This window comes from Eutrema salsugineum, unplaced genomic scaffold (genome assembly GCF_000478725.1).
Source record: "Eutrema salsugineum unplaced genomic scaffold, Eutsalg1_0 scaffold_4, whole genome shotgun sequence".
Taxonomy (NCBI): Eukaryota; Viridiplantae; Streptophyta; class Magnoliopsida; order Brassicales; family Brassicaceae; genus Eutrema; species Eutrema salsugineum.
The window spans coordinates 9,928,769-9,983,247 of record NW_006256686.1 but is presented as its reverse complement, the minus strand read 5'-3'; the positions used below and the strand labels follow the sequence as shown (position 1 = coordinate 9,983,247).

The 54,479-nt window shown below is 36.0% G+C and overlaps 1 protein-coding gene, 2 non-coding genes and 2 pseudogenes across 3 annotated transcripts; 3 read left to right on the top strand and 2 right to left on the bottom strand.

Moving 5' to 3' along the window:
- Window positions 1-3,610: 3,610 nt before the first annotated feature.
- Window positions 3,611-4,521, top strand: LOC112084491. Its single transcript, XM_024153638.1, has 4 exons — window positions 3,611-3,751; window positions 3,836-4,097; window positions 4,231-4,330; window positions 4,410-4,521. The coding sequence occupies exons 1-4, from the start codon at window positions 3,611-3,613 to the stop codon at window positions 4,519-4,521; spliced, it is 615 nt and encodes a 204-aa protein (XP_024009406.1).
- Window positions 4,522-5,931: 1,410 nt separating this feature from the next.
- On the top strand, window positions 5,932-11,312 carry LOC18013874 (annotated as a pseudogene).
- Window positions 11,313-19,554: 8,242 nt separating this feature from the next.
- On the bottom strand, window positions 19,555-19,659 carry LOC112084861. Its single transcript, XR_002898519.1, has one exon. It is a non-coding gene; the product is annotated as a small nucleolar RNA R71 (small nucleolar RNA).
- Window positions 19,660-26,335: 6,676 nt separating this feature from the next.
- On the bottom strand, window positions 26,336-26,442 carry LOC112084809. Its single transcript, XR_002898469.1, has one exon. It is a non-coding gene; the product is annotated as a small nucleolar RNA R71 (small nucleolar RNA).
- Window positions 26,443-39,254: 12,812 nt separating this feature from the next.
- Window positions 39,255-40,662, top strand: LOC18014092 (annotated as a pseudogene).
- Window positions 40,663-54,479: the final 13,817 nt, after the last annotated feature.

The window sequence follows — 54,479 nt, the reverse complement described above, 5'->3', positions numbered from 1 at the left end:
TTTAATTATTTACTACATTAAGAAACACGTTTAGTGTTTCTTTTGCAGGGCCATACAATTTATGCTACAGTTTATAGAAAATACATTCAATTCTTCGAGAATAGTATTGTAGAAAATTTGTGGGTTACAATAGAAGATTTCGCTCTTATTCCTATTCATGATGAAGACATTACCACAACTTCGAACTTTATTATTCAGTTCATAATTTCTACTGTTGTTACTCCTATCAGATATGTGGAAGGTATTTCAAACCTCTTTATTGTAATCAGATTGTAATACTATTGGTTAGTTCATTTTAGATTAATTAAATATCAGTAATCTATTAATGCAGTTTGTAAAACGAGTCTACAAGGAATTAGATGTATCAGCCATTAAAAATTTATTAGGTATTGTACGTACTAATTTTCATAAATTGTTTAGGGCTTATTATATTAACATTTTCCCTTTACTCACTACATTTTATCATTTTACAGGATTTATAATCAATGCAAATGAGAATAATCGAGTACAACCACATCTCAACATTCTACATTCAGTTTCGTCATAATAAGAAAATAATTTATTTATATTATTATTTATAATCAGTTGTAGTCCATTTTCTCGAAATAAACAATGTTATCATATTTATTGATTACTGAAATGTATTATCAAGCAGTTAGATTTTTAATCTGACAGTTTATGTATTCCTTTGTTGTAATTATAATTTACAATCTTTAGAGTATTCTATTATACTTTCTAATATAGACTTACCATATTCCATCATGCATAATTTTGTAATTATTGTATGTAATTGTTTTTGAATTTTTTGAGTCTTCCCATATGACGAACCTTACTACTTTCCAAATATATTTGAATAATCATATCCAGTATTTCTATGACATATGAAACTTCCCTATATTAATATCACGAATTTAGTCTAATAATTTATTGAGACATTAAAATGATATATATTACCTTAATTATTGCGTTATATATATATACGCTATATATATTCGAGATTTTTTAATATAACGCATTGTTGCGTATACAGATTATCATCGAATATTATCTACTACTTTTGTAGTTGATTTGAAAACACAATGACATATATATGTTTTCCTTTTATGTCTTCAATACATATTGACTAGCTGTGTAAGTAACTTTATTGATATGATAAATATATTTTGATTATATATGGGCATAATTTAATGTAAATAAATATCATACAATAATGGAAATTTAAAAAATATCTAAACACATTAATATTTCCGAGACCACATATTTCTTACCATTTTATTATTCAAACCTTCAGTTACTATTTTCTAGAAAATTAAAAGCTCTCTGGAATACCCTTCAATGGAAGACTATGACCTCATTACAGATCATTACAATTTATGTTGATGGACGAAGAGGTACTTATTTTATTGTTCTCTTATATTGTTCTATTTTTGTTATATTACATTGAGATATTGGTTTGTATTTTCTAAATTATCTTATATATTCAGGGTGAGACTATTCAAGCTTATCTATATATTACTGATTTAATCAAAGCTTTCGACAAGACAATTGAAGAAGGAGAATGGATAAGTATTTCAGAATTTGTGGTCTTTGATGAAACATCAGATGAACCAAATTCTCCTATTGGTAGTTGTATCAGGTTTTTAAATAACACTGAAGTGGTTCACATAGATCCTATCGAATTTGATACTGCACAGGGTTTTGTTTCTTTTTTTGATGTGCTTGGTGGCAAAACAGAACCTGGTCTTCCTATCGGTATAGTTATGCCTATTATTATAAATCTTATATTTCATTACTATTTATCTTAATTAAGAAACTGACTACATAGCATATATATTGTAATTTTATTTTCTTCTTCAGATATTCTCGGGTTTGTTATAAAAATTGATCCCCTAGACACGGTGAATGATGATTCATACCCTGAAAGACATGATAAGAAGACTGCCAGTATATCTTTCACTATCAAGGATCATAAGTAAGTTTCCAATGTTTTTTGGTTGATGTATTTGTTAATGAGTCAATAAACAGTTTATTTGTTAAATAATATGCTGTTGTAATCGATATGTAGAGGGCTATTGTTATCGTGTGTTGCAGACCACATGCAATTGATTTCAATGACAAGATCTTCAGTGAAAATCAATTACCATTTGTTGTTATGTTAACCGACTGGTCTGTTAAACAAAAAGAAGGTTAGTAGAAATTACATTATTAATATTGATTGATTATTGATTTCTTTATTGTGATATCTATGAAATAACATTTATATTATTGTCATAGCTGGATACTATATTCGGTCTAGAGGAGGGATTTCTAGAATCAAGTTTCATCCTGATTGTCCACGAGCCAAAACTTTGGTTAGAAGGTAAACTATTATATGCACCTTATTTTAAATATAATCAAATATTTGGTTTGATATGTTTGCTTACAATAATTGATTTATTTGCAGGTTTTGGAACACCCAGAATAAACCTACAAATGTCATTGATTTGAGTTGTAATGATTATGAGGCAAGTCCATCTTCCGTGAAGCCTAGAAACTGATCGAAAATCATATTTGAGATTTCAATATATTTAATTATTTATTTTATTTTAAATGTCTTTCTTTCTTTCTTTGTATCTGACATGAATTTACTTATGAGATGTTTAAACTTTGCTTTTTATTGAATTTACTATTGAGTTTATGATGTAAGAAAAATGCTTTTCATTATGATTCTGTTGTCAATATTTATATGAACTCAATAATCTGAAATTAACTTTTTTAATACATGATTTATAAATATGAACTCAATAATCTGAAATTTATATTTTAAATGTTTAATAAAACTATATATATACGGTTATGTTCTTTGGCAAAATCGTAATCATAATATAATAATAATGCATGTTTTTGTCAAATATTTATTTTATAATAAATGTAACTAATTAATTTCATATCGTTTGGTAGTTGGATTATTGTTGAATACATAATTTTAGGACCTGTGCATGCAAAGTGACAATATTGACTTGATTTGATCGATATCTGATTTCAGCTTTTCATTTATTGCTATTTTCGTTCGAAATATTTTTGCATGTATAGATTCACGTCGTTTAAACTTCACTTTGATTTATATACATTTTGGTTACTAAACAAACTTATACTCAATTTAATTTTGCAATATATAAAATATTCATGTCAATATGAAAGTATATATAGCTTCTTAATTTTTTATGAAAATTAAATGTTACACAACTTATTAATATTGAAATTTAATTATAGTAAGGGAATTAATATAGTCTTTGTATCTTTGCATAAATATTAATTGTATTTGATAGAAATATGTTTGTATCATTACATCTGTAACTTCCTTTTTTTCCTTTCTGAATATAAACTGATACATCTACTGACAACCTCTTACACCGATTGAACTAGATTCGGTGAACTTATTCCTTTTTTTAACAAAATAAATATTCCATTTTTGTATTTATTGCGATTAAATTTATTCCAACCATCGCGACCTTACTCAATAAATTTTCTACATCTTCTATATATATATAGCGTACCTTTAGTCGTCCATCACTTCATCCTTAACAAAGAGAAAACCTAAAAAAAATCATCAATATCTCTGCATAACAAAATGGCCGACTATTCAATGGTTAAAGATCTCACACCATGGGAGGAGTTCAAACAGACAATCAAAGTGAAGGTACTCAAGAGATGGGATACGGTTGATTCAGAAGGCCATGAAGGAATGTATTTCATCTTGGTTGATGAAATGGTAAGATTCGTTATTGTCCACAGAATTCATTTATTTTTTGGTTGTTAATTGTTGCTAATTTAACTAAATATTATAATTTGCTAGGGATCTCGAGTTGCTGCTATGGTTAACGACTTCAAACTCTCTTACTACAAGAGGGTTTTCCAAGAAGGTGCTTGGCTTCGACTTTCACAGTTTCGCTTGGTTAACTCCGGTTGGAATGAAAGAACCACAAATCATGCTTACAAGATCATTCTCAATCAGAGTTCAAAGGTGAATTATATCAGACCTTTGAGCCAGGATCTTTTCATCAAAATCGTTGATTTTCCAAGTGTTTACAACCGTCCTTCTCACTACTACCCGATCGGTATGTTTCCTTTTAATAATATTCTGTTTTTGTATAAAATGCATACGTCTCGTTTTGTTTTTCATGTATTCAAAACAAAATAAAATAAAGCTATGTTATATAGACATGCGTTGATTATTGGGTTTTTATTCAGATGTGATGGGTATTTTTGATAAGGAGATTGGCAATGTTGTTGAAGATTTCAATGATGAGAACAGTGTTTCAACCCTACATTTTCGTATCATGGATATAGAGTAATGCATTCTACTATGTTTTATTTGATCTTATGATTATAGAAATTTCTATTTAGTAAGAATTTTTCTTTATCTCTAGGGGTAACACACTGAACTGTGTCGCACATGGTGATTTGGCTTATGATATCAAGGAAAAATCAAACTGCGAATTACTTAAAGGACCATATCCCATATGTGTATTGACTGATTGAGTTGTTAAGAAAAATGAGAGTAAGTAGCCATTATGTATTTATTTTTGCTTTGATATTTATTTTTAGTCAAATTGTTTTATTCTTTATAATTTTTTTTTATATAGATGAAATTATGATCACTGATTTTGAAGAAGGAAAGCTCTCACGTTTCTTGGTTCATCCAGATATTGATGAAGTAAACGATCTCCGTGCCAAGTAATATTTTCTCTTACCTTAATAATCACATTTTCAATTTAAAATTTATTTTAGTTATCCTTACTTATTTTTATTTTATGTATTTGTTCAGGATTTGACAAAAGCTAAGGGATTCGGCCCACAATCCTTCATCTTCTGGAACAAGAGATGTGTAATTTGATTTCATCAAATCCTGAAATTCTTTTTCTTAACTATCTTTAATTTCATGTCAGTAATCAAAAGAAGTGATGTCCTCCTTCTTTGTTGACTGTTAAGACTTATGTTTTATTTCTCGGATTTCTTTGAAGTTACACTTTGAACTATTACCTTTTTTATTTTAACTATTTTAAATATATTTTATGTTATCATAATTATTATAATTTGAAAAAGATAACAATTTATGCAAACTAAATGATCTTATAAATCGAATACAATCGTTCATTTATAAATTTACTTTATTAACAAATTTTTAATTCAATTTAATTTTAGTACTAACGATGTAACCACAAAAAAGAATTAATAAGTTAGTTAATAATGAATTTATATTAAATTATTATGTTAAATTATTAATGGAGATATTTGGTAATATACTAATAATTTTAACGTTTTTTATTTGTTCTTACTTGGTATTTACGTAAACAATGATACTTCGCTGTGCTATATCTCCAATTGTTTGTCTCCTTATATTTCAGCATTTGGAAAATATAATGACTAGATATCCGGAAGAATTTAGATATGATAGTAATCTTATTATTAGAAATTTTATGTTTAGGGTTCAGTATTCCTTAAATTAATCATTGCTAATATTTGATTAGATATTCTATAATCATCTTTCCTTATTTACGCGAGATAACACAGATAATGAATATATATGTAACAAATCATTTTAAAAAAGATTACGAATACGACTTCCATATATTTGTTATATTACTTATTTGAAGTTGCACAAAATATACGTTAATATTTAATTCTATAATCTGTTAAATGTATCGTAACTACTTCAACAAAACTATGGAAATATTCTTAAACAATATAGAGAATCGTAATTTATGTCATCTAAGATATAACTAACAAGATACATATTCCTAAAATCACTGACTGTTGCAAATTTTTTTACAATTTGTCGTATATACGCAAATAATTTTGGGACGTCATATCCTTACTTTACTAACATACTCCTATATAAACCTTTGCTGCAAACCATTTTATTCATCTTTAATTGAAAACTCAAACAAAATGCGTGAATACCAAATGGTGCATGAGTTACAATCTTGGGAGGATGGTTGGACAATTAAGGTGAAGATTTTAAAGAGATGGGGGGCGTTTGATGCTGACGGTCTTCGTGTGATGAATTTCATATTGGTTGATGAGAATGTAAGTTTGATACTCATCTCTATCAATGTTTTATATTATTAGTACTTCATATCGTTTTGCTACTAATGTTTTATATCAATTACCCTAACAGGGTTGCAGAATTTCTGCCTACGTTGGTAACCTCAATCTATCCTATTTTGAATACGTTTTGCAAGAAGGAAATTGAGTGCAGTTATCCAAATTCAAACTAATTCCTTCTAAGTGGGAAGAACGGACTACAAGACACGTTAAGCAAATAATTTTAGATGGTGAAACTAAGGTCAGTTCCATCCGACCTTTGACTGGAGATCCTTTCCTTCGTTTTGTTGATTTCAGCCATGTTTACAATAAGCCTTACAGCCACTTCTACCCAGTTGGTAAGTATTAACATTTATCTTTATTAATTATGTATTTAACTATGTTAGTGTTATCGATTATAGTATTGTATGATTGATTGTGTAATATTGATCAGTTGTGGTACTACAATATTTTTTAATCCAGATTTGATTGGTGTTCTGGATCATGTCGAAAATATGGTAACAGTTGTTGATCCCGATGACAAAAGTGTTCCAACACTGAGATTCCGAATTAAAGATCTGGATTAAGTAATATAATGGTTTTATGTTTTTATATCATTATTTGAGATACAATATAATCATAATAATTATAATGTGTAGGAATTGTACTCTTAACTGTGTTGCACATGATGACTTGGCTTACGAGATAGAAGGGAAATGCAAAGGTCCTGTAGGGAAGAGTCCATTTGCTATTTGTGTCTTAACTGATTGGTTGGTTAAGAAAAACATTGGTGCGTTTATATGATTTTCATATTTATAAGACAACCTTATACACATTCAAAACATGATAACCTTATCTTATTTATATATTAGATGAAATAACAATTGAAAATTACAAGGAGGGATCGCTTTCACGTTTTGCTATTGCCCCGCCATTGGATGAAGTCAAAAGCTTTGGGATCAAGTAATAAACGTTATTAACATTCAATAGTTTTAGATTATGATTTTTTTTAACTGACTAATTACATGAAAAATATTCTTCTCAGGCTTGCAAAGAAGATAACGGAAGTATACGTGAGTGCTTCAAGTTCTCAAGGAAGAAAGGATTAGGACTTATGTTATGCTATCTTATATTTTATATTCTATTTTATATTTTGTTATGAGTGGTGTTCTCCTAAGTTTGTTTTAATAAATACTTTGTTTCTCTTCCTACCATATTTAATATGATTTCAATAAAGTGTATTATTTGGATATTAATTTTTTGTATTATTTGTTAGTCATATATTTTGCCTTTTCATTCACTAATGAGTAGTAGAAATTTAAAATAGACATGTATTACCAATCCTTAACACGCAACCAACTTAACAAGTTTTTTTCTGTTATATAACACAGTTTATATATATCGTTGTACTTCTATATAAATAGTACTATCATATCATCAATAAATAAAAAATCACTAAGATATAATCAAAATAATATATGAATTTATTATTGGATTTTTAGTTACTAATTTTGAAACTATAAATATAGATTCCTGATCTTAGAAAATATCCATTCGAGATATTCGGTTTCCATTAGACATATTAATCTAACTGTATTACTATAAACCTAAAGCCTCCGATATATATTGGATTTTGCAGTTGTCTAAAACTTAGATACCACACCGTACCCTTTCACCATGGAACTCTATCACCGAGTTTCCGATTTGCATTCATGGAGATCGGACTGGAAAATCAAAATATTGGTTTTAAAAAAATGGGAAACTCTTGGTCCACAAGGAATTGAAGGTTTGGAATTTATTCTGGTGGATGAAGAAGTAAGTTATTATTATTTATTTCATAGTAGTATTATTATTCATAAACATCTAAATATATTGATACTGAACGTTTCAGGGATGCAAGATTCAAGCTTCGATGACTAATCCTGTGTTGGTTTCGTATTATGATCAAGCTTTGCAAGAAGGAAAGTGGAATACTCTACATGATTTTGTTGTAAATGATTCATTTTGGTTTCAGAAAAACAACTCATCATAAATGGAGGATTTTTCTACTTCAGAATACTACTGTCAAAAGGCTATATGAAATCCCCACTGATACTCAATTTATGTCTTTCTCAGAGTTTGAGGATATTTTGGATGGAACTATTGATCATAAGTATCCTATTGGTATTTGTCTTGTATAATTCTCATTGATTTTCAATTTAAAATCTTTTAAACATCTTTTGATACTTTATGTGATATTAGATTTACTTGGTGCTGTTGTCCACGTTGGACGACTTACAAGGATTAAGGATTACAGACTAGATTGTGATTTTCGTAGATACTATAGTCGACTACGATTTACGTTAAGAAATCTCAAGTAAGTATTTGAATCGTTACCCATTTAATTGTATGTTATTAAGATAACAATATATTTTGTTAATATATTGTAGGAATGTTGAAATTAGTTGTGTTGCTTATGGTAACTTGGCTGATGATTTCCAATCACAATGGTGGTCTGCCTGTGGTTCTAATATAACATGTGTATTGACAGACTGGCGTATAGCTTACAACAATGGTTTGTTTCTAACTAAGTTATTAATATTTAATCATGATAACAGTAGTTATTATGGTTAGACCAAATATTAACTATACGTAAAATCTATGTTTTAGGGACATTGACTGTTTCGGATGCAAGAGGGATGTCAAGGTTTCTTTTTGATCCCCATATTGTTGAAGTTGACAAGTTCAAAGATAAGTAAGTACTATATAAGTATTTGATATTTTTCTAAATGCCAGTAATAACATATCTGTATATAATTATTTAGGTACTTCAAATCCAATAAGACGGAGAACAATGACATTGAGATTAAAGACTAATCTCATATATCATATTCACCTATTAATTATAGTTGGAGGTTCAACTATTCATGTCGTTTAGCTACAAAGGTGACCAAGTGAAGTAGTCAACATTTTACTTCTATGAACTTCTGTCAAATTCAGGATTTATCAATAAGATAGATTGCTTTCATTATTCTCTATAGATGTTTGTTCATTACGATATATATATGTATATATGTTTGTCTAATACTATATACGTTTATATTATGTAGACAACATTGAAAATTTAAATAATATCATCCTCAATTATAAATAACCAAAACCATACCAAATTAATATACATTCAAGTAATGCGACAGATAAATAAAATTGTTCTTATAACCTAACTATTAACATACACACAAATAAAAATTTTAATTGTATATGCTCTCCAAACTTGAAATCTCTATAAAAAAAAACTTCCTGTGCACGGGTCTAAATCTAGTTTCTCAAATTTAATTAGGAGGAAAACATAATCAAAATTTCAAATTTCAAAAGAAACATAACAAGCTAGAGAATGCTATTTCATATTCAAAAATATGACGATGATAATGATGATACCTGCAAGTTACTTGAATGCATCCTCCGGAAAGTTCGATCATGTATTGGCACTTTCCACATTGACGCCACATCTTCTGATTTTCTAGAACACTGAGCTTTAAATCATTTTCTGTAGGATTTTGGACCCAATCTCTTTACACAAGTCACTATGCCACTGAGCTTCTGATTGCCGCGTGTGGAACTATGTTTCTCAAGATTATAAAGCAAAATATATGATTTTGAGAATTATAAGATCTCTAGGAGTGGTTACTGATGCAGAGCTTGCAAGGATCAAGATATTTGAAGAGGAGGACTTAGAAGGGTACCTTTACCGACTTCTAGATGGAAATAAATACTTTTTTTTTGCAAATAAATACTTTTTTCGGAAATAAATACTTGATGGTGGTAGCTAGATGATATTTGGGAGAGAGAAGGGTAGGAGAACTTGAAAGACCTTTACCAGGAAATCATAAAAGAAGTAGAGTCATCATCACTACACGTATTCAAACCGTGGCTGAAGGCGTGAACCCAAGAGTCTACACCCATAAGTTAAGGTTCTTGACATTTGAAGAAAGCGTTTAGGAATAGTGAACAAGGTGGTGAAGAATTGGAGAGAATTGGAAAAGATATGGTTCAAAAATGTGGTGGGCCACCGCTTGCTATAGTCGTTCTTGCTGGTATAAAGTCTTCAAAAAGGCCAAACGAGTGGAATTATGTGTATGCCAGTTTATGGAAACACCTGAAAGATTACTCTATTCACATCTCCACTCTGTTTGACTTAAGCTTCAAGGAGTTGCAGCACGAGTTGAAACTATGCTTTCTTTACCTCAGTGTCTTCCCAGAGGACTTTGAGATCAATGTAGAGATGTTGATACAATTATTTATAGCAAAAAGATTTATACAAAAGGACGGAGAGATCCAGATGGAAGATGTTGCACGAGATTACATAGAAGAGCTGATAGGCAGAAGCTTAGTGGAAGCAGTGAAAAGAAAAAGAGGATCTGTGAACTCTTGTAGGATCCATGATCTTCACAGGGATGTGGCTGTTAAAAAAGCAAAAGAGGTAAACTTTGTAGATCTTTACACCGAGCAAGTCTTCTAGTACTTGCAGAAGGGAGGTGGTTCAGTCTCTGATGATGAACTACAACATGGGCGACAGACGTCTGAACAAACGAATGAGATCCTTCTTGTTCTTTGGAGTAGTAATGGATTGATGTGGGGATTCTGTCAAAATTCCTATCTTGAAACGGAAGCTACTAAGAGTTCTAAATCTGGGAGAGCTTAGGTTTAATTCGAAAGGATTCCCCGAAGAGGATTTAAGACACTTGAGGTACCTTGGGATCAGTTTCATATTTTCTCTAAATATGATATATACCAACTTTCATCTCTAAATTACAGTCTCTAAAGAGCTTAAATATGTACAGCAGTTTTGTTAATTTTTTTAAAATGACAAGATTTAAAGTAAAAAAACAAATTAAAAGGATTTAAAAATATGAAAATAAAAGTATTTACCATAAAAGGAAGATAATTAAACTTGAATGAAATCATCATTTGACATTGTGCGGCGCTCTAGGGTTTCTCCATGGCGATTTTGAGATCTCTTCGACATCCCTGTGATTCTCGGTCCTCGACAATCACCTAACCCTCCTCCGCCGTCTCTCCCCTACGTGCCCCTCACATCGACTACACTTGTTTGCGTCTTTACTGTTTATTTCAGTTTTCCTCACGCGCTCTCCGTAAGTTTTGCTCCCTTCCCTTGTTTGCTTGCTCACCACGACTCTATGGTTCGTCGGTACTCTCAAGCGGAGAAGGGTAAAGACATAATGGGATCTCACCGGTGGATACGATAACCTCCAATCCGCCTCCAGATGAAGCTTATCCAGATCTCATTGAAGCGAATCGGCTCACTCTCATCAGTAGGGTCCTAAACCCGACTATTCAAAAGCCAAAAAACCTTATCGGATTCATGCCACAAGTCTGGAAGATGGAAGACAAGATCTCAAGGAAGGATCTTGGAGCCGAGAAGTTCCAATTTAAATTCCAGAATGAACCGATCTGCAGGCAGTCCGCGAACAGTTCCTGCAAAACAGAGATTGGGCATAACAAAGAAGATAAACCAAAAGAGGAAACAAACAAAGATGACATCCAAGATTTCAGCAAAGACTATTACCAAAAGCCTGACAGTCTCGGCCTCCAGAAAACTTACTCCTCATAGCCCTCTTAAAGCAGGAAACTCGAAGAGGAGAGTACTGAAGAAGAAGAATTCGCCACAGAGGAAGGCTAGTGCAGAGTCACAAAGGAATATTCCCTCGAAGTCATCTAAAGCTTCATCTTCTGGATTTGTACCTCGTAGTGGGGAAACTCATGAGCAGTTTGTAGCTTCTATTTCTAAGGTCTTAGTGTCTTCTACTTGTAAGGGTTCGGTGGTTTTCCAAATACCATTCACTTCTCAATGATTACAAGCTGTTGGAAATATCAAGGAAGTGGAAACTCCTTACAATTTGACGCCTTAGGGAATTAAGATGCAGTCTTTTCCCTTTTCATGGTAATAAAAAACCATGATGAGTTTTTCTTCAGTGGATGGGTTACCGAAACAAATTTACGGTTCCGCCGGTTGGACTTAGTGGTGGCTTAGCGCTATTTTGGAAAAAAGGATGTTCACATCAAGATCCTCTCCTTTTCTCCTAACTTCATAGACACCAAAATCAAGTTTAAGTCAAAGTCATTCTTTTTTACCTTCGTCTACGGTTATCTGACAAAGCCAAAAACGTCAAGAGGTTTGGAATCAAATCTCGGATTTGGGCGCTAATAGAGATTCCTCCTGCCTTCTTTCAGGGGATTTTAATAAGATTCTCGATAATTTAGAGAAGCGTGGGAGGGGGGGGGCAAGAAGACACGAAGGATCGTTTATATACTTTCGAAGCTTCATATCTCAAAATGGGTTATGGGATGTTAAGCATTCCGGAAACCCATTGTCCTAGCGAGGTATGCGATATGATCACTTCGTTCGTAGGCGACTGTATCAATCTCTCTCAAACGATGCATTGCTAGAAGACTTCCCGTCGGGCAGATCGGAGTACCTTCGTTATAAGGGATCGGACCATCGCCCGCTAGTAACCTTCTTAGACGACTCAGGATCAAGCGCAAAGGTATCTTTCGCTTTGATAATAGAATTCGTGAAAAGAACGAATTTTTCGAGATTATAGGAAAAGTTTGGAATACCAAAGACCGCGAAACAGTCCTCGAAAAGATCTTGGATTCTCGCAAGGAGATCATTCGCTGTGTTAAAGACCAGGATATGAACAGTGCTAAACTCATATCGGAAACACAAACCACACTAGAAGCAGCATTGTTGGGGGACACTCCAAATCCGGAAATAATTGGACGTTGCACCGTGATTCTTGAAAAAGCATACAAGGAGGAGAAACAGTTTTGGAAACAGAGAAGCCGAATTCTCTGGCTTCAAAGTGGAGACCAGAATTCACGCTTCTTGCACACGGTAACACGGAACAGACGAACCTGTAACAGGTTCACGGTGTTGGAAGAAGAGAATGGATTGATTGGCTTTTTATGAGGAACACAATTTTTCTCGTATCATCTCGGAATATTTCTAAAACATTTTCTCGTCCCAAGATAACCCTGCGTCACATCTTGTGGATGAATGGCTCTCACCTAAAGTCTCTGACGAGATGAATGCACGTCTCCCCACCATTCCCGATTTTCTAGAGATCCACGCTGCCGTCAAGACTATCCACCCTAGCAAAGCACCAGAGCTGGATGGATTCTGTGCTGGTTTCTTTCACACTTACTGACCCATTATAGGTCAAGATGTTGCAAAATAAATCCAAGAGTTCTTCACCTCAGGAGATTTTCTTGCCCGCCAAAACGAAACAAATATCAGGCTTATTCCAAAGGGTACTGGAATAATCACTCTCTGCAACGTCTACTACAAAGTCACCAAAATCCTCAACAAACGTCTACAAGGCATCCTTCCAGACCCAATCGGCTTTTGTTCCTGGCAGAGCCATCTCGGATAATGTTTTGATCACTCATGAGATGTTACACTATCTTCGGACGTCTGAGGCTAAAGAACGCTGCTTCATGGCAATTAAAACTGATATGAGTAAGGCCTATGACAGAATCGAATGGGGCTTCCTTCGAGCTGTGCTTATGAGCCTTGAATTATATTTATTGTGGATTAAGTGGATAATGGAGTGCATCACAACAGTATCGTACTCTTTCCTTATCAATGGAGGTCTCCAGGAAAGGGTCCTTCCGTCTCGCGGATTCAGACAAGGGGACCCCCTCTCCCTATATCTCTTCATTCTTTGTATTAATGTCCTCGTGGGGCTCTGCCAAAAGGCGCAGGAGGACGGCTCGCTACAAGGGATTCACGTCTCAAAAAATAGCCCTCAAGTCAACCATTTTTGTTCTGCAAATCGGACCCTACAAGCTGCAGGAACCTGGTGACTATTCTCCACAAATACGAGACAGCATCAGGTCAATGCATAAATTTCAGCAAATCGTCGATTTTGTTCTCGGCCAAAATGCCTAAATACCGTCGGTTTGCATTTAGGAGAATCCTTAACATCCATAATGAAGGCAAAACGGGTAAATATTTGAGACTCCCAGAAAACTTTGGACATTAGAAAAAGATATCTTTGCTGGCTTCATCGACTGAATTAGACAAAGATCCCATAGCTGGTCCTCTCGATTTCTCTCAGAAGCAGGCAAACAGGTCTTCCTCAAATTCGTTCTTTCTGTGATGCCATCCCATACCATGTTATGCTTTAGGCTCCCGAGATCAGTATGCAAACAGATTCAAACGGTTCTTACGACATTCTGGTGGGACGACAAAGTCGATATTCAGAAATTTTTTTGGGTATCATGGTCGAAGTTAACGGTTCCGAGGAATGCTGGAGAATTGGGATTTCGAGATATCGAATTTTTCAATGACTCCCTGCTGACAAAATTGGGAGCTCGCCTCATCTCACATCCCCAAGCTTCGGTTTCCCTTGTTTTATTGGGCAAGTATTGCCACAATAGATCTTTCTTAGATTGTTCGTTACCGTCAGCACCGTCTCATGGGTGGCGAAGCATCATGGCAGGAAGAGAGATCCTCCGTCGAGGGATGGGATGACTAGTGGGCAATGGTGAATCCATCATCGTCTAGAATGAGCCCTGGCTAAGTCCTGAAACCCCTCTTGGCCCTCTTGGTCTACCCACCTTTTCGTCGCTTAATCTCTGAGTATCATACCTCATAGATCAAGGCAGTAGCTCGTGGGATTGGAGAGAGATTCGTTAAATCATCCTGCATTGCGAACAGCTAATTTGCCTAATTCTGATAAGCTCTTCTTGCCCGACTGATAAACTTGTATGGCTTCCGTAGAAGGACGGAAAATACTCAGTCAGGTCAGGTTATGGGATCACTACAGCTGATCAAACGACAATTTGTCATCGTGAATTTTTTGGACGGCTCCAAAAATCAAGCATTGTTTTTGGTGAGCAGTAGTGGAAACGCTCCATGTTGGGGTCCAACTTGTTCGTAGAGGGATCTAAGTGGACTCTAGCTGCAGACTTTGTGGTAACCCCGAGAACATAACACATGTCCTTCGCGATTGCCAATTCGCCAGAGAGGTCTGGAACTCCACCCTTTTGCAACACCAGACACATCTCTGTACGGTACAGACTTTGGATTTCTTATCTTGAACAACAACAGTTTTCAAAGTTTTATTAGTGATTTTCATGTTTTGGAGTTTTAAAAGATTTTTCACAAAACTTGGACTTTTAAAGTGCATTTTGGAGCAAAAGTACATCTTGGATAAATTCAGACCGTCAGAAATTTGGCAATAAATGAAGATCTTCTCACCGTCTGATCAGTCCGGTCATCCCAAAATTTAGAGACATTATAGAGAAGACAACCAGGTTTCCAATGCACTTGGAATCAATGCAGATCTTCAGATATCATAAATGCACTGAAGGCAGATCAACTCAGTCCTGAAAAGTGAAACAACTCTGACCCGCGGCCAAAGCTCCCTGCACCCGGCCCAGCCATTCTCACCTGTGATGGACCTAGTTCCGAGCCTCAGAAGTCCAACCAAGGCTCAAGTGGACTCATGCACTCATTTTACAAATCCTAAACACCTAGAACAGGAGATACACTATAAATACATTGTCTCTAGGTCTTTTGTAACTAAGCCTCTTTCATGTTTTAAGGACAGTACTTCATTTAAGTTTTAGGTTTTACTTTTATGCATTTGTAGAAGGTTTTTCTTGCCAAACCTGTCTCCAATAAGAGAAGTTTTTCTTCATCTTTTATCTTCTTTACTTTATTGCTTTTCATTTCAAACCAATGATGATGTCAAGCTAAGCTATATCTGAGTAGTTACCTTATTGGGTAAAATGACCATCAAAAAGGACCCCATAATCGATGACATCTAGGCCTTTAGGTTAAAGGACTTCGATTTTAAATGACTCTCCCATTCATCTCATTCTTAATGTTGTATGCTGGATTGATCACCCAGTGTCTGATCTAAAATTGAATCAGAGCCACAAGAGTGATGTATCAGGTTACCTGAACTGGATCTTATGGACGTAACCGTTATAGGAGACGTAAGCTACCTATGGAGGAGACGTGAGCCGAGATGAATTTAATGTCTAATGCATGATCTCTTTCGCGCCAAGAGACAAAAGCTACTTGTCTAGTTAAAGTGATTAGATGATTAGGGTGACGAGAGTTGGCTAATCTTATAAGTGTCTATTCTAGTTCCAGAGTTATAGAAAATCTTTATCTAGATTCCTTATGTTATAGATCATGAACCCTAGAGATAAACTCTAAATCCAGCGCCTTTTTTTATATTGTTTTCAACCGATTTCTTTTCAACGTTTTATTCCCTGCTTAGTTTATTTGATTTAGTGACAACCAAAACCTCTTTTCATCTAATTAGGTCAACAATTGTTATTAGTATCAGTTAGGAGTCCTCAACACACAAATCCATGTTGATTGGATCCCTAAGTACTACTGCGTTTGCTGTGCACTTGCAGCTTGTTTAGGGTAAAACTTGTAGTTGCCCACATCACTAATATCAAGTTTTTGGCGCTGTTGCCGGGGATTTGTTTGCTGTTTGATTGATTTCTTAATGTAATTTCAATTCTAGACCACAAGATTTTCGAGTTCTGCTGATGTTTTTCTGACTTCTCTTTTTATCTTTGCTTTCTTTGCTCTCCAGTGCATAAACACTAGGAGAAATCCTGCTAATTTTGTACCACCCCTAGACGAGATTGACAAACACGAAAGAGAACTCTGAAGACGCAGGAGAAGAACGCTTGATATATTCATAAAATGCATCATTTAGTTTGCATAGTTTTGTCCAAATCATGTCATATTGCATGCATTTTAGGTCTTTAAGCATTAATTTAGGACTTAGGACCTTTTATTAGGTCCAAGAGAGCTTTACATGGTTTGGAGTGTCAAACAGGTGCTTTTGGAGCTTATTTGGAGTGGGAGAAGTGAACCAGGTAGAGAAATGGTGTTTGAGTGATCAAAAATGATGAAAAAATGCAACTTGGAGTTTCTCGGAAAAACACTGTACCGCAGGTCGATGTTTCTTGGCTAAAATCCATACCGCAGGCAGGATATCTCGGCCAAAACACGTACCGACTGCTTAAGCTTCTCGGCTAAAAATCTCATGTGTCGATACATTTCAAAGATCACATTACTCGAAGGTCTTCCCGGCCGATTCAGCTTTTGTGATCTTCATGAAAGTTTGAGAGCATTGAGTTTAGTTTCCAGAAAAAATAGAATTAGGAGATTTGAAGTTGTGAGCTGTGAGATATTGCACTCCGAATTAGGACATGTCTAGAAGCCAATTCGGACCTTGCAATGCACTTCAAATATCAGCCTTCCGGGAACCGTTTCTCTCCCCGGATGCACTCGAACTATTCAGCAATTTTCTAGGTAATTGAACTATATTTTCTCTGGATTTTGAATCAGGTCATTTGGAGCAGTATCCTAGAAGTTATGTTGCCTCAAACGTAAAGTGGTCCGAGTGATAGGAAATGCTGCGACATGGGTGTGTGACTTGATAACTCGAAGCAGCATAAGGTTTAACCTCTAGGAGCAAGCTGCGACATGGCTGTGTGGGTAAGGCAGCCCGGAGCAAGGTAGAGATTTCCAGAATCAAATTTGGCGAAGTCCACAAAGCTGTGCGACTTGGGAGTGCGAGTGGGACATGAAGCGGAACCATCTAGCACATGTGTTCGCAAGAAAGACCGACTTGGGTGTGCGGCTTGGGCAGGGACGTGACCATCTCGTACATCAGGCACAAGACCCAACTGAACCGGGTCAGTACCCAGTTTGTTATGGGCTGACCCTGTCCAAACCCTTTTCTATAAATAGTTTTTTTGGGAAAAACCCTAAGGAACATTCATTCTCTCTTTAGTTTATTTGCCTCTTTTGTGTAAAACCCAGATTTTTTAAGAGATATCACGTCTTTAATCATTGGAGGCTGTTTTTTGTCATTTTGTTTTATCATTTAAAGCTTTTAATCATGATTAACATCACTTCTTGCAAAAGATTAAGTGTATTCATCATGATTAGTGAGTAGTCTCTTTATAAGGTTTTAGATAGGTAGATTAGGATGCAAAGATGTTAGATTAGGGAGTTTAGGATTTAGATCTTGCATTTTTCTTTCTCTAAATAGATGTTCTTAATGCTGGGTTTCTGATAATCACTTAAACCCATATTTTAGGCATTTCATGCACCAAAAGTGTTTTATGAAATGTCTGAACCAAGCTATGTTATAGGTTTATGCATCAAGACCATGAAAATGATTGTTTTGTTCATAAATGACATATTAGAGCTGATGTTTAATGCTTATTGATTCATATTTCACAAATGGGAATTTGGTTTGAAAGTAGATTAGTATAGAGATTATGAGCTTCATGAGAGGATTAATCTATCTTTGAGCTCTAAGTTGATTAGAACTGCTTGATTGTTTGTTATTAGCTCTCTAGTTTAACATTAATGTATCCTAATCAATTATCCTGTCTAGAACATTTGTTTCATCATCTTATAATCATCATCATCATCTGTTTGCTTTTTTTTATTGCTTGTTATTTCTTTAATCTTGTTTAGAACTGTTTAGTGTCTTGTTTGAAACCAAAACCCACTTGTCTTGCTTGAATTAAGATACGTGGCACATAACCTAGTGATCTGAACCCACAAGATGGATTGACACCCTTTTTACTACACTGATAAAGGGATTGATAACCCAAAAGAACTTGAAAATTCCTTGTTTATCAATTGGCGCCGTTGCCAACTTGTGTAGATTTAGCATTAGTTTCTGCTTTGTTCATTATATCAAGCTTTTTACGTTTTTTTACTGATAAGACTTTCAAATTTTGTCTTTGAGTTACAGGTGTATGAGAACAAGATCAAGAAATTCTGACCCTCCTCTTCCATACAACAACAATATCAACTTGTTAGAAAGAAGAGCAAGAGAAAGAGCTGCTCATCTAGAGAGGTTGGGAATGGAACAGCATGTGGAACAAGCTGAGCACCAGGCTAAAAGGAATCAAGCTCAGGCTGATAGAAATGAACAGCATGCGTTTGTTAACCAGAATATGGCAGAGAGGAATCAGCAGCAAGCGGCTAGGAATGAGCAGCAAGCTCATATGAATCAGCAGCCCCTCCCAAACCCTCCCAGACGTCAAGAGCCTCCTCCAGTGTTTTTGGGAGAGAATGACCGAGCCAATGCACACCAATACAGGGCAGGCATTCAGGCTCCTCCAGTCCAAAACAATAACTTTGAGGTGAAGGCATCATTGCTTAACATGTTTCAGAATTCAAAGTTCCACTGACTACCCTATGGAGGATCTACTAGAGCACTTGGATCAGTTTGACAGGGTTTGTGATCTCACTAAGAATGGAGTTACAGAAGACAGCTTCAAGCTAAGTTTGTTTTCTTTCAGCTTGGGGGATAAAGCTCATCAATGGGAGAAGAACTTACCAAGGGGATCAATTCAAACTTGGGAGCAGTGTAAATTAGCCTTTCTCTCAAAGTTCTTTTCCACATCAAGGATCGGACAGCTAAGTTGAGGAATCAAATCTCAAGCTTTACCAGCACAAAATGAAAGCTTTGGGGAAGCATGGGAAATGTTTAGGAGTTACACAAACCAATGTCCCCATCATAGTTTTCTGAGGCTTCACTCTTGATTACCTTGTATAGAGGAGTCCTTCCAAAGATCAGGAATCAGTTGGACACAGCTTCTAATGGGAACTTTTTGGCTAAAGAGACAAATGCTGCTTTGGAGCTGGTAGAAAATTTAGCCATGAGTAATGATACTTATGGGGAGGATTATGACAGGGCAAACAGAACTGAGGGCTCAAGTAATGAGCAAAGAATGGAGAGATATCAAAGAGCTGCAGGTCAAGATTGACAAAGTCCTAGTTGCCACTCAAAAGCCTATACATTATGTGGGAGAGTTTAATGAGAGGAGTTGCTTTGACAATGTCAATGAAGAGGGTCTTACTCAAGAAGAGTTTAATGAGAACAAGTTTCAAGGTTACAACAACTTCAACAGAAACCAGAACTTGTCTTATAGAAGCACCAATGTAGCCAACCCCAAGATCAAGTATACCCTCCTCAACAAGGTCAACAAAGCTTTGTTCAAAAGAATCAGTTCCAAGGTAACTTCCAAGGCCAACAAGCTTTTCAGCAACCAACATTTCAGCACCAAGGGAATATCTTTAATAACCAAGTCAGATTCCAGTAACAAAGGCCTCCACCTCCTGAATTTGGTCCGCCACAAGTTCAGCCACTTGACATGCGAGGAAATTCAATAAATCATTCCCTCCGCACTGGCAACGTCCCCAACATAATTGCAAGGAGGGGCCAAGGAACGCCTTGCGCTTGGACCTGCAAGGAGAATTTGGTCCGCCACAAGTTCAACAGGGTCCTGATATCAGTGTTGTTCTCCAACAGCTCTTACAAGGACAAAAAAAGCTGGATTCCAAGTGTCATGACCTGAGTTCTAAGATGGAGATACTAGGCTCTGAACTAAAGACTCTTCAGAAGAACAAGGGCATCTCCACTTCAGAAACTCATGTCTCTCTTCTTGGCAAAGCTGTTCGAAACCCCAAAGATTATTGCAATGCAATATACTCAAGTGATGATCACATTGCTGCTGTTTAGGAAATTGAACACCTTCTTTATGGTCAAGTATCTGATGAATTAACCTCCACCAATGCAGAAGAAGACGCCATTATAGAAGACTTTGTGAGCATGTTCTCTGATCTCAATGAGGACATTGAGAAAGAAGGTGGGGAGGCAGTTTGTTTTGCTAGGAACAAGAAGATTTCTGATGGTACTGAGGATAAGGGGCTGAGAACAGATCAAGAAACTCCTCAAGATGGAATCTCCAGCCTTGATTCGGCAATAGTGAAGCCTACATCCCTCCCAAAGCTGGAAAACCCAGGAAAATTCACCATCTCTTGCACTCTTGGGAAGTTCAGAGTTGAGAATGCCTTGTGTGATTCAGGCTCAAGTGTTCGTATGATGTCTCTTGACACAATGGAGAGGCTAGGGATCAAGAAATTAAAAGACTACCCTTCTTCAATTACTTTTGGAGATTCTAACTCAAAGAAACCTCATGGGCTGATAGATATCCATTGAAGGTTGGTGAGTGCATAGTCCCCACAGATTATGAATAAGTCCAAATAGCTTCCTCTTTTTCTTAGGACCTTCTTTCTTAACACTACAGGGGCAAGAATTGACTTTGATACTCAAAGAGTGGTGCTTACAAAGGTGGACAAGGATGTCTCTTACCCTGGTGAGCCTCCTTTAGCTGAATTTTTTGGATCAGTGGTTCAAGAGGTTGATGAGCCAAGCTTGAAATAAAGTATGTGGGAAGTGTTGGTGTTTTAGGAGGAACTCAACCCCCTTCAGCTAGAGAGAAGGAGAAAGAACCCCACATCAACTCTGTCTACAAGTATGAAGATGGAGAGCATTCCATTAAAGAAGAAGACATCTTGCTCACATGGTCTCCTACACTAAGTGAGTTTGAGATGATCAACAACAAGGATGATGGTTCAGATTTAAAAGAAAAGAACCATGAATTTGAATCTTCTTCTCAAGACTTTAATCTCACTCCTTGGAAATGTGATGATGGAGCTGTGAAGTATAAGCTGGATTGCAATAGAAAATCAGGGCTATTTGCTGAAGTCAGGGTAGATCTCACAAAAGCAATCATTGACAAGGATCTTGATGGTATTCAAGAGCTGATGCAAAAGGGTCTCAAGTTGGGATTAAATGAGAAAGGGTCTGATGGTCCTCCAAGGATACAGAGCTCAGCTTTCATGCTTAAGACAATTGACATGTTTAGGAGCATCAGTGCTCCTCCTCACCCCAATTAAGAAAAGGTTCTGAAAAGTTAAACTTAGTGACCTAAAACAAAGTGCTCTTGGGAGACACCCCAAAGCTTATCCTTGTACATGGCCTTTTTCAATCTTTTCTCTTCTCTTATATGTTTTAGAATGTTTTGATGGGTTTTGTGAAGTGTTTTCAGGGCTAAGGTGACTTAGGGATGCTGTGGTCCAAGGACAAAGTGAAAAGGAGTTTGAGAACAAGCTGAGAAAGGACTTAAGGGATGAGAACTTGTGAGCCGCCTGGTGTGCTACATGGGTGTGCGAGATGGACAAGGTCAGGTCCCATCTAGCACACATGTTTCCAAATTGCACCTACATGGGTGTGCGAGTCAGTTCTCTCCTTATCCAAGCAGCACACATGCTCGCAATTCACACCCACATGGGTGTGCGAGTCAGTTTTCTCCTGATCCAAGTAGCACACTTGTTCGCAATTCAGACCTATATTAGTGTGCGAGTCAGTCAACCAAGGGCCATGTCGCACACATGTTCACTTGGTGCTGCTAGATGGTTGTGCGGCTCAGAAAACAAAGATCCAAGTCGCACAAGAGCTCGCAAATTGAACCTACATGGGTGTGCGGGTTGGTGTCTTCTAGATCCATGTCGCAGCAACAAAAAAAGGCGAGAACTTTCAAGAAGCTTTATGTGCAACTTGGGTGTGCGAGATAGGAAGGAGAGCAGCCCATGTCGCACAATTGAAGAAAGTCAAGCTTTATGTGCGACATGGTTGTGTGAGTCGGTCCAAGATCAGTCCATGTCGCACAAGGGAGTACAAGCCAAGCCAAATCCATCTCCAGTGATGTCTAGCCTCACCTGGTGCAGATACTCACTCCCCCTTTGCATAAGAACCATACCAAGTATCATTCCAAACACTTGTATATGAGCATTTAGTATTTTTCTCTATCTTTTGCATTTCATGTTTGATTTTTCCTCTCTCTCATGTTTTTATACACAAGGGACTGTGTTATTTAAGTGTGGGGGAGAAGCTTTGTGTTTACTAATCATGTTATCTATGTTCTTATTTTCTCTTTTGCATTTTGAGTCTCATCTAATCATGCATATAACTTAAGTGCATAGAAAAAAAACAAAAAAAAATTTGAAAATTTTAACACAAAAAATGTTCATTTAGTTGCATTCACATTTTAGGATTGAGTCTAGAGTTGCATAATCATATGCGTCACACACTTTTTGGTTTGTTTCAGAGCGGTTTAGACCCCAATGCCAGTGTTTGTAAATGAAATGTAAATCCCCTAGTGAAAATAATAATAATAATAAATGAGTGATAAGAGAGTGTGAGGTTCATGAGAGGGTGGATTTAAGTGTGAGACTTTGGGTTAGAGGCATTTTAGGTGTTGGGGTGAGATGAGTCATTGCCTTGTATGCATCAATTTCTTTTTACCTTTAACCTTCCGCCAAAGTTTGATCATTCAAAGAGAGATCCCCTGCTGCATTGAACCTACTTAAGCATTGAATGAGATCATTTTTTTGTCTCATAACCTCATCCCTTAGCCAAACAAGTTCATTTGATTAAGCATCACTTGATCCACATTGTTACATCTTAATGAATGTAAAGGACTGAGGAATAAGAATGTTTGTGGAGATCATTGTTTGAATTTGAAGCATTAAAGTAAAGTCTTGTATTGCATTTAAGAATTAGCAACTTGGACCCTGAATTTGAATTCTTTTTGTGGTTAACTCTCTCTCCCCATAGGAAATGTGAACTCCAAACTCACAACCTCTTTCTCATTTGTTCTTTTTGCTTAAGGACAAGCAAAGGATAAGTGTAGGGGAGTTGATATATTCATAAAATGCATCATTTAATTTGCATATTTTAGTCCAAATCATGTCTTATTGCATGCATTTTAGGTCTTTAAGCATTAATTTAGGACTTAGGAGCTTGCATTAGGTCCAAGATAGTTTTGCATGGTTTGGAGTGTCAAATAGGTGCTTTTGGAGCTTATTTGGAGTGGGAGAAGTCAACCTGGTGGAGAAATGGTGTTTGAGTGATCAAAAATTGTGAAAAAGGCATCTTGGAGTTTCTCAGAAAAACATTGTGCCGCAGGTCGATGTTTCTCGGCTAAAATCCATAACACGGGCAGGATCTCTCGGCCAAAACACGTACCGGTTGCTAAAGCCTCGGTCAAAAATCTCCTGTGCCAATACATTTCAAAGATTGCATTACCGGAAGGTCTTTCCGGCCGATTCAGCTTCTGGATTCTTCATGAAAGTTTGAGAGCATTGAGTCTTGTTTCTAGACCAAATAGAATCAGGAGATTTGGAGTTATGAGCTGGGAGATATTGAAATCGAAAGAACGACATGTCTAGAAGCCAATTTGGACCCATGCAATTCAATTCAAAGATCAGCCCTCCGGGAACCCTTGCTCTCCCCGGATGCACTCTCACTCTTCAGTAATGTTCTAGGTAATAGAAGTAATTTTCCTTTGGAGTTTGAATCAGGTCATTTCGAGTAGTATCCTAGAAGTTATGTTGCCTCAAATGCAAAATGGTCTGAGTGATAGGAAATGATGTGACATGGGTGTGCGAGTTGATTAACTCGCAGTAGCATAGGGTTTAATCTCTGAGAGCAAGCTGTGACATGGCTGTGCGGGTAAGGCTGCCCGGAGCAGGGTAGAGACTTCCAGAATCAAATTTGGCTAAGTCCACAAAGCTGTGCGACTTGGGAGTGCGAGTGGGACATGAAGTGGAACCATCTAGCACATGTGTTCGGAAATGAGACCGACTTGGGTGTGCGACTTGTGCTGGGATCTGACCATCTCGTACATCAGGCACAAGACCCAACCAAACCGGGTCAGTACCCAGTTTGTCCTGGGCTGACCCGGTCTAAACCCTTTTCTATAAATAGTTTTTTTGGGAAAAACCTTAAGGAGCATTCATTCTCTCTTTAGTTTATTTGCCTCTTTTGTGTAAAACTCAGATTTCTTAAGAGATATCACGTCTCTAATCATTGGAGGCTTTTCTTATCATTTCTTTGTATCATTTAAAGCTTCTAATCATGATTAACATCACATCTTGCAAAAGATTAGGTGTGTTCATCATGATTAGTGAGTAGTCTCTTTACAAGGTTTTAGATAGGTAGATTAGGGTGAAAAGATGTTAGATTAGGGAGTTTCCGATTTAGATCTTGCATTTTCCTTTCTCTAAATAGCTTTTCTTAATGCTAGGTTTCTGATAATCACTTAAACCCAGATTTTAGGCATTTCATGCACCAAAAGTGTTTGATGAAATGCCTGAACCAAGCTATGTTAGAGGCTTGTGCATCAAGACCATGAAAATGATTGTTTTGTTCATAAATGACATATTAGAGCTGATGTTTAATGCTTATTAATTCATATTTCATAAATGAGAATTTGGTTTGAAAGTGGATTAGTATAGAGATTATGAGCTTCATGAGAGGATTAATCTATCTTTGAGCTCTAAGTTGATTGGAATTGCTTGATTGTTTGTCATTAGCTCTCTAGTTTGACATTAATGCAACCTAATCAATTATCTTGTCTAAAACCTTTGTTTCATCATCTTATAATCATCATCATCATCTGTTTGCTTTTGTTTATTGCTTATTTACTTCTTTAATCTTGTTTAGACCTATTTAGTGTCTTGTTTGAAACCAAAACCCACTTGTCTTGCTTGAATTAAGATACATGGCACATAAACTAGTGATCTGAACCCACAAGATGGATTGACACCCTTTGTACTACACTGATAAAGGGATTGATAACCCAAAAGAACTTGAAAATTCCTTGTTTATTAACGCTCAAGATGGCCAATATGAACGCCCATCTAGAGAATCCTTTAAACCGTGATAAAGATGGTCATGATGGAGATGATGATGATCGTGATTCTATCCACGATAACGATCGTGAGGCTGCTCATGAAGCAGATGACCAGCCACTGCTCGATGGAGAGGGAAATCAACTTCCAAGACGTGCTGCTGATAACCAAAGGAGACAAGACTAGACCGATCCTGAATAGCAAAAGAATGATGGAAACGTTGTTCCTCCTAGTAAAAGAGATGCTAATCGACCTATACAACTTGTAAACCCCGCGAGAAGACAAGTCCGCAACAGACTTATTGCTGACTTCGATGCACCTCACCAACACTTTCAAAACAGATCGGCCATTTCAGTTCCTCCATCAGCAAGAGGTGACTTTGAAATCAAACCTCAAATTGTTACCTTGGTAAAGCAAAACTTGTTACATGGAGTTCCTACAGAGCATCTTATGGATCATATAGATCTTTTTGAAAAAATCTGCAGCATGGTGAGAACCACTCCAGGTTCTGCAGATTATGTGAAGTGTAAGATTTTCCCTTTCTCTTTAAGTGATAATGCTTTTAGATGATTTAAAAATATGCCATCTGGTTCTATTACTTCATGGGAAGAATGCAAGTCTGCTTTACTGAATCATTTCTACACTAATTCAAAATCGAACAAGCTGAGAAACAAGATCCAAAGTTTCCAACAAGGTCCCGTAGAGTCATTCTTCGAGGCGTGGGAACGATTTAAGGAGTATGAGAGAGACTGCCCTCATCATGGTTTCCCTGGAGAAAACCTGCTAAGTACCTTCTACAGGGACTTCAGCAGAAGTATCAATTATCTCTTGACACTGCCAGCAATGGATATTTTGGTTCAAAGACTGTAACACAAGGGAGAGCACTCATCAAGAATCTCGCTGTGGCCAATAGCAACAACAACCCTGAATATGACAGATCAAAGAAGACTATCATTAGTCATGAGTCAAGGGAGATTTCTGAGCTTGGTAAGTCAACTTCTTAAATCTCAAAATAAGAGTATACATGCTTGTGAAACTGCTGTAGGTAATGAAAAAGATGGAGGATATGAAGATGATGGCATATATGCTCAAGAAGAGGAGATCAATTTCGTGGGAGCACAAGGGACGTACCAGAGTCGGTTTAGTCCAGCTTTCAACCACAACTTTAGGATGCCAACTTCAACAAACTCTCATACTGAAATTAAGGAGGAGAGAATCCCCAGAACCAGCCTTACCCGCAGCAACAAAGGAATTCCGAACAAGTTCCAAAATGGGAACTATGGAGGAGGAAACTTTCAAAAAAGGCCACCTTTCAACCCTCAACATGTGCAGACCAGATCTCTAGAAGCAACCATCTCTCAAATGAGCAACCAGATGATGAAAGTTGAGCAAAAATGTCATGCATCTGTTGCAAGGCATCGAGAAAGCAACTAGAGAGATGAATGTCAAAAGTTGATTGTATGGAAGTTTGAATCTCTTTCAACCCATATCAAGTTGGAAAAACAAGTAGGCCAAACTGCAGACTCAATAAAGAGGCAATCAAGAGCTTTGCCAGGAATAGTAGAAGATAATCCAAAGACATTCTGCAATGCTATGTCAACAATACCAGAAGAAGAGACCATTGCAGAAATTAAGGAAAAGTCAAGCTCTGAGCCAGTCGTGAAAGACCCCAAAACCGAGAGTAAAGGAGGTCAGATTATGGATATTGATATACCAAAACGTTTTCCTGTCCAAAGACTCAAAAAGTCTAAGGATCCAGGACATTTTTCTTTCACATGTTCTATTACTGGAATTGAATTTTCAGATTGCTTATGTTCTGGTGCTAATGTGAACATCATCTTTAAATCTATTGCTGAGAAACTTGGTATAAGGACCCTCATTCCATCTCCAGTAAGGATAATTTTTGGTGATTCATCCAAAAAGAGAACATAAGGAATGATTCAAAACCTTCAATTGGTCATTGAAAACAAGATCATTCCAGCTGATTTGTAGGTGTTAGAGATGGACCAAGACAAGGACTGACTATTGATTTTTGGCCGCCCATTTTTAGCAACTGTAGGTGCTGTTACTGACCATGCAAATCACTGTTTAGTTTTCTTAAATGTGAACAGGAAAAAGTTCTATAGAACTACACCAGATGAAGCTCCAACTCGAAAGGATAAACCTAAGGATATAGCTCCAAAATACAGGAATCCTGAAGACAACAAAAGGGAATTGAAGACACTAGCAACAAAGCAATTTGCAAAGATCAAGATAGTAGTGCCATCAAACATCAGCAAGGTGGAGGACAACCTCAAAGTAATAGTGAAGAAGACAAAACACATCTTCAAAAGTGCAAAGGTCTTTAAGAAAGGAAAGGAGATTGTAATTCAGGATGAAGGACATCCACTTTTCAAGAGAATCCCAAGGACTTCCAACCTGGAAGATCCTTCTTCTTCTCACTCCTAATCTCACCAAGAGTATAGCTAAAACACTTTAAATAAAAGCGCTTGATGGGAGGCAATCCATTTGGTATGTTTCTCTTTCTTTTTTATTTCATGTTTTTTCTATTGATCTTTTCTTTCTATTGCATTCAGCTTTTATAAAACCCAGAAAAACCAAAAGCAAAAAAAAAAACTAGAAAACAAAAAAAATAGGAGGAAGTACCAGGAGAAATCAGAAGGAGGAAGAAATTAAGAAATGGCCAAAGCCATTTGCCGCGGCCGAGCCTTCATTTGCCGCGGTCGAGACTCCTCACCCACGGGGAAATCAAGTTCCACCACGGTCGCAACAAGACCACCCGCAGCCGACCCTCTTTTCTCTTCCCGACTTGTTTTCCATTTTTTCCCGTAAACCGGAACTTATGCAATCTCCATCAATCCCAGAACTGAAACAAGGTGTTCTTGGAATGAATTTTCATGGGCCACATGCCAGGTAAGTGCTTATAAACTTTTAAAAATAATTTTTTTTAGAAAACCACCTTTTTTAAAGGAGAAAAGAGGATTTTTAGATCAAAAGGGTCTTGAGCTTAAAATTTGTCGGGTTACCATGGCTGAATAAGTGTCCATGGGCGACACACTCCAACTCAGCTAAACTCATTGCCTAGGCAGATCCATGACTTCCCAACAAAGACACGACCATCCAACCTAGGCGAGTGAATTGATTACCGTGGGACACGTCCGAGCAATGATTTGGGGAAAAGCATTGTTCACTCACCTCGGACTAATGCCTAGTTGGATCCATGTGTTTCTCATCTTTTCCAACAAGCTTGAAGATTTTGAGAAAAGACCAATTTTTAAAATTCTAAATTTCTTTCAAATTTTCGATCCCACCACACTCTTTTTCAAAGAAGATTCCAAATCTATCATCATCTCACACTTTCCTCAAGGTATGGATCCAAATTCGTCACTTTTTCATATGAACTCAAATTTAGGATTTATTTAGATTCAGTGGAAATTTACATTAGGATGATTAGAGATAGTTAGTGAACTTAAAAATAGACTTCTGGGTAGTTCAGTTTCATATTTCAACACATGGAATCTGTAAATTTGAGATTTTTAGAATCTAAGATCTCGAACACCTAGAAAACGTCGATATTGGTGAAGATCTATTGTTATATTTGTTAAATCTGGAACAAATATTGACTATCATTAGGAAATCTGTTTAGCTTTCATATGATTGAGCCTCAAACATATCCAGTTTTGAATATTTATATGAAGAACATCAGAAACCCGAAAAGTCATGAATTTCCTGGTTAGACATAACCGATGCAATTGCAGCTTATTTGTCTTTTAAATAAGTTTTTAGATGATATATAGACATTACTGCTCATAAGAATTGATTCAGTTGCAATCTTATTCACATGGTTTCTCGAGAATTTGTCTCTGTTTTGCAGATTATGGAACTTTCCTGAGCGCGTCTCATACGCACCAAAAGGAGTGCTCATGCGAGAAAGCCTCATTCCCAGAAGACATTGGATGCTTTGAGTGGACACATTTGAGCAGTAGAGCTCCTCTGGCCAACTTCATCTCTGCACAAAGGAAGATCATCGCAGGACATGAAGGAAGGACCTCTACATCTCGCCGAGCAACATCACCACCTCGCAGCATCACCTCTTCGTCAAGGACCAGAGTGAAGTTTGTTGGACAGGCTCTTCATCAAACATAAACTACTTGGAACAGCTTGAGAAGCTCAAGATCAATCCTACACCAGTGATTGACTACTCAGCTCTAGAGATGCTTGGAATTAGAGAAGATGTAGTATGGTACGTTGATTCACTTGGAATCAGATCTTTTATGGAACCATATGGCGCAAACCCTGGATGGAGACCAGGTACACAAGAATTCTTACCTTCTGTTCCACTTCTCCCATTGAATGTGAGTCAGTTCCTAGCTGCAAAATCCAAGAGGGATGCAGCCAAGACTCGCAGAAGACTCCAGCCTGCACCAATGCCCATCAGATCGAGATTATCTCGCACCAGCACATCCACCAGGAGTGATGCAGATTTCGCACCTTTAGAGAAAAAGATAGAGCAGCAGGAGAGACTTAACAGGCACATGAAGCGATTCCTGAAGAAGAACCATCAGTTTGATGGCGAATTCTCAACCACTGAAAGTGATAGCAGCCGAGAGACATAGGCATGCACCTACTCATCATCACGCCATCACTACTATGGTTCTAGTATCATTTTTCTTTTCATTTATTTTCTATTTATTTAGACTTTATTTCTTTCATTCACCATCTTTTCACCAAGTTTTACACACTGGGGACATTATGATTTAAGTCTGGGGGAGGATGTCTATCCGTACTAATCTATTTTTCTTTGTTTCTTTTTTTATGCGAAAATTTTAAAACTTTTTAGTTATTAAAGACCTTTAGTTTCAGGAATGTTTGACACAAAATTATGATGATTTCGACGGATATGCTTCTAGATTATACATGATAGCTCTTTTATAGTTAAGCACCATACTAGGCGGTAGGTAGAGTACTTGCACTACGACTTCCCACCAAATGACTTCTATTCATGGAGATTATTTCTGACAGGATATACTAGCTCATTCTATTTGGAGTTATATTGACATCTAATTTTCTCATCATTGATTTTAGGCAGGCATCTTGATATACATCTAGGACATCTTTTCTCTTATTTTTACCACTCTTTGTTGTCCAAGATGACCAGTTCATCTTTACCTGGTACCATACCCTTAACCTAAACCATTATGTTCGAATCTCAGGCATTCTCTCTTTAGTTTTTATCAGCAGATATGTGCAAAAACGCCGGAGAGGGAGGATCGACACAATTTTCAATCATTCAAAAGAAGAACTGGATGAAATTGAGGAGGAGGAGTATCAGTAACCTTATCAAGCTCAATGGTGCCTCAAAAACTCTTTCTTAATGGTAAATTTCATGCTCTCAAAGACTCTATATCTAAAGGTGTTTTTCCTTTCTAAATATATATATATAAGAGAAAAGAAAAAAAAATGAAAAGAAAAGAAATGAACCAAAAGCCTAAAGAGCCTTAGATGGTCGAAATTGTTTGGAGCAAAGGCTGAAAGTATTCATCTATGGAGTTATGGTTATAGAACCTAGACAAAAATCTAAGTCTGGGAAATTAAGAGGAGAATCTGAAGACAGGAGATCAAAGATTTTTTGGCAAGAAGAATGTGACTGGAAACTGTGGACATCAACAGCTTCATCCTCTCTTGTTGTTTTGCATAATATCCTGCTTCTCTGGAAATTAAAGTAACCCTAAACACTTCAAATCTTACCCCTTAAAAGCCCTTTGAATACCTAGCTGTGATTGCCTTGATTATTACTTTGATGAGAATCACTCGAACTAGCTAGTTGACTGGAAGTTAGGTTTAAGTGTGTGGATTTTCGCATGACGGATCAACGGACTAGTTATTCTTGTATTTTGTTGATGATTTTCAAGGCTATACTCGATTAAAGGATGATGATTGACCTTAGTGTAGAAATATGGTCACTGAGATTTTGTTAGTTCCTGCGATTTTCAAACCTCTTTTCTAGGATTAGATCTTTGTTTTGTTTGAAGACAAACAAAAGTCTAAGTCTGGAGGAGTTGATAACACCGGATTTTTATCATTTTTATGGATCATTTTTGATATCTTATACAGGTGTTTTCACCCGTTTCTCAATGTTTTATAATTGATTTTCATGTTTTGGAGTTTTCAAAGACTCTTCAGAAAATTTGGACTATTAGAGTTAATTTTGGAGCAAAAGTACATCTTTGGATAAATTTAAGCCGTCAGAAGTTTGGCAACCACTGAAGACCTTCTCACCGTCCGATCATTCCCAAATTTAGAGACACTATAGAAGAGACAACCAGCTTTCCAGTGCACTTGGAATCAATGCAATTTAGCGGTTAGATCTCCAGATATTATTAATGCACTGAAGGCAGATCAACTCAGTCCTGAACGGTGAAACAACTCTCACCCGCGGCCAAAGCTCCCTGCACCCCGGCCCAGCCATTCTCACCCACAGTGGACCTAGTTCCAAGCCTCAAAAGTCCAACCAAGGCCCAAGTTGACTCATACACTCATTTTACAAATCCTAAATGCTTAGAAGAGGAGAAACACTATAAATACATTGTCTCTAGGTCTTTTGTTACTAAGCCTCTTTCATGTTTTAGGGATAGTACTTCATTCTAGTTTTAAGTTTTACTTTTATGCATTTGTAAAAGGCTTGTCTCGCCAAACCTTTCTTCAATAAGAGAATTTTTTCTCCATCTTTTATCTTCTTTACTTTATTGCTTTTCATTTCAAACAAATTATGACGTCAAGCTCAGCTATGTCTGAGTAGTTACCTTGTTGGGTAAAAGGGCTTTTAAAAGGGACTCCATGATCGATGATATCTAAGTTTTTAGGTTAAAGGAATTTGGTTTTAAATGACTCTCTCATTCATCCCGTTCTTAATGTTTTATGCTAGATTGATCACCCAGTGTCTAATCTTAGGTTGAATCAGAGCCATGAGAGTAATGTATCAGGTTACCTGAAATGAATCTTATAGATCTAACCGTCATAGGAGACGAAAGTTACCTACGGGGGCTACATGAGCTGAGATGAATTCAATGTCTAATGCATGATCCCTTTCGCGGCAAGAGACGAAATCTACTTGTCAAGTTAGAGTGATTAGATGATTAGAGTGACGAGAGTTGGCTAATCTTATAAGTATCTATTCTACTTCCAGAGTCATAGAAAATCCTTATCTAGATTTCTTATGTTATAGATCATGAACCCTAGAGATAAACCCTAAACCCAGTGCCATTTTTTATATTGTTTTCAACCGATTTCTTTTCAACATTTTATTCCCTGCATAGTTTATTAGATTTAGTGATAACTAAAACCTTTTAATCTGATTAGTTCTATAATTGTTATTAGTATCAGTTATGATTCTTCAACACACAGCTCTCTGTGGATTCGATTCCTAAATAGCACTTGCAGCTTGTTTAGGGTAAAACTTGTAATTGCCCACTGCACTCACATCACAGAGGCATGGGCGGTGATGAAGCTTTGATCGTTGCCATCAATAATGATTATGCGGAATTCAATGTGCTATCGGACTCTCTGTCCCTCGTGACTATCCTCAAATCGCAAGAGATTCACACTGAAATTCATGCTATTGTAAACGATATATGTCATCTGATGTTATATTTTTCCTCCATTTCTTTCAATTTTATTCCTCGGGCTGATAATTCTGAGGCAGATTCGATCGCGAAAGAAGCCTTACATTGGAATTTGATTAAGTGAAATTTAAAGTTCGACAAAAAAAAAACAAAAAAAAAATGAAATCATCATTTGACTCCAAATCCACAGATGTATGTAAATTTATGAATTGACACATAGCAAGTATCCTGAATTTTAATATTATATGTGATCCGAACAATCGAGATCAACACTTTTTTATCTGTATCCGCTCTGCAAATAACTGGATATCCCATATTTGGATATCCGCCAATATTGATGCGTGCTCATGTCAACTACGTGAGGGAACAAGTTTTACCCTTAACAAAACAAATGAAAGCCGCAAGTGCACAGCTAATCAGTTGTAGTATTTAGGGATCGAATCCACAGAGACTTGTGTGCCTGGTATTCTTCTACGGTTTTTAACTTTATGTCTAGACTAAATTGGTTTTAAAGGTTGGTTGTTTTTCATGCGAATTAAACTAAAACAAAAGAAAGCAAATAAATCTATCCTAAAAAGCAAGTAAAGAAAATCGAATGAAATTCAAATGGAATAAGTAAAATATCGAACTAAACAAAAATAAGGCAAGTAAAATATCGCATGAAAGGTAAATAAAGCAAGTAAATAACGAACTAAGGAAATTGAAATGCAGGTCTAAGAAAGCAAGTAAAAATCGATGGAATTGTAAACTATGGCTAAAAACGCTGAGCTTTTGGGAACTCTAAGGGATCATAATCGGTTTTAACACTAAGGTAGATAGATTGGAATTGACGGATAACAATATATGGGTTCTAGAGCTAGAGTACGGAGGTATGACTACGTCACCGTCGTGATCATAACCAACTGTTTCTCGCAACCCTGACCAGTAGGTTTCCACTCTGGCCCTGGAAGGGAGAGAACGCAAGAGCTGCACAAGACTCGTCAATACTCACGATCTCGCCGCAGGTAGGTTTCCACTCCTACGGAAAAATCGCCTGTTTCATTCTAGGGCTGATACTTAATGAAAACTTTCGCAACACTAACTATCTAGATCAGATACTAGGTGATCAATCAAGCATACATGCAATAAGAACAAGAATAAACAGAGAACAGGTCGAAATCCCAGATCTATAAACCTAGATGTCTTAATCGATTATGAGAGCCCCTTTCGGGAACCCTAAGCCCAACTCGGGATCTTCTCAGACATGGCTGAGTTCGACATCATCATTGGTTTTAATAAAAGTAATGAAAAACAGTAAAGAAAAGAGATAAAGAAAGCTTCTCTATTGAAGAACTCGGACTTGAACAATCTTCTACAAAAATCTCATAAAAACGGCTAAAGGAAAAGGGTTTCTGTAAAGTATCTAGGGTTCTCCCTAAAAACGACCTAAATGACATGTATTTATAGTCTCTAATACTCCATGGTCTCTAGGGTTCCGGAATTGAGGCTGGGAATGACTTTGGGCTTCAGATAAGTGGGCTTTAAGTCGGAGCTTGAATGCCGCGGTCGGGAGTATTGTGACCGCGGCAATTGGCTTGTTGGCCGCGGTCGGGAAGCTTCTGACCGCGGCAAATAGCTTGTTGGCCGCGGTCGCGTGAGTTGCTGGCTGACTCCGCGTGGCTCCGGGGCTAATGGAATATCTTGAGATCCAACCGTTGGAATGTCTCCAAACCAAGTGCATTTGAAAGCTGGTTGATTCTTCTATAAGTTGTCCAATTTTAAGGGTGATCAGACGGTGAGAAGGTCTTCGTCTCTCCATGAGAGTTCTGACGGTCTGCATTTATCCAAAAGAGTCTTTTTGTTCCATTTTGTGTCTCTTTATCCCAAATTACCTGAAAAGTCTTTTAAAATCCGGAAACATAGAAATCATTTGAAAACCTTTGAAAATAGAGTAAAAACACCTGTAAAAGATATTAAAATGATCCATAAAAATGGTCAAAATCCGGTGTTATCAAATATACAAATATTTAGCCGGATATCTGATTCATTTTGTAGAGTTGTTTGATAGCTATAGTTCATAAAATAGTTATATATATATTCATAAAATATATGTATATATATATTTTTTTTCTTCATAATTTGTTAAAATTTGATATTTAATATAAATTTATAAAATTTACATATACATATAATAGTTCATGTTTTTTTGCAGGTACGTCTCCCTGTGCCAAATTAGGATTCGGCCCAATACGATCTAAGCATATAGCATTGGGCCTTAAATCCATTCGGATTCGAGAGATCTGGTACGATATGCCACATGTTCCCGGTTCCTCGTATCTGACATCTTATGCCACGCTGGCAGAGACAAAGAGGTCGGAAACTGAGTAGTCATGAGGAGGAGAGGTCACATTTTCAATTTCCTAGGCTTAAGTTCGGTAATCCGGAAAGGCCGAGATCTAAGAAAGTGTGACCCGCACAGGTACCCGGAGAATGGAGTCAGCCATTGAGACAACCCCGACAGCCCGGTCCCAATATCAAAGGATCCCGGCAAGGTATGAATAATCCTATAAGCGGAAAACAATGTTCAAATTTTCCTCCATTCGACAATAGAAATATGCTTAAGTCTGATTTAATTGTTAACACCCTTACATTCCCACGAAATTGATATTTAATGCACCATTCTTACATGTGTCAGGTGATAGTGACCATTCGCAGAAGCCAAAGGAAAAGCAGAGGTTCAGCAAAAGCCATACCGCATCTGAACCACCGACCCAGCTCGTACACTATGGAGGAAAGAAACGCGCCAAGGAACGGTCTCGCAGCAGGCGGAACACGCCAAGAAAAGTTGGTGAGATTGTTAGAGCTGTGATGTAAGCACAAGATTCAGATCCAGTCAAGTCAGATAATGGACCGACCACCCAACTCATGACCTGAGGACCGACCCGATATACTAACCCAGATCAGGTAAAATTCTATAAAATACTTTGTTCATTCCAACGAAGTATGGGCTCACTTTTCTTGTTATCTTAAAATTCATATTATCTCTCTAGATACTTGTGATCTTTGAGCTTTAGCATCCTGTACTTTCCAGTCATTACTCCGACCATCTCTTCAGTTCCTCCATGGTGGTTCCTAAACCGTGGAGCATTTCTTCTCACAAACTCTTTAATTTCTTCTTTTTTCACCACAAAAAGCTCATCACCACTCAAAGGCTCAAGTCGATTCCGCTTTTCTCAGGAGCGTTCAACCCACTTTCTTTCTTTCGTTTTCCGATCTCTTTCCTCTCTCTGATTAGTCACTTCGTGGTTTCTTTCACTGTTTTCTGATTTGAGCATCGGAGAGCCATAAAAAAGCATACTCTCATCGTGTTTTGCAGGAAACTTGTCCACGCAGAGAACTAAAAATCCTCTAAACAATAGTTAATAGTTATGTTGACAAAAAAATATAATAGTTCTACAATATATATAACATTATATATATATATATATATATATATTTTTATCGGAATGGAACGGATATTCGTTTTTTAAATTTTTATTATTTGTGATTTGTTTTATATTAAACAGATAATGAATTTTAGTATTTATTTTGTTCATAAGGTTACGAATATCATGATTTTTTGGAATGAATTGAAACAGATATTTTCTCTTAGTCCTATTCAAATCAATGTTTCAATCTTTCGTTCTACACTTTCAAGCAATTTTGCACGCTATCTGAAAATAGTATTTAGAGATAAAACTCCTGATCAAGCTTACGCAAGAGCCTTAATTAAGATAAAACTCCTCTCACTAGAGCCTAGTTTTGTACATTCAAAGCGTCATTCTTACCAGTTTGTTGATCTTATTAATGGCCAACTACCAACTTCATTAAATGATCCAACCCTTTAATTACCTTTATCTCTGGACAAAAATAGCCAATTTTGTACGGCCTCGTTTAATTTTCATGGAGTATTAGAAACAGTTACTAGAGGAATCACATATACGAAGAACTAAAGTGGAAAACGTGAGTTTTACAAGGGTTGCATCAATTATTAAAAGACAGTGGCCCGACAATCTCGGTAAATAATTATGATAGTCCTGAGAAAGTGACAAACTCGGTATAGATTACGATATTCCTGACAAGCTCAGTAAATAATTACAAGAGTGAATGCACACTGAATTTCAAAAATTATTTGAAAGTAAGGAGGAAAGTTTTTCCAAAAATAAATGAAGAAGATTTTTATTGGTAAACTGTGAAAATCTTAAAATACATACCCTCTTACTATTTACACATGTTATGATTGTTTATTTGTTTTGATCCATTTAGATTCATTTAAGCTATATATACTTTTTATGACAATGATGTATTCACGTAAATAATTTTTAAAAAATTATGTCTTGCGCACATCTAATTGTAATGACTCTAAATCTCAAAGCTACATTGACACAATGGATATGTCGTGCACAATACCCAGTTGAGTGATATGGCAGATTGGCAGATATTCTATGGTTTTGATTGGTGACATTGAAAATAGTAGCTGCATTAAGAAATTTCAAGCATTACAAATTAGAGTTGTATAAACTAAGATGGTATATAACATTTCTTTTTTTTTTTTGCTTTCAACCATCACTTTTAGTTCTGTACCATCATTTTCTTTTCTTGTGAACCACTTTTTTGTAATACTATTTTTGTGCCACTTTCATAAATCATTTTACTGATGGATTTCATAGAAGATAGTACATTTTATATCATTATCATAATGTGCTACTAATCAAAACGTATATCTTTTTAATACCTATTTATTAGTCGATGGTGTAGTTATCTCATATGAGACCAAAATAATCAACGACCAATACTCTATGGTTATACCAAAAATAGCATAATTGTTTGTAAAGTTAAATATCCATTTCCGAATCAAATATATATCCATTAATCCAGTGACAGAGCCACATGTAATAAAATGAGGTCATTTATCTCTAAAAAATTTTAAAAAATTAGTGTAAGTTATTAAAACCCAATATTAATGTCCCTATTTATATAATCAGATATACTTTTATTTGCCTCCAATAAAGAAAAATTCTGACTCCCCACTACATTAATGAATATTGCATAGTTTTATAAGATGGGATACAGTATTCATCTAACAATAATTTTGATTATCTTGAATCCCGGTCACTCCTTACTTTTTTTAATCATTTTTCAATAATTCTATTCGGCTAAACTCATTATTGATCAAGCCTTGAAAAAAAACTGTAAGCATTCTTTCCGTTTCACATTAAAAGTATATTTTCACACAAGAAAAATGCATTAGATGCGATAACACTTTCTTTAAATTTCATTAGTTTGTTGACACTTTCTTAAAATATTAATAATATTATTCATCTTTTGGGGTGAAAAATCTATTTTACTCCCTTTATTACATCCCATGTACAACGTAGACGTTGCACTACACAATGGCGAAACTGTTTTTCAAAATAGAAATGAAACTTAAGTTCCTATACATGCAAAGCTCTCTTAAAATTCTAATTATACCGTTGTATACTGTAATTGACTCTTGGTATTTTTGTTCTATTGTTAATTTAGACCTTTTTTGGAACAAATTATACTTGGTTAAATTAGGTATTTTATATTATAATTTACATGAAAAAAAAAAGATACTTAATTTAAAAAAGAAAAACAATAGTAAAACAACATTTAAGAGGGAAAAAAAATTAAGTAAAACAACATTTAATTAGATATATATATATATATAGAGAGAGAGAGAGATAGAGAGAGAGAGAGAAAGAGAGTATTTGAACCATCATAGGACATGATTATTGTCTATATAATTCAATAGATCATGTCCTTCTTATTCATCTTTTACTAAGAGTAAAATATCAAACGTAAACGTAAGTTGTCTTTCTTCTTCCTCCTCCTTGCCATATACTCTCATGGCTTCCACTTTGAATTTGAGACTTTCAGATTCTGCAGACAAGAATGGATCCTCCGATCTGGAGACAATGGACCGAATGTTGGATCTTGATTCCGGCATGATCCATGAGAAGAACAAACCGGTTCCTGGGATGTGGCGGTTTCCGACATATATCGACCTTTGTTGTATCTACAGAGTCCCAAACTCGCTGCGTCAAGTAAACCCAGAAGCATACACGCCTCAATTAGTGCTCATCGGACCTCTTCACCATTCGTTGAAAATCCAAGCTCTCTAGTCTCGTGGAGATATCACAAACACAAAGTCAATGGACTACTTAAACATGGAGGAACACAAGAAGATCTACCTAGCGGAATTCGAGAAGAGTGTTCAAGGGAAAAAAACAATCGATAGTTTCAGGAGAATGATCGAAGAAGACGAAGATATGATCAGAGCAAGCTACTCGGAATCAACGGCCTGGATTGAATCTCCAGAGTTCGTGGAGATGATCATGCACGACGCTGTTTTCATATTAGAGCTCATGTTGAGGTTTTCCTTAGCATGAATAGAGAAAACAGGGGATCCTCTCATCGACGAGCCTTGTCTTGAACTCGCAATCAGGAGAGATCTCATCTTGCTCGAGAACCAGCTTCCTTACTTCATCCTCGAGAAACTCTTCGATCCAATACTTTCATTACTCCGTTACCAGACATTTCACGAATTAACCATCCAGCATTTTGAATTCCAAGGCAAGAAGGGAAGCGACTCAAAGTTCAGACATTTCACTGATCTGACCAGGTGTGTCCGCGTGGTGACGGTTCCGGAACATGCTTTTGGGAGATTCAAGCCCATGTACCAACTGTATAATGCGGATAAGCTATACAGTAGGGGAGTGAAATTCAAGGTCGTGGAAAACCCTTTGTCGGTCTTGGTGACCTTCGATAAGGGTGTTTTAAAGATACCCTATTTTGTTGCTGATGACGATGCGGAGATAACAATTAGAAACATAATGGCGCTTGAGCAATGCCCTTACCCGTTCAATGCCCACGTATGTAACTACATCATGTTTTTGGATTACCTCATCGACACCGGGAAAGACGTCGACTTGCTTGTCGAGAAAGGTAACTAGCCCATATATATATATATATATATATATATCGTGTTAGCTTAGCTAGCTAGGTCCAGTTGGTATACGTGTACTGATTCGGGTTTGTTTTGGTTTTTTGTTAGATATAATAACGAATTGTATTGGGGACAATGGTGCGGTGGCTAAGATGGTGAACAAGCTCTGTTTGGGTGTCATGGACGATGGCTCTTACTAATCTGATATCGCATCACAAGTCATAGAACACTACAAGAACAAATTCAATAAGGCACGCTCCATCCTCAGGAGCGTCTATTTGATGTGGAGAGGGACAGCCACTATAGGCGCTATGTTGCTATTGCTGCTGACTCTTATTCAGACCACGACTTCGATCATTCAGATTAGGCCTCAATGAGCTTTTTTCTCCCTAAAACGCACTTTCTCCAGTTCTGTTTCCGCTTTTATATTTAATCCATTGTTCAAATCATTGGTTTAGCTAGTAGTTACTTAGCAAGAACTGTTGTTCTTTCAATAATGTTTATCTTTTATGATGTCTAAGCAGAACCGGCCCACACCTAAGGCCCATGAAGCAATTGCTTCAAGGCAACTCATAAGACTTTAATTGTTGGGGCAACAAAAAAAAGCTCAAATGTTTTTTATAAGTATGTGTAAAAATTTTATCTCACATCGACCAAGACTAAAAAATGGGAAGGAAAAATTGTCTATAAATAAGAGTCATTATCCCTATCAAATATTTTATAAAAAAATTTTGGTTTCAAAAAATCGATTTTGAGCTTAAAAAAATCGATTTTAGTTTTAAAAAATCGTTTCTTGACTTCAAAAATTCGTTTCTGTGCTTCAAAAGATCGATTCTGAGTTTTTAAAAAATCGATTTTAAGTTTAAAAAATTAAATTTCAAAACAAATTATGTTTCAATGATATTTTATATTATTTTAATATATATTTAAAAATATGCTGCAAAAAAAAATTTTCGATTAAGGGCATCATTTTTACCGGATGCTTTAGGCGTCAAATCACTTTGGGCCGGCCCTGTCTCTAAGTTTTAGAATTTGATTCCGAGAGTTGATTGTATCCAGAAGGTCTTTGGGCACATGACTTATTAATGTATGGTGTTTTTAACCCCCCTAAAAAAAGTTTTAAGGTATCCGCATAAATGATATCGAACAACACAAGGTTGCTCTGAAAAAAATATTTCATCTTTTAAAAGAGACGAAAGACAGAACAAAGCCTATAGATGTCATCTTAATTTAACTGGAAATCACATTTGAAAATGACGGCATGCACTATGCATACTTATTGGTAATAAACATTCTATTCTCCACTTTTTTTTTTAAAAAAAAACATTCTATTCTCCACCGTAAGTCAATAATTTCATCACACGATGACGAAGGTACGGATGGTCTCAAAATGTACCCACATGCACAAGCAACATCATCTTGCGAAATGCATTTACTGAATAAGTGTAAAACGTGTAATTATTCTATGTAATTAATTACGTTGTGTGTTGTGTAGTAGTCAGAGTGAGATTGATTTAAAATTTTAAATGAATATAATGGAGCTTCCAGAAAGAAAAAAAAGAGAGTGACATTCCATAACTTATCTCAGCGTAAAAAAAGTTCTTATCCATATTAAAAATATCACTTAGAAGACAAACTAATTTAGGAGTGTGTTACTATTTGTGCTACTATTTGGGGTATTTTTTCAAAGATAATACCCATTATAGGCATTTTTTGAATTTGACATACTTTTTACACTGTTTTGGAACTGTTTATCTATGAAAAAACGAAACTCTGGCTTCACTCACAACTTGCTTTCACATATCAAAACGTGTTAGACTCATCTAATTTATTTTATTTTCTTTATCCTATATATTAAATGAGAATGTAGTTTAACAAAAAAAATTATAGATGTTTTAATTTGATTGACTTAAAAAAAAAGGCTTTTGCCTACGTCAATGATGATATTATTTCACGTCAAATGTGACATGGCAAGGATACTGATGTGAACAATTCTGATTGGTTTCAGTTAAATGAGAAAAAATAATCAGATTAATTATATTAATCTATTATATTAAAACAAAAGTATTTTTAGTGTCTATTTCCAAACACACCTAAATATTTATAAAAAACATTTTATTTTATATTATATTTAATTTTGAAAATTGATTATTAATTAGATATTGTTAGATTTCCTTAAATTTATTCTATTAAAACATAAGCAATTTTAGTATCTGTTTTCAAACACACCTAATTTTTTTAAAACATTTTATTTTTAGACATTTCATTGGTGTTTATATGAGCAATGAGTTCAAAGACACATTTTTATTGATACATCAGATCCACAAAATTTTAACGAAGAAAGATTGGTAACTTTTCTGAGCTTCAGGATTAATAGTAATTTCTAAAATAAAAGAAATATGAATCACATTTACATGGCATTTCTCACTAGTTATGTATTCTTTTTTCAGTGTTTTTGGATATGCAGACACTACAAAAAATTGTGTGTTTTACATCATTTAATTTGTGTCACATAAATTAAATGATTTTGTTTTGAATTACTTATAACAAATGATATAATAATACATCAGTTATTTTATTTGATTTAATTTTACATCATATAATCACAATTGATATAAAACTCTTTCATTTCACATCACTTGAATAAAAATTTAAAAAAATATATCCAGTTAATATAATCGATGTGTTTATTATTTTTTCTGGCATCACTTTAAAAAATGATTCACTTTTACATCACTTAAAAAATGTATTTTACATCACTTAAAATGCATCACAAAATTAAATGATTCTATTTTGAATTACTCATTAACAAATGATTGAAAATATGTTAATTAACATCAGTTACGATAATTGATTTTATTTAGAATTATTTTGACACCGGTTCAAATAAAACTGATACAAATCTCTAATAATTTGCATTACTTTCATAAAAATGATATAAAATATATATTTACATCAATTAAAATAATCAAAAAGCCAAAACACATTAATTTTGTTGACATCACTTAAAAAAATGATTCAAAACTTACATCACAAAAAAAACTAATGCTAATAATATAATATATTATTTCTTTGAAGCCCAAGATTAAAGAAAAGGCTTAAAATAAGAATAAATGTATTTTTGTCAATTCTTCTATTCCTTATACCTAGGGAGCTCGTCCCTCCTCTCTATATAAAGGGCAGAATCATTCTTCTAAGAGAAACAAAGAGTTAACGCAGTGAAACTCTATAAAAACATCTGCGTAATCAGTTTAATATTTGTCCGAGTGAGGGTTTTGCTGTGGCGTTTGCCAGCAATTCAGATCGAGCTAAGTGTCGATATTCATACCTATGGAAAGATCTCGCTGCAAGGAATTCATAGCAGTTTACAGATCATAATTCTGAGGTACGCTCCGTTTTTTACGTGAGTTGGAAGTTGGCGAAAAATCATTTTTTCTGCAAAATCTGATTTTTTTAGATTCGCAGAGCCAAATTGTGAGAGGTTTGTCCATCGATCCAGAAGGATTCAGATAGCAATCCACATACCGATCTGTACATCTCGGATCCCTTTCTCCAGATCAACTTTCAGATTCAGTTTCAGAGGTAAATCGTGAAAGTTATCACTGTATCTTCTCGGCCAAGAAAAAATCTAGACTTGGAAATCTGAAACCCTAGTTTTTGTGTTATGTGTATTGCAGGGCCTGGATACCAACTCTTATTCTTCAGACTCGTCTTTGTGAGGTTTTTAAGGTGAGGACTGTTAAATTGAGTTAGTAAAAGGCTTGGATTATAGATAATAAACCAAATTTACCAATCTCTACCAGCTTGTTTACTCTGAAGAATTGTTCATTGTATTATGTTAAAAATGTTGAATCCATATATGGCTACATAAACATATTTGCTTTTTGACTTAATATTACTGTATAATTATGTGTATTTTTTGTTTAGGTTATAATGGATAAGTCATGGATAAACAAACCACGTTTATCTCAAGACACTTTTCCTACCTGGATTTCTTAAATCACTACGAGATTCTCTAAAAGCTTCAATCGCATTACATACTCAAAAAGCCAAGAAGGAGCAATTGACGATGAGCAGTGTGCTGCGAAACGTGTCGTTCGTAATTGAAAGAATCTCTTTCTTATGCAAAATCTGGTTAGACTATTGTTGCTCCTGCTCGGTAGTTCCGTAGCAGGTTTTTTCGGACGTTTTCTAGAATCAGAAGGAAGCGCTATAATGACCACTACGTGCGTTTCATTCTGTTATGCAATAGAAGGGAGGCAACGCTCTGGGCTTGCAGAAATGAATGGATCAGAAAGAAGGGGGCTGGATTCCATTTCCAGGCCGGGCAGGGGGGGGGGGGGGGTGAAGACCATAAGAGAAGATTGCCCTCCCGACAAGGCGTTCCTCGGCGCTGTCATCTATCTCGACCCATTCCCTGATTTTCTCTGTATGAGGACCTCCTTCCTTTCTGCCCACTCTCCGTTCACACAGTTCTCAAAGCAGAGGAGGAAGGGTGGGCAGAAGGAAGACTATATAACCGGGGTGAAAAAATTCTTGGATTTTTCTATTGCCAAATCAGATGCAAACATGATAAAATGTCCGTGTAACCGCTGTTCTCTAGCCAAATCTAGATCTAGAGAAAATGTCGAAGGTGGTTTAATGTGTTTTGGCTTTTTGAATTCCTACACAAGTTGGATACTTCATGGAGAGGATGTTGGTGTTGTAGGAAATACAATAGAAATATCTCCTGGTATTAATATTGCTCCGGGTGAATTAGAATCAACTATGAATCTTTTGGATGATCTTTTTCCTAATATTAATACATCTGACAGAAATGGATCGGAGCAACCTATGGACACAGATGGACCATCAACTTCGAGAGGAAATTATGGAAAAGGAGAAGGTTTTGATGAGTTGCTTGCTGACTTTAATCAGGAATTATATACAGGATGCACTAAGTTTACGAAACTGTCATTTCTGTTGAAGTTATATCATATCAAATGCATGTGTGGGATTAGTGACAAAGGAATATCCATGGTACTCAGTTTGCTAAAAGAAGCATTTACTCAAGCTAAATTGTCGGATTCATTCAATGAAATGAAAAAAGTTATCCGTAAGTTGGGTTTCTCGATGGAAAATAAATACAGCAAAGAATTTGATGGCTGGATCAGAGACTAGAAAAAAAAAGCTCCAGTGAAAGTTTTATGTTATTTTCCTTTGAAAACACGGTTGCAACGTCTATTTATGTCATCAAAAATTACTAGCCACATGAGATGGCATGCAACTGCTAGTAGTAATGATGGTAAACTTCGACATCCAAGAGACAGAGGTGCTTGGAAGGCATTTGATCAAAAATATCCTGAGTTTGCATCTGATCCAAGAAATGTTAGACTTGGTTTGGCTACTGATGGTTTTAATCCATTCGGTACGATGAGTTCTAGTTACAGCATTTGGCCAGTGGTTTTATTTTCTTATAATTTTCTATCGTGGATGTCAATGAATCAGACATCGATGATTCTCTCTATGGTTATCCCTGGAAACCACATGCCTGGTAATGATATTGATGTCTATTTGCAGCCACTTATCAAAGAATTAAAGGAATTATGGTCTGAAGGAGTCAAAACGCTAGATGTTTCTACAAAACAAACATTTGACATGCGAGCAGCCATCATGTGGACAATTAGTGATTTTCCTGGTCTTGGAAATTTATCTGGTTGGAATACGTATACAGCATTCGCTTGTCCAAACTGCAATTTTGATTCATGTGGACAACGTTTACGCCATGGAAAGAAAAATTGTTTTATGGGTCATCGTCGTTTTCTTCCTCCAGATAATGATTTTCGTCAAAATAAAACTAGTTTTGATGGGAAAATAGAAACCCGATCTCCACCATTGAAGTTGATAGGTGCTACAATTGTTCATCAACTTGAGAAAGTTAACATTATTCTTGGTAAGAAACATGGTTCAGTTGGGAAAAAGAGAGGCCGAGGCGAGGCAGAAATATGCAATTCTCAACAATGGAGGAAAAAGAGTATATTTTTGAATTGCCTTATTGGGAGTTTACTGTGGTACGACATAATTTGGATGTAATGCATATAGAAAAAAAAATGTGTTCGACAACATAATCTACACATTATTGGATGACCAAAAAAAATCAAAAGACAATTTACAAGCTAGAAAAGATCTTCGTGAGCTTGGGATACGTCCTGATTTGTGGCCCGATGATACCGGGAAGTACCAGGCAGCATGTTTTACTCTAAATAATGCTGGGAAAGACATTATTCTAAATGTCTTAAAGGATGTAAAATTCCATGATGGTTATGCTTCTAACATATCTAGTTGTGTTGATGTTAACAATAGGAAGCTATCAGGTTTAAAAAGCCATGATTGTCACATAATAATAAGAGATTTGTTGTCAATCACAGTTCGAAAATTGCTGCCACCAGAGGTGACTTCAGTCATTGTTGAGCTTTGTCGATTTTTCAGAGATATCTCTGCTAAGGTCCTTGATATCAATGAACTTGATAAATTACAAGACCGTATTGTAGTGACTTTATGTCGTATGGAGATGTTATTTCCTCTCTCGTTTTTTACAGTGATGATACATTTAATTGTACATCTCACCGACGAAGCAAAAGATGGTGGACCAGTTCAATTTCGTTGGATGTATCCAATTGAGAGGTGAATTTTTTCTCATAACATTTACATCTATATTTATATATAAGTTGAAACTTACTTGATTTACTCATTTACAGGATTCTTGGATATTTTAAATCATATGTTCGCAATCGTGCTAAACCTGAGGGTTCAATTTGTGAGCAGTATTTAGCTGATGAATGTGTAACGTTTTGATCAATGTATCTTGATGATATAGAGACACGATTTAATCGTGTTAGCCGTGCTGACGATCGACCTCTGGCTGACACAAGTGTAAGACCAAACTCAGAATTACCTCTTCTTTTTCCAAATCTTGGGAAACCTGTTGGTGCAGGTCACGTTCATACACTTAGTTATGTAGAGAGGTATCAAGCACATCGACATATTTTAGTCAACTGTCATCTACTTGATCCCTTACGAGGGAAAGAGCATCAGTAATGGTGAACCCCATGAGAGGTTCACCTGAAATTTTTTATTATTAAAATTTTGAGAAGAAAGAGAAAAATAGAAAAAGAGAAAAAGTCGAAGAAGAGAAGAAAGAAGAGAGAGAAAGAGAGAGAAAAAGAGAAAAGGTGGAGAAAATTTTTTTCCCCCAAGCCCAACCAATCAAATTTGGACACATCATGCATGAACCCCTCTTAAAACTGTCTCTAAAAACTCTAAATTAAGACCTGGTTTCATGAATATTGGGCTTTATTCATTTATTTTTAATCAAAAAACTCATGAACCTCATCCTTAAAACCGCCGATACAGATGGTCTAAGTCTTTTTCATCAAAGAACAAACATTTTTTCTTTTATTGATATATTTTAATAAAAATAATTCATGTAATTTTCTTTATAGGAAGTTCAAAAATGAGTTGTCGAAGAAATATGGTCGTCAGAACAGGAGGAATTGTGCGATTGACATTGACAGAGAAATGCATCTTTATTTTGCGAAATGGATCAAGGAGAAAGTAGAAAAATGAGTTAGATGGTATAAATGATGATTTACGATGCTTAGCTCTAGGTCTGTCTGAGAAGGTTGTGAAGTATACAGCTTCAATGAATTTAAGTTCCGGACAACCGAAAGAGAGGCTGACCTGAAAACACAAAATAGTGATGTTTATGTGGCTGCTGAGACTATGAGTTATGCGTGTTCTCGTGATCTTAACCCAAGAGCTGGAGGTGTAGCTTACTATGGAAAATTGGTTGAGGTTATGGAGTTAAACTACTATGAGGTTTTCAAAGTTATATTATTCAAATGCAAGTGGGCTGATACTCGATCTGAACGAGGATATAAAACTAACACATATGGTCATAGGTTGCTTAATTTTTCACGCTTGTTACATACTGGAGATGATGAGGAGAATGAGCCATATATATTGGCTTCTCAGGCTAAAATGGTGTATTATGTAAAAGATCCTTTTGAGTCGGAGTGGGATATTGCAGTACATTTTCAGCCTAGAGACATATATGATATGGGTGATCTAGATCCTTCATAATAATTTGATGGTGAGTGTAGTTGCTGATTTATATTTTTCAATCTTATGAAATTATATGTTATGCAGTTTTTTCAAACTGGATTACGTAGAAAGTCCTTCCTCTTATTCGTTTATATTCTCTAAATGTTCTTAATATCTTCACAGCTTTGTTTGCACCCATCACCACTCTGTTGATTCTCTCTTCCACTTTCACAACTTGACGTGTTTGCTCTGCTGCTTTCCTTGCTTGCTGGTGATCCAATGCAAAAGAGAGAACAAGTTGGTCATCTAATTCTGTAAACACAGAATTCACAAAAATTGACATTGCAGAGATGTGCAAATCCGAGGACAGAGGAAGCAAGGAATCTGATAGTTTTATAAATCTGAGTTTATTAATCTGTGTTTGGCAATGCTTTATAAATCTGAGTTTATTATTTTGTTTTAGGAGATGCTTTTCTATTACTTTTTGTATTTTTAAAAAGCTAGTGGAAGTTGAGGTAAGCGCACCATGAACATCGTTTTAATATAATCAACGAAACTTCAACACCATATGCAACTCGCGGTGATTAAGATATTAATTAGTAAAGGTACAACAAATTTTTGACAAAAAAGTACAATTTTTGTTTCAAAGTCACATCTTTTGCCGTATCTTATGGCTAGTACATGAATAGAAACAGTGTGAATAATAGCTAGACATTTATATAAACAAAGGTTTTAAAGAACAGAATTAACAAGAGCAGGCCTTGTTGTTGCTATGGAGTCAGAAGAATAGGAGTTGCCTTGCATTGACAATCGACAACGACAAGACTCTCAGGAAAGTTGAGTCCGTCAAGGCTTTGACCTCGAGGGCCAAAGGGATTACAAGCTGGATGATCTCTGTCTTCACCTTGAGGTAAATAAGCCCTCCAGTACCAATCTCGATCTTGAATAGTGAACCATACTAGAGAAGAAGCTTATTACTAAACAACGCAAGGAGCTTCAAGAAGCTTATATGAACCATACTGTTAAAAGACATAACTGTAAGAAGGAGCTTCAAGAAGCTTGTATGAACCATACCTGTCTAAGTCGTAACTGAACTCTGTAAGAAGGAGCATTGTCTCACTGTCCATATCCTACTAACTCTCAGGTGAATGTAATTTTATTTATTAATTTTATAGGTTTTAAATTTCAGATGATATTCTAATTAGTCTTATTTTGTTGTCTTTTTTTAGGGAGAGTTTCATATTTAACCCATATTTCAAAGTCAAACACCAAACTAACCTCTTTTTTTTCTCTCTCCAACTTTTGTCATTTTCTCACAATTTTATCCGTCCCACTTAAATTATTAACGAAAATGCCATTATACATCTATTATTTCGATTTTCTTTAATTTGGCTAAAGTCTTCTTGGACCTTGTAAAAACCTTTTAATTACAAGAATGCCATCGTTTTCAATTTCTTCAACCACCATGAACAACCATAAAATGGAATAAATGCTTCTCAACCAATTTTAAAGCTGTAATAAAACAAATATCTGAGCTCATTCACTCATAACCTTGCTCATTCTTTCATAATTTCTACTCCAAAACATCTGGACAAAGTTACAATGGTTTGCGCCATGCTTTTTTGGTGAATTCTGGTTACTCGACACCTGGGTTGTTTAATTTCGGTGAAATTCTGAGTTCTGGGTGGATAAGAGAAACTTAGGCGAGCTCAATTTTGTTAAAGGTAATCCTCGCACTTTAATTTCTCCACATTTCAGTTTTTATATCGCAAAAGTAGACTTCTCGTGAACTATACTGAAGTCTATGATTCAACATAAGGTTATTTTTGCAATTGACTTTTAAAAAGTAGACTTCATTAAACCTCACGAGAAGTCTACTCGATATCCATTGATAACAAAAAAAGCATAGTAGACTTCATTTGAAGGCTTTAGAAGTCTACGAAAGAAAAGAGGTTATTTTTGTAGTTGACCGTATTTTGACTTTTGGATTTAGACTTTCTTATGAAGTCTATTGTTTACGGCTGCATATGAAGTCTACTTTCGAGTTACTTTTGTAGTTTGACCAAAAACGTATAGGTCATTTTAGTGTTTGACTTCTGTTTTTCAAAAATAAAAAAAAATTAAAAAATTCCAAAAAACTTCAGTAGACTTCACAAAGAAGTCTACATTTTGTAGATTTTTTTGTGAAGTCTACTTATGGTGTTCGGTCAAACTTAGAATGAATCCTTTTTTGAGTAGACTTCATTGTGAAGTCTACTAAAAAAATTCAATTGCAAAAATAACCTATTTTGTTCCGTAGACTTCTATTTAAAAAGTAGACTTCAAAAGTAGACTGTTAGAGAAGTCTACTATTACATGAAGTCTACAATAGAAGTCTACTATGTTAGTCAATGCATCGGTCAAATGCTAAAGTAACCTTTTTTTACTGAAGTCTACTCCTGAAGTCTACTGGAGAAAAAGTCAACAGATTGGTCAATTGCAAAAATGACATTTTTTAGTAGACTTCATTAGTAGACTTCTCAATGAAAAAGTAGACTTCTCCTCCAGTCTACATTTGAAGTCTGATTTAGAAGTCTACTTTTTGACGTTTTTGTAAAAACGCGTTTTAAGCAAATTTATAAAATATTTTTCAATTTTTTTTTTGTTTAGAATTGTTTCTTAGTAAGTGATTGAACTACCCAGTGAATTTTATCTCATTTCAGTGGATATTTATTGTTGAATCAGAAGTTTCGATTTTTAAAGTACTTAGCTTATAAAAGTAGACTTCTCCTCCAGTCTACATTCGAAGTCTGCTTTAGAAGTCTACTTTTTGACGTTTTTGTAAAAACGCGTTTTAAGCAAATTTATAAAATATTTTTCAATTTTTTTGGTTTAGAATTGTTTCTTAGTAAGTGATTGAACTACCTAGTGAATTTTATTTCGTTTCACTGGATATTTATTGTTGAATCAGAAGTTTCAGTTTTTAAGGTACTTAGCTTATCAAAGTAGACTTCGTCGTGAAGTCTACTCTTGATACAAAAAGTCTCTATGCAGTGTTTGCTAATATGGTTTGTATGGTTATTTTTTCAGAGAATGGCTCAAATTCCAGTTGTGTACGGTGAGTGGAAGATTGAGGAGAATTCATGGCATTTTGTTGTTGACATGGGCAAAGGTGGAAGAATGCGGTTTTTGAACGATGGTTGCACCTTGGGGCAGCTTACTGAAATGGCGCGAGATGATTATAACTTGGGAAAAAAGACTGAGATCATCGAGTTAACCTACGCACTACCAGTCTCAATGTTGCAAACTATGGCTCCAGATACACCTCCAATGCATGTCACCAATGATAGACAAGTTTCAAGCTTGATTGCGTTAAGCAGAGTGCATATGTTACGTCTTTGTGTGTCCAGTCGAGTAGAGATGGATACTGAGGAGAACCAGGAAGGATTAGATGAAGATTTAGGTGAGGAGTTTGAGGAAAATTCAGAATATTCTACCGATGATGAGGCAGACAGTTCTGATGTGAACGAGGATGGAGAAGATGTCGACGATGCAGCTTACTCTGATGGAGAAGATTACAGTGTCTACGGTAAAGTGAAAGATGAAGATGATGATGAAGATGAAGTCTGTATTGAAAAGGTCAGAAACCGATATGGTGAAACAGGGAGCATGCCCATGTCATGGTCTGATAATATATATGTTAGGGCAAGTTTCCCTACAAAAGAGAAGCTGTAATCAGAGGTTAGACTGACTGCCATAATGTTAAAATTTGCTTTTAAAACACAGAAGTCTACCAAGACCCTGTTTGTGGCTAAATGTCGAGTGGAAGGATGTGCATGGATGGTTAGAGCGAGCGTGAAGAATGATGCATCCAATTTTTGGGTGACAAAATATGTGAAAGACCACACATGTTCAATAGCCCATCGAATGGCTCACCGTGGGAAGTCTACTCCTAAGTATATTGGCAAGATGTTTATAAGCCATTTGGGCATCATTAATGGACTTACACCAGAACATGTCAGGGTTTCAATGAAGCATATGTTTAGGATCAAGATGGATTACACTACCTCTTACAGATCTTTGATATATGCCCAACAATTTGTCAGGGGAACAGCTGAAGATGGATATGCGAGTCTCCCAGCTTACCTACATTCAGTGAACAAAGCCAATCCGGGAACTGTATCAGCTCTTCATGTAGATTCGAATAACAAATTCAAATATCTATTTCTCGCATTTGGAGCATCGATTGCTGGTTTTCAGTACATGAGAAGAGTTATTGTGGTTGATGGATGTCATCTAACAGGGAAATACGAGGATACTTTGTTGGTTGCCACCGCACAAGATGGAAACTTTCAGATTTTTCCTTTCGCCTTTGGAATTGTTGATGGTGAAGATGATGCTTCATGGGATTGGTTTTTTTCTAAACTGCGTGAATGTGTCTCAGATGGTTATCATTTGGTGATTGTTTCTGACAGACATATTTCTATTAAGAAAGCTTGTCTAACTATTTTCCCATGGGCAAAACGAGGGATATGCTACTACCATCTACAACATAACATAGTAACAAAGTTTAGGGGGAAGCAGTTGCTGTACTTGGTTAAACGTGTGGCTTATGCTTACAACCTCTATGACTACAACCGGTACATGGCGGAGCTGAGACAGATCAAGCCTAACCTTGCTGACTATTTGGAAGAAGCCGATGTCTCTCTTTGGTCCCGAGTTCATTTTGTTGGAGACAGATACAATATTAAGACTAGCAAAGTTGCAGAGTCTATAAATGCTGCACTTAAAAAGGCCTGTGGCTATCCCATTTCATTCCTCTTGGATTTCATACGAGAGAAGCTCGGTCGGTGGTTTTAAAACACAGAGAGGATGCTTTGAGTCTCACAACACATAATACTCGGGGAGTGGAGTATTTGCTGGCGATTCGTGGACATTATGCAGATGCAATGGAGGTGGACCGAATTGACACTTGGAGATATTATGTGAAAGGAGGAACCAGGAATTGTATTGTTGATTTGGAACATGGAATGTGTGAATGTGGTGTGTTTTATATCGAGAAGATCCCATGTTCACATGCTATTGCAGCTGCATTAGCCGGTGGGATAGCTGTGGATTCCCTTGTATGTCCGACTTACTCAAAAAACTACTTGTTTGCCGCATACTCTGCCAACATATATCCCCAAATTTCAGAGGTCCAAGGAGGCCTAACATCAATATGTCTGCCACCAGACATTCGCCGCGCACCAGGCAGACGGAAGAAGTCTCGGTGGCAATCATGGCTAGAAATTGCTAGGAGGAAAAGCAAGAAGCCAAAGAAGCTGCACAAAGTATACAGCTGCTCCCAATGCAAGCAACTTGGTCATACCCTATCGAATTGTGTAAGTTGAGCTAAACTCATCTAATAAGGATTTGACTTAATAAAGGTGTCATCAAATGGAGGATGCCTCATGGCTACTTACTCCATGGTTATGTTCTCTTTAACCATGGATGGTAGCCATGATGTATTTAACCACATTCGTGGTATAGTTCCGGCAGAGGCAACGAAGATGAGAAAGACTATGCAGCACATAAATAGGTGTCCGACCACTTATAAGAAGCCTGACGCATTTCACGAACCGGTCTTCCATGTTTTTTATAAGGCACAATCAAGGAGTTGTGCTTGTATGAATCTGCCAAACCAGCACTGGATGGATGATGAAAGCCTCCTCGACTCATATGGTGACAAACTCTGCAGTCCTTGCTTCTGGAAGTTGGAATGTGCCATATTCTGAAAAACAATTCTTGGATTTGCAAATGAATGGCTGTGTTGAAATTAGTTGACTCCATGTTTTATGTTTTTTTTGTTTACTTATATGTTTACATGACTATAGTAGACTTCTTTAGTAGATTTCGTTTGTAGACTTTGTTTGTAGAAATAAATTACTGATTTTAAATAAACTTTTTCCGTGTACACTATCGGTTATTCCCGGTTTAATTTCGGTTAAAATTTCGGTTAGGTTATTTTATTCGGTTTAGTAGACTTCAATATAGAAGTCTACAACTTTTAAAACCTAAATAATAAATTTACTCCTACCTAAATAATAAATTTACAGATTTAATTACTTAGTAGACTTCATTTCGATAAAATGAA

Excerpts from the sequence above, each read along its gene's own strand:
- LOC112084491 (XM_024153638.1), top strand. The coding sequence starts at position 3,611 with ATGGCCGACTATTCAATGGTTAAAGATCTCACACCATGGGAGGAGTTC. Across the intron at positions 4,098-4,230 it reads TTCTCACTACTACCCGATCG|ATGTGATGGGTATTTTTGAT; the intron begins GTATGTTTCCTT and ends GTTTTTATTCAG. Across the intron at positions 4,331-4,409 it reads TTTCGTATCATGGATATAGA|GGGTAACACACTGAACTGTG; the intron begins GTAATGCATTCT and ends CTTTATCTCTAG.